General features: G+C 32.7%; 1 protein-coding gene across 2 annotated transcripts; it reads right to left on the bottom strand.

Moving 5' to 3' along the window:
* Positions 1-38,559: 38,559 nt before the first annotated feature.
* LOC134710094 (phenylethanolamine N-methyltransferase-like) lies at positions 38,560-50,559 on the bottom strand. 2 transcript variants are annotated; one of them, XM_063570285.1, is made up of 3 exons: positions 50,496-50,559; positions 42,919-43,126; positions 38,560-39,269 (listed from the first exon to the last, which is right to left on the bottom strand). In XM_063570285.1, exons 1-3 carry the CDS (start codon positions 50,506-50,508, stop codon positions 38,840-38,842), a joined length of 651 nt encoding a protein of 216 aa, XP_063426355.1. In that variant the 5' UTR covers positions 50,509-50,559; the 3' UTR covers positions 38,560-38,839. The 2 variants fall into 2 exon arrangements, with proteins under 2 accessions (XP_063426355.1, XP_063426354.1); XM_063570284.1 differs by lacking the exon at positions 50,496-50,559 and adding an exon at positions 50,274-50,489.
* Between the last annotated feature and the right edge of the window lie 21,530 nt (positions 50,560-72,089).

Here is a 72,089-nt window from a genome sequence, read left to right as displayed (position 1 = left end):
ACGAAAATGTTAGTTTTCCTCAATCCACGAAAATTGATACCCACGAAAATAAATAAATCCACAGTATAATCTATTACGAGTTAAGGACATCGAAAGAGTTAATTGAAGTTTGGACTAGAGTTATCAAACGATCACTTATGTTTTTCCGGAAGATTCTATGTTTAAATTGTCAAGAAAATATTGAAAAGCTAACCATTTTCCTTTTACTTATCTTTTCTTTATATAGGTGGTGCCCGCGCACTTACTATTACAAAATAAGGTGTCCTAACTGATCATGACTATTCGACTTGATATCGCAAGTAAATTTTTATCATCCTTGACTAACATTCCCTTTCTTTATAAACAATCCAGTTTATTCTAAATTTACAAATTTACAAATTTCATAGTTCTTCTTAAAGGTAGCAGTACAGTCCAACAGTGATTTTTTTAAGATATTTTTTTATCACATAATTTTAAAGTAAGTGTTAATCTGCACAGTTTGTAAACATCCAAAAAAATCATTATCATATCACAACAGGGAGTAAATTGATAATGAACTTATGTAAATAAAGGCACATGGTAATTAATCTAAATATATAGGCATTTAGGAGGGGCTAATATGTCAATCATCTGTTGATGCCAGTGTCCAGCTGTTAATCACTGACCACAAGATAAATAGTGTGATCTTATCTCATTGTATCATGTGTATTGCAACAAAAGTAATTTATATAACTTTGAAGTAAACAGAGAGAAGGGAAAGTTATTAAAAAGGAGAAAATATAAAGGGAAAAAATCTTACCAAAATGAACAAAACTATATATATAAGGATAAGAGTGTGAAAGTATTTTTGAAAGCCGCTGACAAACTTTAAAGGTTCTTACTAAAAACAAGAAGTATATGTCTCTGAATCTGTCTTTTGTTAGGAGTTTCAGGCACTTTAACCAATTTTAAGATTATGTGAAATTTTCAAATTCCATAAAACTCAAGAATGGTCTTGATCTTTTTTGGAACATATCTTTTATTGCAGAATTTTAATGTTCTAGCTAATTTCATAGTATATTTCTTTTTAAAATAAAAATGAAATCATTCTTTATAGTGAATATAATGATGTTAAAAATTATTTATATGCAGCTGGTCATTCCTGTTATTCTCTTTTCTTAGACTTCTGGATAGAGGCGGAGCTTTGTCTATATTAAATTATTACATCACAGATGTTGGTCAAATCTGTGAAGTCAAACTCCAACCAAATACTAAGTTAGTGTTGGTCAGTGCACATATAATTCAAAATTTACAGTATTAGAGCATCAAAGACACAAAGTGTGTGGTTATATTGATAAAATAATGATGTCAGAACACTTCTGGGGTGTAGTTTTGTAAATGAATTTATAGTTGTCCAAAGCTGAAAGGTGAAATGAGGTTTGGTACCCAGCAGTTAAATCAATATATCTTCTTACTGGAGGCATATATAAAAAATCTGAGACACAGTTTTGTTTATAGTGTATGGTTGATTAAAGCGATGAAAACAAATTTTTACTACCATTTGACCTGAATGTGTCATTTTCATCCATGTTGGAAGACCACATTTTTGGCAATTAAGGAGCTATAATTTGAGATTAACCATACAAAAAATTAATTTATCTACAGATGAAGAAGAATTAATATTTCACCTTTATAATGAGCTAAAGATTTAAAAATCCATCGAGTAGTTTTGGAGAAATTAATCTTTAAAGACTGTCGGTTGGAGTCAGAAAATTCTGACTGTAGTGCTACCTTAATTCATTCTTTGTCATTCGAACATTATGAACGACCAACGTCCTTTTATATACCTTTATGATTTAATATTAGATAATGTAACGCGTCTTCTGATTGGCTAACAATGTTTTGCATACCAGCTCATAGACCAGCTCATAGACCGTAACGTCATCAACCGTTTTTTCTCGATTTTTTGCGGCTTGAAATGGAATTTACAAATAAATTATAAGGAATAACTGTATTATTTTTTCTGTCTTTGACGAAATAACATGAAAAAATGTGGTGCCCACTTAAAAATAACCCGCTACGCGAATTATTCTGTGTACATCTTATTTTTAATGTTATTTCTTAATAGACAGGAAAAATATTACAGTCATTCCTTAAATATTATAAGTTCACATGGTACTGTCCATTTCAAAATTCTAATTTACAATTGTTGATTTTTCTTTGCTTAAATGTTGTCTTCTGTTGACACCTTGTTATGAGTGCATATCTTTTTATTGTTGTAAAATGTCTCAGATTTTAGTAAGCGTTATAATTTCATCATCAAAAAGCTTTTACAACAGGGATATACATATTATTAATAGTAAAATAAAAAAAATACTGAACTCCAAGATAATTTCCAAACCGAACGTCATTTCTTAAAAGTCAAAATCAACAGCTCAAAATCACCAAACGAATGGAAAACAACTGTCATATTCCTTACTAGGTACATGCATTTTTATATGAATTGTTTTTTTTTTGTTGGTTATTTGATGTTTAGATTCCGCTTTACAACAAGGGGCCTACATGAAGGGTTTGGATAACCAGCCTCTTTTTATAGATTCTAGTTGCAAAAACAGTTATATGGTATTAGAGCTAACAAGTACAGGAATTGTTCTTCAAATGTGTTCCCTTTTGATTAATACACTTATACTTATACTGATTTTGTTTAATTGTTTCATATCGGGTTTTTTTTTGGGGGGGGGGGGTATCTATACGCCTCTTGATAGCTTGAAGCGAAAGGTTTTTCTTTTTAGGTGGTTTTAGGCATAGTCAATAAACTCATCATAGATACCAGGACTAAATTTTGTATATACGCCAGACGCGTGTTTCGTCTACAAAAGACTCATCAGTGACGCTCGAATCCAAAAATTTAAAAGGGCCAAATAAAGTACGAAGTTGAAGATCATGTTTTTCTGTTCTATTTGCAATGTTCTCGTGTAAAGATACCAATAGAGATTTACGGAAAGTTTCGGATCCGACTGTTGACACCAACACTGACAGGTAAAATGAAGGGGGTCATCTCAAAATAGAAAAAAAGTACTAAATAATTATTTTTTCGAGAACAATTTAACAAGACTTGACACAAAGATTTAATTATTCAAATAAGTTTTGTCTTCTGTTAACAAATCCGGCACAAGTCTCCACGATCAGTCTGACTTTTTGTCTTGGGTGCCTCCACAAAGTACCCATCACTTTATAATTTTTAAGGTCACCACTGGCATGTTCAACAAGAATTCTTTATTCTGCAATAACTCTGTTAAATTTTCTTCTCTGGCGTTTCTGTTGATCTGGTTTTCTAGTAATGTGTTGTCGCGGAAATGGCGTAATGACGGGATGTCAATTATGATAGATTTTATCTCCCAACAACACACATTCTTCTTGAAAATTTAGCGGTGCATTGGCTTAAATTTGGTGGCCTAAAAATCTGTTTTCAAAATAGCAAAAGCTTTCACTACAAACACTGCTGACATCATCCGGGAAACCGTGGATGCATGACCTGCCAGATTCAGCGGAAGAGTTAGAAGAAGCGCCAAATGCGGTAGCCACATTTGACAAAGAACCATCTCTTGAAAATGTAGCTGGATCTTCACAAACACCAAAGAAACACAAGCGAAATGACAAAAAGCGACCGTTGATGCACATCATCTGCGAAAACCAGATGGCATATAACCGATTTATTAAAAAAAAAAATGAAAGTTATCGGAGTTTATTTTAGTTCTTCTGAAAACGATTCCGATTCATTGTAGATTAAGAAAAAAATAAAAGTATTTCCTTCATTTTCTAAATTTATATATTATATAGTTTGAACATTCACATATCTTATTTATTGTTTCTTAGCTCAAAGGTATTTGTGAGTTATATTCTGATCACTTGGCATCTGTAGTTTTTTCCGTCATCTTTTGCAACTGGACAACATAACGATTTTTAGCTTTACATTTCAAAAGGTAACTGTCCGCTGCGCAGTAAAACATATCAACCATCCGTAACGCAATATTGTGACTCAGTGCGGACCATGCTACGTGATCTTAAAAAAAGGGGGAGATAAAATTTTGCCAAACAATTCCGTTATTTTAATAATATTGATCCACATCTGTTGTCTAGAACAAAACTTGGTAACCCCCCCTCCCCCCCCCAAAAAAAAGCAACACACACACACACACACACACCGATTTCTATCCTAAAGATTACTCCCTAACCTTGATGTTTCATTTATTTTTGTATCTGTTAAACCGGAAAATGTTTACTCCAGATTGCAGGATATGTTTATTTTTTTTTCAATCTTTTTTGAGACGACCCCTGTAATTTTTGCTGTCAGAGTCGGAGTCAACAGTCGGATCCGAGACTTTCCGTAAATCTCTAATAGGACATTCAAACTCATAAATCGAAAATTATCTGACACAAATTTCCCCATTCATAACAATATCAATCTACAACGTAATATGAATAATTTCTTTTAATACTAGTCTTTTTTATTCTTAAAATAGAAAACTCTTAAAAATTGTGTATTCTGAATTATTGTGAGACCTTTAAAAAAATTTATTTATTATCTCAAGAGTTACAATTGATTTAAAAAAAATTACGAGATATAAAGCTTTACATAACTAGTTGAGTGACCGAATGTAATTTAGATTATCGTTATTAAAAAGAATTAGCAATTAATTTAATATGAAATAATATGGGGACGCCAAAATTTTCATTGTACTAATGAACTCAAAATCGTTCAATTTTTTTGATGCCATGTTTTGAATTCCCGCATCTGCGCAGAAATCTACAATGTACTTCCTTTTTCCGGTCTCGTATGTATGAAATTTTGAGTAAAATATATATTTATCAGTTTAGTATAAAATAGGAAGAAACACAATACCAATTTCATTTTTAATAATTCCTTGGTATGAAAAAACGTTAACTGATAGCGTTTCTTTGTTTACATTGCATATGACGTCATAACTTAAATAACGTCACAACTAAAATCCCTAACAACAGAACCAAAATCGGAAACGTTACGGTATTTCCGTTTCTTTTTTTTAACAAATATTTAAGTTACAAAAAAATAATTCATACAGACTTCGTCCCCATTTACAGGTAATGCCTATTATGCTTCATATTAACTGTTTAATTTGTTCACACATCGTTACCAATATGATGGGATTGTATGCGACTGTCATACAAGTGAGAGGTTTAGCTAGCTATAATACCAGGTTAAATTCACCATTTTCTACAGAGCAAAACGCTTGTATCACGTCACGAATATGACAGTTGTTTTCCATTCGTTGGTGATTTGTTTGAGTTTTTGATTTGTCATTTGCATAGGGACTGTCCGTTTATGATTTTCCTCGGAGTTCGGTATTTGTGTTATTTTACTTTTCATTGTTAATATGAACTCCCAAAAAGGAGTTCAACGTTTGTAGAAATAACAAATATCTTGTGCTATAAATGAATTTACTAACTTGTGTTTTGTATTAACAGATGAAATCAATTACACATGCAAAGATCGAAACTTACATGAATGATAGGCGATCGGAGTGTGCTAATGTTAATAACTCGAAAATCCAATTCGAAAATTCAAACTATAAAGGATTAAAAATCTGCTGAAATAGAGGTTTATCAAACCAAATCGAATTGAGGAGTATTGTCAAAATAAACGTGACCTGCTACAAAAGAATCTTTTGCCATGCCATAGACATCAACCGGTCAGCAAGGAGCATAGAGCAAAGATATTAAGACGTACCAGTCAGAAAACCTTATAAAAAACTGACAAGGTAAATTCAGGTTTATTTTCCTAAATGTCACCTGGTGGAAAAAAGAAGTGGATAAGCCAAGGAGATATTCAACACTAGTCGAAAAAGGAAGTTCATGAAATCTAATTATCTAAATGGAATGTGACAATTGTTATCTAAAATAGAAAAGTTTATGGACTTTAATAGGCAATCTGAAATCGTTAATGAAAAAATCAAAATAAATCAGACCACGACCTTCTTTAAGATCGTATTAATATGTAGTGATATGACAGTTAGTTTATCGTTTCATCTTTGTTCGAGTTTTACATGTAATGTCTTTCGCATTTTTATCACAGATATGAAGGTAACGATGGTATCTTACATTTAAAGATTTTTTTTTTATTTAAGATCTCTTTTCAAAAGAATCTATTCTTGTTGTTTCAAGAAAAATATTAAATGGAAGGCAGATAGAAAGCGAATAACCCGTACTTCCTGTCGCAATTATGTATATTGTTTGAACCTTATTATTACTTCTCATTAACGTTTTTGCGACATTCTCATTTTCATTGATGACGATATGTTTATTTCTTTCAGCATCAAAGCAATTTCCAGATTAATTGTAATCAATGTTGTTAAAGCAGCTCTGGAACTCAACGTCATTACTTTTAAATGGTTTATCATCAAAGTGTTAATTATATTGATTTTTGGAATCTGATGCATTTGACAGTTACATCTGTATGATATGGAATCTGATGCATTTGACAGTTACTTGTGTATGATATGGAATTTGCCAATTTCGTTTCTATATATGCAATCGTTATTAAATAATTCACCTTTGTCCAGCTAGATTGTCTTGTAATTGCATACTCGGAAAGAGGGAAGTTGTGAGTTTGATGAACGACAGGGTCAAGCAACAGAAATTGTAATTGATCTTTGTTATCTATTCCCCAAGCACAAGATGTATTTTCCACTGGAATATGTAATCCTCATATTTCGCGCCTTCTAAAGATCACGTTATGAACTATATAATGGAACCTTTATGTTTACAATAATTTACGCGGATCCCCGTTGTGCGCGAACCTGCTTCAAGTGTTTTAGGGGGTGATTTCTACCTTTGTTGATATATATTCATATAAGAAAAGTTCTTTGTACTTATTTGGCTATCTAACTATTTTGATCTGAATGTCACTTATGAGTCTTATGTAGACGAAACGCGCCTCGGGCGTAATAAATTACAAGCCTTGTACCTTTGCTAACCATCTACATGTGAGACATATTCGTAACGATTTTTACTGACATTAGTTTTGAAATTATATTGTTGCAAACATTCGTCAAGAGTATACCTAATGGGGGGTCGAAGGAATGCAATACAATAAGGAAATATGTCAATTACCTTAAAACGTTATTTTCGGTATATGTCATAATTTCCACATTCAAATAATTTATTTTTTGATGTAACGCGTCTCCCAATTGACTGACAGTGTTTTGTCTATCAGTTTATAGATATAATTTTGTCATTTTTAATAATTCACTCCGGCTTAAAATGAATTCAGAATTAAGTCATAAGGAATGGCTGTAATATATTATCTGTTTATTCGAAATAACGTAAAAATGTGGTTAAAATAAACCGGGTTAGTCAGAGTGCAGCACATTTTTTTTTATGTTATTCCTTTATTGACAGAAAAAAAACATACAGTCATTCATTTAATAAAGGAAAAGAAAATCAAACTATGGAGTTTTGTGCCGATAATGTGGTTATTCACCGCTGTTAATAATAACTGAATTATTCTATGTCACGTGATAACGTATTACCCAATAGAAATAAACTCATCATAGATACCAGGATACAAATTTAATATTAACGCCATACGCGCGAATTTTTAGTACTATATGTAAGGTATAATAATAAAAGTAATTCCTTAAATTGGCAAAAAGAGTCTTAAATTTTTATATTTTATCTTTATCTTTTTTTTTGCCGGCAGCATATCGTTTTTTTTTGGCCAGCAATAAATTTTCCTAATGAAAACTATTTATACTAAATACACTAGTACGACAAAAAGTAAGATGACCTCGTAACTTGATTTTTGAATACACTGATTCAATAACATTAACAGTGGATCGCGTGAACTTGCCATGAGCCTGATATACAGCACAACCGATGTCACTAGTGCTGCTTACAATTGCGGACAACCTTTATTCATCCTGGTGTTTGTTTGGTTGCGTGTTGGACAACCTTTATTCATCCTGGTATTTGTTTGGTTGCGTGTTGGACAATCTTTATTTGCTATACTATGTTAGTTTTTACTGTTGTATGTCGTTTCCTTTGTTTTTGCTAAACGGAAATGATATTGTTTGCTGTTTGTCATATTATTGATTTTGACTATCAATTGACAATAGATAGGGTCAACTCGAAAATGTACCTATTACACTCAGAAAATATTTCATTCAAGGAGCGTTTAATATATAGATAGTGTATTCTCATAAAACCTTGCAAGTACTAAGGTTACAAAAATGTAAAAACAGTTATGAAATTTCAAAGCTGTCTGAGTGTCTCTATTAAATTATAAAACGTTATGTCTGCTTATTAGTTATAAGTTAAACAAAGAGAAATGTTCCAAAACGATGTGTCCAGCCCGTTACAAAAATACAAAAGAAACACAAACACGTAATCAACATTAAATGTCAGGAAATTAAAATCCCTATGGTAAACAATATGCAATCTGCTTTAATTCTGTTAGAACTTTGTCCCCGTCATCCCTTTGTGTATGCCATCATGTGTTATTTATTGACTTATATTCTATCAGCCATTTTAATCGTCACGATTAAAGGCATGCTCTTTTGTTTAAATCTGTGATTATCGGTGTTTGATGAATTTAACCAATTATAGTTGAATAATTTAACCTGGGAATAGTAAACAATATAATTAGAGGTAGAAAAGTTCAAGGTGATAACCATACATTGTCGTACAAAGTATTGACACTTTGACAAAAGAAAAAGGAATATATCTATCGTTACATACCCCCTTTTCTATCACAGACATATATTTTGAACATTTTTGAACTGTGGTTTTCAATGCTTTTCAATTTCGTAATTGAATGGTTTTTCTTTCTGATTTTATTCGAGCGCCTTGGGTGAGTTTTATACTAGAATGTCACCAAGGAAAAAATAATCGTTACGATTAATGTTGCACATTTAAGGTTTTTGTTTTGTTTTTATACTCTTAATTATTTCATAATTTGAATTTTCAACATGGAACCGGTACTTCTTGTAGTGATATGAAACATACACGTTGTACACACGTTAATCATATATTAAAGACATTTATTTTTCTTCGCAAATTATATTTGACTCGTGTACTTTTACGAGTTTGTAATACTATTTTTTCGACTTATAGTGTTCCAAAAGTAGGTAAAGTAGCAGTGTGGTGTTTGATTATCTCAAAATCAAATAAAATATAGAATAGCAGAACTTAACACCATGATTTACAACTGGGGAAAACCATTAGCACCAAAGAGGGTACAAGAAGATTTCATTACTGACGCGAGAAACATGGCAGAGGATATTGATAAAAGTAATTTGTTTTTACTTATGGACAAATCTATTAAGTTTACTTTCTTTTTAATTGCAAACATGTCGTTTGTTTAAATTTGATATGATGTTATATGTATTATTTTATTTGGCCTTTTTAACATTTTTTTTATTCGAGCGTCACTGATGAGTCTTTTGTAGACGAAACGCGCGTCTGGAGCAAATATAAAATTTCAATCCTTGTATATATGGTGAGTTTAGTTTGTACCAAGTCAATATCTTGACTGTTGTTTTCCAATAGTTTAATTCGTTTGAGCTTTGAATTTGCTAGTTGATAAAGGATCACCTGTTTTAAACTTGGAGTTAAGTAATTTTGTTAATATAACAAAGAAGATGTGGTAAATTGTCAATGAAACATCTGTCCACAGAAGACCAAAATGACACAGACATTAACAACTATAGGCCACCGTACGGCCTTCAACAATGAGCAAATCCCATACCGCTCATTTTTCATTGGTGAGTTTTTGGAGCGCTAAAATTTACATATTGAATGTTAATTACCGTTAATAGTGTAAGGTTAATTTTGGCAGTTTTTTTGTTTTATAATAAAGTCAGATTGTCATTGTTGAAGACAATATTTAGATATAAAGACCCGGATGTGTGGCACACTGATGTGTATTGAACATCTGAAGGACATTATTTAATAAATGACTAATACTTTTTTTCGAAATCAGGGAATCAACAAAGGTCTGTATCAATTAGTAGTCATTAGTCATTAATGTCGTAACCTCAATTTCGCCTTTTTCACGAATGTATTGAATGAGACTTGTAACTAGGTTTGTTCTAGAATAAACTAACATGAATAACACGACGGGTTCCAGGATCTGCTTACACAGCTAGAACAACACATGAGATCACTCTAGTTTTTGTGGGATTTAAAGTTTTCTATTATATTTGACTTATGTCCCCCTTATATCTTCGCCACTCTATTATGATACGTCTGTTTCGTCTAATATACATACAGTAGTCCATTTTGGTATGAAACATATCAATGCAAATCCTGTTGACGCCAAATGACAATAAAGTACAGACTCATTAATGTTGACCTCTAAATGCACCCTGTGGCTTTGATTGTATATAGAAACCCGGTTTGATCATTAATGTGTTTTAAACAGGAGATAAATGGTTGAACAATACAAGAATTAATCAAACTAGACTTAGGTAGCATAAAGTCTCTCGGTTGTTGCTACATTCAAAACAGCTTCATTTGTTAGATATATTCGTTGATTAAAATCTATTTGTATATCTTTTTCAAATTCTATACATGGTTAATACATTTTTCTACATTTATTAATCGATCGATTTTAAGATTTTTTTCTATTGTGTTCGATTGACTTTTTTTTTTGCTTGTAAAATCTAGTTGGAGTTTAGCATTTCTACTTCAGGTTATGATTGAAACAAAATCTATTGTTTGTCTTCTTGGCTTTTTGTTTTTTGTTTGCCACGGCGTTCTCAGTTTATTTCCGACTTATCAAAATTGAGAATGGAAATGGTGAATGTGTCAAAGAGACAACAACCCGACCATAGAAGAACAGACAACAACAGAAGGTCACCAACTGGTCTTCAATGCAGCGAAAAATTCCCGCAACGGGAGACGTCCTTCAGCTGACCCCTAAACAATATATATACTAGTTCAGTGATAATGAACGCCATACTTAACTCCAAATTGTACACAAGAAACGAAAATTAAAAATAATACAAGACTTACAAAGGCCAGAGGCTCCTGACTTGGGGCAGGCGCAAAAATGTTTTAGTATGAATGTCTCTTATTTTCCCGTCGCCCCTTTTTAGTCGGTTATGTGATGAGATAAGAGATGTTATCGACAATACAGTATAATGTATTGTGACATTATCTTATGTGTCTGTTTGTCTTGGAACAAGTCAGGTATAGGACAGTTGTTTTCCATATGTATTGCAGGTTAATAATGGCTGACATCTGATTTTGTCAGTCCTCAATAATTTACCTGTTTAAATTTAATTAAAGTTCTGAACTTTTGTTAATGTGTTTTTCTACAAATGTGCCATAATAGACAACACGATCGAAAGACCTTGATGACAGCACAAAGATCCTCCTTACTTTTTGGTGGGGTTCGTGTTGCTTATTCTTTAGTTTTCTATGTTGTGTCATGTGTACTATTGTTTGTCTGTTTTTCTTTTTCATTTTTAGCCATGGCGTTGTCAGTTTATTTTCGATTTATGATTTTGCCTGTCCCTCTGGTATCTTTCGTCCCTCTTTTATAGCCGTAACTTCAGTAAACTTTGGTCGTATTTGACAAAATCAAACGTTAGACCTTTATCGAACGTGTTTTGTAAATTATTGTTATGGAAATCAGCGTCCTTGTGAAATAAGCATGAAAACACTCCTACTTTTCTGTACTTGCTCTTTTTTTCATTGATGTACTTTTGGTTGACATCAAACCTCTTAAAGTGCACAACGAGATAGAGATGTAAACGACATGCATATCTAACAGAATAAGGAATATCATCAATACTTCCTGAAGACGTATTGCATACAACATGTTATCTATGGCCTCGGACTGAGGATTCCTTCTACTAATTGTCAAAGATTGATGTTCCTTTAATGACAAAACTGAAATCTAAATTAGTTCTAGTGATTTCTGGATAGTAACAAAATGACTGAATCCATAGTTTTAATGCTTTGCAAATAATCATTCCAAATGAAAAAAAATGCAATAAATACTCTTAATTAAAAGTCATAGGAATGTCATTTGGACGAATCACATATAATAAACATCCGACCAACGGAAATGCTCGCGCTATATAAAAACAAATATCGGACGTTTTTGAAACATTACATATGCATTATGCAGAAACATCACTAGTTTGACCTTTGTCGCGTTATACATAGTTCAAGGTCGTACTAATGAGTTACAACTTTATTTCAAGTAACCTTTCATTGTATTGTACCTGGTATATAAAGGAGACACGAAAGATAACATTAAGAAATGTTAGATATGAACATCGTTAAGCATGTGTTACCCTATTTAAATTACAATATTATTATTAAGTTGATGTTGTTCAGAAAGCCCGAAAATATTGAAACGACCAATATACAATTATTTATCCTTTAAGTGATTTTTTTCTGAAAGGTGAACAAGTTTGCACTGATGTAAGTTTACATCCGCGTCATTTGGTCCCTGATGAACAGTCTCATTGACAATCATTCATGATCTCCTTATATCACTTTCATGAATGTGATCTACCGAATTAGACTATTTACCGGATTAGTTATAACATGAGCAACAGGACAGGTGCCACATGTGGAGCAGGATCTGCTTACCCTTCAGGAACACCTGAGATCACCCTTATTTTTTGGTGGGGTTCGTGTTGCTTATTCTTTTGTTTTCTTTGTTGTGTTATGTGTACTTTTGTTTGTCTGTTTTTCTTTTTTATTTTTAGCCATGGCGGTTTCAGTTTATTTTCGATTTATGAGTTTGACTGTCTCTCTAGTATCTTTCGTCACTCTTTTAATGGTTTTCTTTAATTTGCTCAAATACAAATTATGCGCTAAATCATTCTAATGCTCTGGTTTATTCATGTTTGTAATGTTGGTGGACATTTTGGATGCTTCGACATTTCCCAACTGATACAGTATTCTAGAACTTTCGACTGCTACTCAGACTCAAATGTCATCGCAGCCTTTGCCAAACAATAATAAACTAGGTTCTGTCAAAGAACATCTCGTTTTTTTTCCCTTCATCAGAAAAGTGCCAAGACTCAATAATAAGTAAATAAATATTCAGTTTCTACTGCAAAAATAATACAAGACTTGCTGGACTTATAGCCTCTAGTCCTTTTAATTGTTTATCTTTTTATTTACTCTACAGTTTTCTCTGTATTTGTCCTCGTGCAATTGTCTTGGTTGTATATCTTGTGATGTGACTCGGTATTTATGTATCACGATATCGTGTTCTTCTTTACGTTTTTCTGGTGCTGCAAGGCACTGAAGTTCGATTGATTCGGACTTTACAGACTTCATTAACAGGGATGTGCCGCTTACAGAAAAACTGCTATTAACTAACAGATTTTATATTATTATGAACAAAAACAACTGAAAACGACACAACATTAGTTTTACGGTCACCATTACGAATTAGTTGACCAATACGAGTTGTCGTTATCAAAACTCACTAGCGAATGATTAACGCTGTCTTATATCACGAGATCAACTCACAAGCAACTAGTAAACACGATCATATATCACGTGATAACAATTATGCCGTCTGTTTGAATTTTGAAACCTGTTATGTGATTCGGTTTGGACGGATGAGGTATTTATAGTTTGTTTTTATTTTGTATACCCTTGTATTTATATTTCACTTAATTTGTACTTTATCGAGAAAGATAAATATTTTTCAGAATCATATTGGATTTGTTCTATAAAAGATTGAAGTAGAAATAAATAAATAAAGATAATTTTTAAGATTTCATTTTCCATCTCCCTTGCGCGTGAAAATGACATATTTTTGCAATTTTATAGTAGTAACCATGAGTTACCATTATGTTAAAGACTCATGGGATAAATAACTTGGTATTGGTGCATAGAAAATTTATCACGTGTTCTATCTATTTAAAGGTCTTTTATGAAATTATATGAAACGTGGTAGCAATTATACATTCACTTATATCACTTATCATTTTCTTTCAACCACATTTAATTGTTGTCTTATGGAAAGCGTGCTCGCCTTTACACAAGGCTGCGTCATACCAAAGATCTGGAAATGAAAATGTGATGTTCTCCTCAATTTACGCAATGAAATAAAGTCAGATAAAACGTCTGGTCAACTCAATGTCAGTATATAATTAATAGGTAGGAGGATATATCCAACTATGGATTGTTGACTTTGATGAAGCTCTCTAGAAATCTGACTCGTATTATTCCAATGTGTTATGTACAGTATTATTTAATAAATGTATAAACTCAGTCTTTCACTTTCGATAAAGGAATTTCCGTTTTGAATTTTCCTTGGATTTTTTTTTGGTTATTTCACTTATACATGATTTACTTATATCTTAAATCTTTAGAATTGTAATTTTTGAATTCATACCAATTCATGATAATTTTCAGCAAATAAATGATAATCGGTGCTTATGTCTTTTGTTGTATAAATAAGATAACCTATTCTATTCATTTTATTTTTTGAAACACTTTTTTATCAGAACTGTTAATGTTGTATTTTACTCCAAATTTAGTTACAATACGAGTGTATCATAAGCTCAGTAGTCAAAATGTTGGTACTAACATGATGTATAACAAACCTTTAAAAAATGTTCGTTAACAAATTGTGAAAGTGAAAAGAAGGTTTCAACTATCTCAGGCAAAGGTGATTGATATGGTCATATTGATAGATAAACTGTTCATAAAATTTCGAATTTATGAAATACTAAGGCTTTTCTACCTCAGGAATAGATTACATTAGCTGTATTTGGCAAAACTTTAGGGAATATTGGTTATCAACTCTTCAACTTCGATCTTTATTTGGTCTTTTTATTTTTTTGGATTTGAGCGTCACTGAAGAGTCTTATGTGGACGAAACGCGCGTCTGGCGTAAATACAAAATTTAATCCTGGTATCTATGATGAGCTAAAATGACTTGTTAAATTAGGTCCTTTTTTCGTCATATAGGAGACATAAATAACACGAATAAGCTCATCAACTGTTTCGGTTATTTTACTTCATGATTGTACAAAGTCATGCTTTGCTTTCAAATATTCGACTTTGAGCGTTTCAGGTAAATGTACATTGGAACAGCGCTTCCAACACATGAAATGTAAAGCGTGTTGTTTTTAATTTTGATATAACTACCTTTTATATTCTGTATATTAAAACGAACAAATTTCTTTTTTCTCAAGTGACTACGGTATTTATCGAATAATAACGTGATTGCTTTGTCGGATCATTTTGCGATAAAACTGAAAGAAAAACCAATAGTAAACGTACCTCAAAAAATGTGTAATTCCCAATTCAGAAGTAAACTAGTAAAACTGCATATATTTTTATTTAACTGCAGAAGAGTGTGAATAGATTGCTGATTTGGAGCAATAGCTCAGGGAATCATATATTTTATGTATACAATTTGGCGTTTTTAAGATCACTACTAAATGCATTCATTGACAAAAGTAAATATAATTGTTGTTATTGGTTTTTGTAGGCGGCTTACTTATGTAGTAATTGCACCTTGAATATAATCATCCAAACAATAACACAGTAGCTCAGTTTTTATTCATACATATTGTATTAAACATTCCGCAAAGTAACAACCAGTACAATTGTTAGAAATTTCGGACAAAGAGACGAACGTTCCGTCGCCCTCATGAGATTTGTCGGATATCTAAGTCCGTTACAATTGGTCAATATTTAGCACAGAATAAAACCCACTAAGATTTTTATTGATATAAAATGTATAATCACACAAATACTGAGCTCCGAAGAAAATTCAAAACGAAAAGCGCTGTAAAACCAGTATCAATCCACCATTTTCTACATTTGACAATGCCTGTCCAAGTCAGGATTATGACAGTTGTTGTCCATTCGTTTGATCTGTTTTGTCATTTGATTTTGCCATGTGATAAGAGACTTTCCGATTGAATTTTCCTCGGAGGTCAGTATTTTTATGATTTTACTTTTTTCCCTAATCAAATGATAAATCACAACAAACGAATGGACAACAACTGTCATATTCAAGACTTGGTACATATCGGTTATTGAGTTGTAAACGTCAATTGAATGAATGTTAAAAGAGGGACGAAAGATACCACAGGAACAGTTAAACTCATAAATCGAAAATAAACTGACAACGCCTGGCTAAAAATGAAAGAAGACAAACAGAAAAACAATAGAACACATGACACAACATAGAAAACTAAAGAATAAGCAACACGAACCGCACCAAAAACTAGGGGTGATCTCATGTGCTCCGGAAGGGTAAGCAGATCCTGCTCCACAGGTGGCACCCGTCGTGTTGCTTATGTTATAACAAAACCGGTAAAAAGTCTAATTCAGTAGGTCACATTCATCAAAGGGAAGGGGATTGTAGTTACGACGTAAGGAACATATCCTATGTCATTATAAATATATATCTCTTGTGTAAATAGTTATCAAATGTACCAGGCTTATAATTTGATACGCCAGATGCGTTCTTATTTTGAGATTAATGACAAAAAATCTAGACGCGATTTACACTGATATTGAAGTAATAAAACCTATTAAGTAATTCTTGCAATTATTTGATTCCATTATTTATTTAATATAGTTATAAAAGGTACCAGGATTATAATTTGATACGCCAGACGCATGTATTTAAACATTTTTGCCAAATTTCCACTCAAATCAGTATAAACGTAAGCATTTTAAATACAAGTAAATATTCGCTCCCGTTATGAACTCTTGACTGCAAAATTTAGATGAAGAACATTATGAAATGAAATTGAGAATGGAAATGGGGAAGTCTGCTTGTTTGGCTTTGGGACTTGTCGAGTACGTTTAAGAATTTTTTGTCGTTAATTAATAACACAATATCCGTTCTGTCACATTAATGTTTTGATTTTATTGATGGAATTTTGATTAGGTTTTACAAATCTTTGTTCTGAATAGAATAAATAAAAAATAACTTGGAAATTATATTGTGAAGTATTATTTCTAATTCACATGTAAATGATTGAAAAAGATAGAGATACATGTAGGTCATTGTGACGATTGTAATTTACACCTCCCTCGTGAGTCAATATTATGTATTTGTGTGAACATGTAAGACATTATTGCAATTGTGTCACCATAATTTCCCACGATGCTAGTCCTCTTGGGATACTTACTTTAATATTGTTGCACTGATAACCGAGCAAGGGATTAATCTTAATTAATATATGACACGTTATTTGATTTATTCAACCAATTACAGTACTTCTAATGATTCTTTTAATTTTATCTGGTGGTAGCGTGCTCACCTTGATTATGAGATAATATGCACTCGATACTGGATAGTATCATACCATAGACTTACAAATCAGATTTTCAAGAGGCTTCGCGAAGTGCATGGTATATATGATTTAAAGCAGATATAGCTGTTCAACTCAGACTCAGTATGAACCTTTTAAACGTATTTAACTAGCTCTCTGAAAACCTGACTTATATAATGTGGAGAGGGCTCACATAGGCTATACGTTTTGCCTAATCAAATCAAATTTATTTGAATAAATACTGTTTAAATAAACTATTTTACTAAAATCCTAATGTGTTACAAAGCACTAAAGTTTTCTTTAGGGCAAACGGACATGTATGCTCCTTTGATAACTATTTACACCACTGGGTCGATGCCACTGCTGATGGACGTTTCGTCCCCGAGGGTATCACCAGCCCAGTAGTCATCACTCCGGTGTTGACATGTATATCAATTATATATGGTCAGATTTATAAATTTCCTGGTAAAAAACTTTGAATTTTTCACAAAACTAAGGATTTTCTTATATCCAGGAATAGATTACCTTAGCCGTATTTGGCACAACTTTTGCGGAATTTGGGTCCTCAATGCTCTTCAACTCTTTACTAGTTTGGCTTTGCAACTTTTTTGATCTGAGCGTCACTGATGAGTCTTATGTAGACGAAACGCGCGTTTGGCGTATTAAATTATAATCCTGGTACCTTTGATAACTATTAACACCACTGGGTCGATGCCACTGCTGGTGGTCGTTTCGTCCCCGAGGGTATCACCAGCCCAGTAGTCAGCACTTCAGATTTGACATGAATATCAATTATATATGGTCAGTTTTATAAATTTCCTGTTTCAAATCTTTGAATTTTTCCAAAAACTAAGGATTTTCTTATCTCCATGAATAGATAACCTTAACCGTATTTGGCACAACTTTTTTGGAATTTTGGGTCCTCAATGCTCTTCAACTCTTTACTTGTTTGGCTTTGCAACTTTTTTTTATCTGAGCGTCACTGATGAGTATTATGTAGACGAAACGCGCGTCTGGCGTATTAAATTATAATCCTGGTACCTTTGATAACTATTTTCTACTCTTATTAAGATATGGTGAGACATCATAGTTGGTAGCATCCAGTCATTGTTTCTTATGTTTAAAGACTGTTTATGACATCTGTACTCTGTATCCGTTGGATGTTTACTGAGTGATACTTCTAGTCTATAAAAACATGTTGTAATAGTTGTACTTGACTTTGAACCAGCTTTCAGTAAATGCTCTAAAAACTTTTGTCCAAACAAAATGTTTTTGTTTACAGTTTTTGAGGTACTTCTTTATAGTAACGATCATTGCAGCTGATTTTTACCTTTTGTTCTTATGCTTGTAAACAACTGTCGAAGGAAAGAGTAAGAGATGGGCGCACTCAAACATGTTCAGCCCCCCCCCCCCTTTTACCGATTTAACCGGAGTCTTTAAGGAATATTTAATTTTAAAATCGAGATCAAAATGACTTTATCTCGGTTAGTTAGTTTGCATAGTTCAAGGGTGGGAAACTAATCTATTTCTCTTATGTAACAATTTTATTTTATATACGAGATTAAATGATATTTGAAATATCAGCTGTTATTTTATCAGGTAAACACCACATTATGCTTTTCCCAAAAGGCCATTGCCATGTAAATCAGTATTTAAATCTTATAATGCAGCACCACAACATGCAATGCTAGAAAAATTTCAACAAAAGACTAATGCTCAACATTGAAAAATACAAAGGACAATGTACGCTAAGGCCTGTTTTCAAATTATGTTTTGAAAAGCTACTTTTTATGTTAAAACATTCCCTGAGGGTTGAAGTTTGTTTGGAAGAACTTCAAAACCACTATTTTTTGCAACTGGGTGAGGTGAGGGGGGGTAACTTTCTGCTGTTATTCAAATATTGTAATTATTATTCATTTTGCAGGTAATTTTACCACAATTTTTTTTTTTTAGTTCCTGTGCCAAAGTGACCGATGATTTTTTCCCAATGTTTTAAGAACTGTTTTTGCTGTCTGAATCGCCATATTTTTTGGGGTCACGTAGGCGCATGCTATTTAATTTTAAGAAACAATGCTCAAAAATCGTTATTTTTCCTTCTTTTGACGTTTTTGATTCCCTTTTAATCCCCTAACCTCACCCAATTTCTGAAATTAAAGGTTTCGAAGTTCATTCAATCAAACTTCAAACCTAAGGGAATATTTTAACGTTTAATTTAAGTAGCTTTCCAAAACAAAATTTTTAAAATGAGAAAATAGAAGGGGGGGGGGGGGTGGGGGTGGGGGGCAAAATCAGGCCTTATCGTACCTTGTACTTTGTCTGATGTTTTATTCTATCCAAAAAAAAAACTAACCAAAGATACCAGGATAATGAGAAAGTTACAAGTCAGAATATGACATTTGTTATTCATTTGTTTGATGTGTTTGGTCATTTGATTTTGCCATTTGATTACGAAGTTTCCGTTTTGAATTTTCATCAGGGTTCGTTTTTTTTTGTTATTTTACTTTTTAGTACGTCAGCTGAGCCATTCTTTTCATACGACTCATCAGTGGCGTTTGAACTAGACATTTATAATTTCAGTCGATATCCAAAATTCAATTCGACGTTGAAGAACATTGGAAAGCAAACATTCTTCTAAGAAAAGTAGAGTCAAATACGGCCAGTGTTGACTTTGTCTTAGGGTAGAAAAACGTAAATTACTCGAATCATCATGATCATGCAATATTTTATAATTCAATGATATTCAGTTTCAACACAAAGTTTTACTTAAGAAATAATTCTTTCATGGCATATGCTCATGGGTAGGCTTTATATTTGCCAATATTTTGAAAACGAGAAATAAAATATATACAAATATAATGCCTACCCTTGTTTAAATTAACACAAAGCATGATATAAGGAATTGTGTTGATTCTGATAGAATTATTTCTAACAATTTAACGGACCTATAACATACATTCAAAAGGAAGTCGTTTTGATTTAATGAACCAAAATTGTTATACAAAATCAACAGATGAACAATAAAACTAATATATATCTACTTAAATTTTATTTAAATTCCAGCAAGCAAAACCTGAAAAACTGACCATTCCAACTTCTAGGTTTTTTTCAAAATAGAACTAACGTTGCAATTTCAATTTTGACTTCAATCGGGAGATTTATCTGGGTAAATATATTAAAAATGCATGTTCCTAGTCAGTAATATGACAGTAGTATCTTTTCGTTTGATGTGTTTAAGCTTTTGTTTTTCCCATTTGATAAGGGACATTCCGTTTTGATTTTTACTCGGAGTTCAGTAATTTTGTGATGTTATTTTTATTCGAATCACGTGCAGCTGTAGTTTATTGGAATTAGAACTTTGCGAAAATATGATGTCAAATTAAAATTCAATTCTTATCGATTGCATTTTGAAGAGGGATTCTTTTTTTTTTCTTTTTTTTTCTAAGGTTGAAGTACATATATCAAACAAAAAGTTATCATTCATCACAATAGCATTATACCACTTGTTGTATTGGCCATCACGTATTCGAGTAACGGGGCCAATACAGCTAACCGGTTATCTTAAACTGATGAAATGTCAGATTTTTTATAGGCATATAAAGAGAAAATTGTAATCTCCCCACCCCAAGGTTAATGTGCCTTGCATTTAAGGCAGATTTTTTTTTATGGTAGGCTAAAATATCTGTTACATGTAATTGATGAATAGTATTATGTACTTTCAATATATCAGTAAATTATGGATATCGAGGTCTTGTTACTGAACTAAAAAAAAATACAAAACATCACAACAAAATAGGAACATGGGAATGATAGGCAAAACAGAAAGATCTGTAATGTCGAATGATAATACCAGTAGAAATGCTTCAAAACGTTTTCAGAATAAACTGAATTTTATTTAAGCACAACAGTGTCAAAGTATTCAGCAATTAGATACAAAATGTAATCAAAACACAAATAATATTTATTAATCAAAGTCCCAAATATAAAAAAAAAAAAACACAGTAAGTAAAAAATATGTACTAAAATAACATTATTGGATCTCAGCCTTTGGGCAGCAAATATGAGTAAAAGGTTACTGTGCAGTTTATGTTTTTCTATATAACTCAGTAGCAATGTTCTTTTGAAACTCTTCTGATGGTCCGTATGTACAAATTTAAGTTTTTTCATTGTTTAAAATTGATATCACTACACGTTACAATATAAATTTTGATAGCATCTTATACTGTACAGTATATTTTTTTTTATCAAAGCTAACTAAATAAGAACTATTGTTTCAGTACGACTGCTGGTTGCTGATTAAGGATACGTAATGAAAAAGCCCGATGATATCTGTTTCGAAACGTCCCATGCGCTGCTCTTTTTCTTCGTCATTTAATATTTAACTGTTTTCTTCATCTATTGCACCAAAAATTAACATATTATATAATTTGCTACATTTGTACAAAAGAATTGTAATTGGTAAGTTGTAAACAAGATTCTGTTTGACAAAACAAAAAGAATGGGTGTGAGGTGAGGGGAATGTTCTTCACATTGTCATTTTGGGGCATTTTATAGCTGACTATGCGGTATGGGCTTTGCCCATTGTTAAAGGCCGTACTATGACCTATAGTTGTTAATGTCTGTGTCATTTTGGTCTCTTGTGGAGAGTTGTCTCATTGGCAATCTTACCAAATCTCTTTTTTTTTTTATTTATCTTCCTGTTTCCCACCGGTTGTTGGTGTGGTTTATGTTGCTCTTTAATTCATATGCTGTGCAATGTTGACATAATCCACATATGGCGCCTGGTTTTCAGAAAAAAAATCATAAGTTAGTTACCAGCAAAATGAAATTATTGTTATAATTATATTTCTATGTTTTCAATATCCATCACCTTTGTTTATCTTCGATAATCATTCATATCTTGATATTCACATGTACGATCTTTAAGACTAAAAACATATCATTCAGTTATATTTCAATCGAATTTAAGAATGGAAACAACCTGATCAAAGAGTAGAAAACAGCCAAAGGTCATCAATTGGTATTCAACACATCGAGAAAATCCCTCCCAATAAGTTGGTCTTCGACATGCCCCAAAACAATAATGTATAGTGATATAAATGTGTAAGGAAACACCATTTTTTCGTGACAAAAAAAAACCAGACTGATAAAATCGTTTTCAATCACTCTAACGGGTTTAATTGATTTGTGCATAATATGATTTTCATGAATGAAGACAGTTTATAGTGTCTTTAGAATGAGATATTCAAGAAATTGTTTGATTTACAGATTAGATATGTGGTTATTTCAAGTAGATACTAATACTACTCTAGTTTTATTTGACACGTTCAGAATTCCATTCTCAATTTTATTCTGTTCAGATTGATGACAAGTCATTATCAGTTCACGAGCCATCGACTCTCTGGTTGATATCTATAACTGAGGATAATAGGTAGTTCTTTACGTCATTACAAGTGCTAAACAATGCTGCTTTGGTAAAGCTTTTATTCAAGTTAACAGTTTATTTTCTGTCTATTAATGTAATAAGAGGAAGTACTTCAAAGTAACGTAATTCTTGAACGATGAAATTTAATTCCAGTTAATAAATTATTTTGTACAGACAAATGCGCCTTCTTTCATTTTTTAAACAAAACTCACAATGTTGGATAGTAGCGTTTAAAATTATCTCAGAAACTATATAACGTCTTATTTGTAAACATTAATATTTCAAGATACATTATTAATTATAAGTTTTGCAAAAGTTTCTGTATGGGATTAACTCTCAAACTAGATCAAGAAACATTTGATACAAGCTTTTTTTAAGGCGTAAATTTTCTGCCTTGTACATAACCACTCATACACTGCTTCGCAAAGATAATTTTTGACACATTGAATTTTCTATTTCTTTAGGTTTTTTTTTTCATAAGGCTATCTTGTACAAACATTGGAATTGATCTTTTGTTATTAAACAGTTGGTGTTTTTCAGACATTAAGTGTTATTTCTAATTGTTATGAAGTCTTTATTAACTTAATGGAAACAACATTTCAATTAACAAGAACCTCATGGTCTTTTACAAAGCTTTGGAAGTTTGCCACTATCGACGAGTTTTTGAATTGATAAGTATTTCTGTCTTCATCAAATGATAATCAAAAGAGTAAACACAATCTTATTTACACACGAGGTTATGATAATTATAAAAACCTCATGTAAAACGTTCCCATAATTTTTTTCATTAAAGAGTTTTTGACAGCCTTTCCGAAAGAATATACATATATAATATATAAATATAATATAGTCAATGGGAGATTGAAAGGTCTGCATGGCGATGACATGTAGAGCAAAACTATAAAAATGCTATTTCCATTCTCAACTTTATTTGAATTGTTTTAGTGAACTATATACTTCTCAAATCATTAAGAGAATTCTGTAAACTCCATGCATGATGTCGTAAAAACGACAATATATTTTATTTGCACGTTTTGTTTTTGGTAAAGGATTGTACTGCCAACGTATCTCATGGAAATGATGTCGTTAAAAGACAATATATTACAATTCTACATCTTTTTCTTGCAAATATTGTACTGTTAACATATCAATGTCAAGATCAATTGAATAATTAATAATTAATGTAACCCATATTTGATGCTCTAACCTTGGTTCTGGTTAAAGCTAATTTAATAAAAGTGTACAAGACACCGGGATAAAACACAGCCTAATTGCCTTTTATGATTTACTTAATGTTGGGTAAAAATTCAAGTTTTATGAAGGAATTCAAACTCAGTTTGATGTCATTTATAATCTTTAAAACATTTGACATGATTTACTGAAATTGAAATGTCATTCAGAATGATGAATATAAAAAAGAAGATGTGGTATGATTGCCAATGAGACAACTCTCCACAAGAGACCAAAATGACACAGAAATTAACAACTATAGGTCACCGTACGGCCTTCAACAATGAGCAAAGCCCATACCGCATTAAAGGCCCTGAAATGACAATGTAAATCAATTAAAACGAGAAAAATAACGGCCTTATTTATTTAAAAAAATGAACGAAAAACAAATATGTAAAACATAAAAAAACGACAACCACTGAATTACAGGCTCCTGACTTGGGACAGGCACATACATAAATACTGTGGCGGGGTTAAACATGTTAGCGGGATTCCAGCCCTCCCCTAACCTGAGACAGTGGTATAACAGTACAACATAAGAACGAACTATAAAAATCAGTTGAAAAAGGCTTAACTCATCAGATGGACAAAAATACAAGCGGACGTGGCTGGGTACTTGTACATCCCAAAAACAAAAAGACAATAGGAACACATCTGAGAGTACTCGCAGTTAACTGACAGCTAGTTCAAAGCCACAAACAACTATTACAAAAATCATGCATCTAAGACTAAATTATCAAGCCGTACACATCCAACTCCAATGAAGTTAGTGCAAAGACGTCATAAACAGCCAGAGAAAAACATGACATTGTGCAATGCCAAGATACAGATATTGACAGATTGTAGATCAATGAATGTGTATATGTATATAACATACTAGTAATATTTTGTTTGCTTTTAATTTACTGATAACAAAATCAATATTTATACTAATAAAATAATAAAAAAACGTCACAACAGAAACGGGAATACCGAACGAGCTGTGAAATATAAACACCGTAAGATGGTGCCAAAGGAACTTGGGACAGGCGCAAAAATGCGGCGGGGTTAAACATGTTTATGAGATCTCAACCCTCTCCCTATACCTCTAGCCAATGTAGAAAAGTAAACGCATAACAATACATATATTTAAAATTCAATTCAAGAGAAGTCCGAGTCTGATGTCAGAAGATGTAACCAAAGAAAATGAACAAAATGACAATTATACATAAATAACAACAGACTACTGGCAGTTAACTGACATGCCAGCTCCAGACTTCAATTAAACTGATTGAAAGATTATGATTTCATCATATGAATATCAGGCACAATCCTTCCCGTTAGGGGTTTAGTATCAAACCATCATAACATATATGAGAAGAACATAACCCGTGTCATGCCAACAACTGCTCTTTAATAGTAGTTAATAAACTTGTTTAAAGCACTGAAATATAAAAAAAGAAGATGTGGTATGATTGCCAATGAGACAACTGTCCACAAGAGATATGTTGTAGAACACTTACTAGAGGCCGATATGAAACGATATTTAAATGGTTTTTTTATGTAGTTTAGGTAGCCAATACATAGTAGGGACCTTCCAATTCTCAGAAGAAGCCTTAAGCTTTGATTTGGTTGTGATATGTTGTTTACTATATGACTCTTTGTCACAATTGTTGGCTGCTTTGTCGGCCGGTACAAACACAAACCGCTTTGAAAGTTCTTGAACTTTACTTCTTATTCTGGAAATATGTGTTTTATGTACTCTATAAGTTACTTCTAAATCATTTTCAAAATGTGATATTCCCTTATCTACCACATTCATACAGTTATTTAAATAAGAATCAAGAGATTTTTTAACATATTTTCCCCGTTTATACCACTCTTTACAAAACGAGGAAAGATCATTTTTGGTGACTTGACGACACTCCTTCCAATCTATTTTAGATGGAGGACGATATTTTGGTTCTTTTTTTTTCAAAAAGTGTTTAATCTCTCTGTCCTGGACGATTTTGAGGTCCCCTGTAATAACACCGTCATAGGGAATATATCTAAACTTCGACGATTCACAATTTCATGTTAAGTCCGTTTTAATAATGCAAATTTTGTATGCGTTTGTAAAATATTGTGTCTAATGACATCTATAACAAAAATGAGTCAACTCATATTTGACCTTGAAAACTAAGTTTAACCATCGACAACATGTACATAATGTAAGCATTGGTATAGAATCATGCAATATCCTTCTTACCAAATTAATTTATATACTTTAAAAAATATAATTGTCAATCCTTATTTTGTATACTTTCAGTTATTAACCAATTATGAGAAGATTTTGTTCAAAGAATGAAAAACCCGGAAAACTGCATTACTGTCAGAAATCGAACATCGCACTACAAAATCCACCCATATCTGTACATATTTTATTACCTCGATCGTATCTACTTTCTAAATTTTGTATAAATATCATAACTATATATAGTTTTTGATGTTTGAATCCTCCTGTTCTCAACATTGATATAATTTCTTGGAATTTTCAATTTAATATATTATGTACATATTTGGAAATTAGAGTGGAGTAGCATCACACAATGATAAAAAATATCAGTATTCAATGACGTTTATTTTGATTGATGTCGAGACCATGTATTTAATTATAGGAATAAAAAGTAAAAAACAGTGTTATTATCTATAGAATCATTTCAAAGCTCCGAAGTACAATTTTACAATGATAATTTCGTTTTCCAAAGATCTAAACTTACGGGTGCGCACCAACATAATAAACATACAACATTTTTGTGAACACAGACAATAATGTATGCAATGTGGTGCATAAGTGTTTCGTGTTACTCTTTTTTTTTATTATAGATTATACCGTTGCTTTTCCGGTTTCATTGGTTTTACAATAGTCATGTTGGGGTCTTTTTATAGCTTGCTGTTTGGTGTGAGCTAGGGCTTCGAATTGAAGGCCGTACTTTCACATATAATGGTTTACTTTTTACAATTTGTGAATTGGATGGAGAGTTGTCTTATTGGCACACATACCATATCTTCTTTTATCTATTATTAAATATTCAGATTTGTCTTGATAGTCATATTATATCTACATGTTTCAAATTACCATCATACAATCACAAAGCAACACGACGGGTGCCACATGTGGAGCAGGATCTGCTTACCCTTCCGGAGCACCTGAGATCACCCCTAGTTTTTGGTAGGGTTCGTGTTGTTTATTCTTTAGTATTCTATGTTGTGTCATGTGTACTATTGTTTGTCTGTTTGTCTTTTTCATTTTTAGCCATGGCGTTGTCAGTTTATTTTAGATTTATGAGTTTGACTGTCCCTTTGGTATCTTTCGTCCCTCTTTTAATTGCATGATGTTTTTGTTACATTTACTTTTAATTGTAAAATGTTATATAAAGAACGTCAATTCACTATGAAGCTGAGTTCCAACGTTGGGTTATATTGTTTAGTGCCATTTTATTGATTTTATCTGATATAAAATGAATACAAAATCAAAAATAACTTGTCTTGGAAAAAATTTATATAAAGAGACAATTTTCAGTTTCTCCTTATTTTTGCACATTCGTTGATAAAATTTTGTTTAAAGGATAAAAATTGACGTCAGTTACCGATACATTTAAAGAGTAAATCGAGCATGTGTGTTTCGTTTTCAAGTGATGTAGGAGTTTAATAAATAAATGACAGAACTATTTTCTCATATTTCTGTGTCAATTTTTAAATGATATTCAATACAATGTGCCGCTAGCTATAAATATGTTTATGTAACTACTAAATTAATTTTTAGTTTTTGTTAAATTAATTCAACAGATCTATTTTCAATCGTAGGAAAACAATTGTTTATATTCGAAGTCAAATGAAGCTTGGAACGTTATGGACTCTTTTATTATGTCTACTTCCGGTTCCACAACATAAAATAAACTTATTACTTTCTATTTTTAGCGATACTTAAAATGTTCTGTAAAAATCATCAGTGCTGCTTTTATCAAGCTTACTCTCATTGCTTGCCATGGATTTAACGCATGACATTTGCATTCACTGATAATTTTTCATGCTCCTGTCACTTTCAACTCAGCAGAGCCAACAGTTAATATATTTGTAACTTATTAACAACCTGAAGGACATAATAGACCGTTTGAAAGATTAATCAACGTGTTTTGCTCGGTGTAATCAACGTTTATCGTGATGAATTAGTATAGATTTTTAATAAACTTCAAGCCCATCCCGGACTTGTGACATGAACAAATGTTTTGATGTTACATCAAAACGACGTTAATTTTGAACAATGTCTTAATTCGCAATTAAAGATGATTGTTAAATAAAGTTTGTATCAAGCAGTCCATCTGACTGTGGAATGGAATTTTACAGCTATCAAGGAGGCAATAATTCTATTTCGATAATATCTTCATGTACTTCTATCTTGTCCAGTACAATTGTATTGATTGTCACATTGATGTCAATATAATGGAATTTTTCGACTGTCATAAAAGTACATGGGAGGTTTAGCTAGCTATAAAACAAGGTACAATCCGCCATTGTCAACCTACAAAAATGGCTGTTCCAAGTCAGGAAAATGACAGTTGTTATCCATTCACGATCGTTTGATATGTTCAAGCTTTTGATTTTGCCATTTGATTACTGACTTTCCGTTTTGAACTTTCCTCGGAGTTCAGTATTCATTTATTAACCTTTTTCTTCTTTTTTCAAAAATACCCCGTTTATACAATTTTAACGTGTTCCGTTTATTATGATTCGTTAGAATAAATATGATAAAAGCAGTGAAAAAAAAGAACCCCCCCCCCCAAAAAAAAAAAAACCCCAAAAAAACCCACTACGCACCTTTGAAGCACATACATATTCGTGTTGAAACATGTAAATAGTTCGTATAATAGAAAAAAAACAAAAGATATGGGGTATCCATCCATGACACAAAATCAGTACATGCACAAAAAAAAAAAAGCAAAGCAAAGGTACAGCGCTTTTGTCTTGTAATAGAGCCTACTAAGATATTTCTGGCTGATTTAATATTAATACATGTATACCTAAACATTATGACATCACTAATTACTGTGTATCTAACTATACAACTTTTTTTTACAGCATTAACTTCGATTTGTAAATTTTTGACGTAATAGAAATCAATGCTGACATCAAGATGTTTACTTTTATTGTGAGCCATTTTATTTATGAATCTTAATTCACTTTAATTTTTTTATGAAATTGTCTTCTTCGATTGAAACACGTTATTTACCTGGTAAATATATAAGTAAATTTACTACAAAGAGTTGTGAACATTAATCCGTTAGATAGACAGCAAAACAGCATCAAAACCCAATTATGAATAATGAAATATAAGAGCAAGACAGATATTTCCGTTTATACATTTCAAGTATGGGAAGATAACAAAAAACTATGTCCTGGTTTATTTAGATGCAAGCTTTCGGAAATCTATAGTATTTACGTCGAAAAAAGATATCTCAGAATTTTTAAGATGAGATGTATGGAAAGATATGACTATAAGACTGTCACGGTATTAATTTTTTTTTTTTAGATAAATGGTTTCTGGGAAATGCAAAAGCAGCAATTCCCAAGAAAATGCCAGAGGGTTAATACAAATTATGGAATCTAAAGTGTAGTACACATACATCGTAAAGTTTTAAAAAAAACCAACAACAATAAGTTGCACACTTCATTTCTTGCTATTCAATTTTCTGGCATGCTAAGTAATAATTGCGACTTTGCTGTATATGGTAATTAACCATTTATTCAAACAAAATAATGTTTGTTAAAAATAAATAAAAAATAGTTCATCTCAAAAGACCCATTTACTTTGTTACCCATTAACTCAATGCTCAATAAATCGAATGCTGTAGGTGAATATGCAACAGTTTATTCCGATGGCGGGCTTCAGTTGGACCCTTAAAATTAGATATACTCATTCAGCAAAATGGACGCTACATTAAATAAAGGCAACAGCAGAATACCGCTGTTCGAAAGTCATAAATCGATTGAAAGAAAACAAAACCGGGTTACAAACTAAAACCGAGGGAAACACATCAACTTTAACAGGGACACAACGAAACAACAGAAATACTGAAGTGCAACCAAAAGAAAACGACAATGCAATACACTCAGAAATTAGACCACTTTCGAGTTCATCCGTCACCGGAAAAAACTCGTCAATTATACGCGCCTTTATCATCGTCATTTGTGCGTTTAGGGGCGTCGTCACTTCCCTTCCAATGTTGAGCGAGTGGTTGGAAAACTATAATTCTATCTTGTACGAATTATTCGGCAAATTGAATTCTCAAAATTGACAATCAACACTGCTGTCATTAGGGAATTGTCAGTAAGTACCTACAGAGCAACCATTATTTCTAGTTTATCCTGCACAAAGACGATCACTAAGACGCTTGATGAATGTTAATAGTGCAGGGATACAGGCGAGCCCCTCTATCTGGTAAATGACGTCATAAAGGCGTGTATAATTGACGAGTTTTGCCGGTGACGGATGAACTCGAAAGTGGTCTATTATAAGATGACACCTGCCATTGTATTGTCTTGGTACAGGACATGTTAAGATAAAATGGTGGGTATGGGTAACTATGAAACATACAAATGAACCAAAATAAAAAAAAACCCCACAAATGTCAAAGTCAACAGCTCAAACAATGGATATCAATTGTCAAAGTCAACAGCTCAAACAATGGATATCAATTGTCAAAGTCAACAGCTTTAACAATGGATATCAATTGTCATATTTATGACTTGGTACGTGTATTAATATATAAACAATATTAGGTCAATGTCAGAAAAATATAAACTTTTTTGTATGAGGCTGAGAAACTGGGGAATGACGAGGTTCTACCTAGCCCTTCCCCATTTTTGCGCCGAGTACAAAAACGTTTATATTTTATACGCAATGATCCTTTACTTTGTCATTTTTTTTTATTAATTGTTATTGTTTGATAAGGTTATTTAACATATGTATCATTCACATTCAGATGTCTTATCTTTATTGAGAAGTGGTTTATGTGTAGTTTTCTTACAACCTCGATTTATTTCAGCTGTTATGTCCAGAATTCTGGAAGATATTCATCTCCATGTTTATTAACCTTTTTTTCCTGTTATAAAATCTCATTATTTTTTTTATAAATTTGACGTTGCAGACAGCCTATCGGCAAACAGAGTATTAAGCTGTGAAATTCATTATGGTAAAGCCTAAAATGTTAGTTTATCTCTTTGGTAGAAGCTGGCATCTCATCACTTCGTTACTGCCGGTGGACAATGCCAACGTAATCTCCTTATCAGATCCTAAAGCTTTTAAGATCATTGTTCCTGAAACATTTTTATCACTAGAATACAAAATTCCGAATCAATACCAGCGTCCGCCAAACAACCGCTGTAATATTATTATGTGATTATAGTTAGTTTTCCACCTTATAACCACCAAGCTTTATTTAGTGGTAAACACATTAATGTCATGTAGACTGTTTTCACGGTATGATATGGAGGGCGTGTAACCTTGCATTATGACCTTGGCGTGTAATGTTCTCTTTACCTGATGTTTTGTTATACTGTTGTTATATGCTTCCTTTGAACTGATATCCATTGTAAATTGCTTTACATGCAGTGTAAATTATCAAATTAAACAAGTTTGACCTTCAATCATCTTCATATGCAATTTCCAAGCCAGGTTGTCGTGCACTGTACTTTGGATTTATATATATGTTATCTTTTAAAATATTTTTTTTTATTGCCGATCTTTGATCGTATCGTTTAAATTAAATCCCATCTTTCCAAGACTTTAGGCGCAAAGTACTTTCCAGACATGTACAAAAATGTATATAGGTATGAGGACTGTTTGTTGGTCCGTTTATGTCTTATGGTTTTCTGTATCGTGTCTTTACTGTCTTATTGATATATATCCCACATCTTAATGTCCTTAATGTATTGACATCATATTGTTCGAATACACAATGTGTAAAAACTGCACCATTTTGAAGTTAGATGAACGAGAAATAATTAGTAAAATCTCGAAAAAATACAATAACAGCATTCGCTATCTGTTAAATTATCCATCTAATCAATCCATTTTTTTTTCATATATAATATTTCATATATTTTTATGTGTTTAGTATTAGATAAACAACTAAAGGTCGTGACCTATTATGAAATTTCGTGTTCATTTATTTCCGGATAGGTTGTTTTAAAGATATATGTGAGGGACGAAGTAATAACACTACAATAGTGTCGCCTGTGCATTAAAAATACTCTTTTCTTTTCTAATAATCCTTCTTTATTTTAAACAAAACTCGTATGCACGAATTGAAAGAGCGATTGAGAACAATATAACGATTTTTCAATTCGCCATCACATGTAAGAAGAAGTTATCAGTGACGTCACAATGTGTGAAGAGATGTTATCAAGCTTGCTTATGTCAAACATAAAACTGTTTAAAGGAAGGAAGAAAGACCAGTAATAGAACAATAAACAGCTTATCGAATATCGTAAAACATCAGGCGCTCGACACAATATGAAGCTTTTTCGTTCGTTTTGCTGCGCTCACTCGCCAAAAAAGGTTCACATTGTGACTCGCAGCTGATAGTTAACGATATATATGTATAAAAAAAACAACCGATAATCTATACTTATCAGTCCATTAGTAGTTAAACTTCCTCGTTAAATAATGTATTTATAGGAAACAGCCTAGTTATACATGTTATAAAATTGAGAATGGAAATGGGTAATATGTCAAAGGAACAAAAACCTGACCAAAGAGCAGATAACAGCCGAAGGCCACCAATTTGAATTTTGGCCGAAAACTTAAGACAGCAGGTAAGATAACAGTTATTACACCTGAACAACCTACAAGGTGTTTCCCTATATGTGGACAACCTACAAGGTGTTTCCCTATATGCGGACAACCTACAAGGTGTTTCCCTATATGTGGACAACCTACAAGGTGTTTCCCTATATGCGGACAACCTACAAGGTGTTTCCCTATATGCGGACAACCTACAAGGTGTTTCCCTATATGCGGACAACCTACAAGGTGTTTCCCTATATGCGGACAACCTACAAGGTGTTTCCCTATATGCGGACAACCTACAAGGTGTTTCCCTATATGCGGACAACCTACAAGGTGTTTCCCTATATGCGGACAACCTACAAGGTGTTTCCCTATATGCGGACAACCTACAAGGTGTTTCCCTATATGCGGACAACCTACAAGGTGTTTCCCTATATGCGGACAACCTACAAGGTGTTTCCCTATATGTGGACAACCTACAAGGTATTTCCCTATATGCGGACAAATCATGAACAATATCTTTTTGTATCTTTATTTCTATTTTGAATATTGTTTGTTTACGATTTTTCGTTAATTTATATACCAATTATTAGACGGTTACGCTTCAGATTTTCAAACTAAAAAGGCCGAAAGTTTTCAAAGTAGACAATGTTCATTTGTACTCTGACAGAAGCCAAAAAACATGTACAATTCAACTATATGCGGATAAACTGTTCATTCGACATAGGAATTGGCATATTTACATTTATATTTAAGGGGTATGTATTATTCTATTGTAAAGGCTGTCGTCATGATAAGGCAATATGGCCGCTATGCAAATTAGCAAAGTACCCCAAATTTTGCCATATGAATGGTCCTCTGGTAGTAATAGCTTCACTTCCTCGTCTAAACTTTATATTGACAATAAATCGTCTTCCGTTTTTTTCATTTTATGATTAATCTTTCGGATAAACTTCAAGATGAAGTATTTATATAGGATATCTTTTTCTTGATATTTGTATGACCACAGTTTGTGAACAAGTTATTATTTTCTCAAAAACATCTAGTTGTTGTATGACATATGTATGTAGTGACCTTAGAAATGACCACCTCATTAGAAATTCTGTAATCGCACTGAGCAAGTGCAAAAGGAAAATCATGTTTGAAGAAAATTGAACGTATAAGTGGAAGGAGTGTAAAGGTAGTGATAAACGATTTAAAAGAAAATATTCAATACACAATTGTAACGACAAAGTTGAATCCACAAATAGGAACGCTTGGAAAATATTTAGAAAAAAAACCCAAATAAACATATACCTTTTTCTCAAAACAAAGCTTAGTTGGGGCTACCTCTCTGTATTTATTATTTATAAAGGTCATGATCGTTATACTTCGGCCTCAAAAAACAAAAAATAATTAGCAGCTAACGCTATGGATTCGTAATAAATGATAAAAACACGAAAAGACCTAGTTACGAATATATGCATGCATTTGGTTTTAAAATTTCTCGTACATTATGATCACCAGAAACTCGTTTCAAAAGACTTTAATTTCCTTTGCGATGGCTAGTAACACATTTGTAATATGTACAAAGAAGGATAACTCTGATCTTCTAGTAATTCCAACCTCCATTAAAATTAGGTGTGAATAGTAAGTAAAAAAGATTGATTATCAAGAGATAAAAAAAATACCACGTGGACACAAGAATCAGAAATATTCATACTCTTAAAGGTTTCAACAGCATATGATATTTTCTTAAGATATGTGTTGCCATTCTTTTAAATGGCTGCTATCTTGTTATACTGTGAATTCATTTATTTTCGTGGGTACCAATTTTCGTGGATAAGGGAAAAATTGTATGTTCGTGGATATTTAATTTCGGGGTTTTGCCAATGTCTGCATACAAGCCTATAGAAAATTTGTCATTCGTTGAACATTTAATTTCGTGGTTTAACTGTACCCACGAAATCCACGAAAATTGGTATCCAACGAATAATAATGAATCCACAGTACCTGATGTATAATAATAATTCTTTATTTAAAGAGGGTTACACAGTTAGCTATAAGGCTAATCTTCCTTGAGGCCTCTATTATTATGTATTATTGATTGATGATTGTTAACTCTAGGACTCTTGGCTTTATAATGGCGGCTAGTTTTTATTTAAAGCTATAGAAGAAGCAAGACTACTCGGCGAGAAACACATACCTTACACAGAAAAAATGTTGAGTTGAGTACTCAGTCGAGCGCAACTGGCACAAGCTATGTTCGAACTAACAACATCGGTGTTAACAATCTAGTGATCACTGTATACTAGTATGAACTATTTAGACTACTCGACAACCGAGGCCAACAAATGGAAATAAGTTAGTTTACGTCGTGTGCCAACAGTTAACTGGAAATCAAAATTCGCTGTTAACAGATTGCTGTTCTATTAACATTTTTGTTTATATGGATTAGACCGTTGGTTTTCCCGTTTGAATGGTTTTACACTAGTAATTTTGGGGCCCTTTATAGCTTGTTGTTCGGTTTGAGCCAAGGTTCCGTGTTGAAGGCCGTACTTTAACCTATAATGGTTTACTTTTTAAATAGTTACTTGGATGGAGAGTTGTCTCATTGGCACTTACACCACATCTTCCTATATCTACATATTTGAAGTTTGGACAAGTGTTTGGTGAGTGGAGTCTCTTTTAATTCTGCCCTGACAGTTTTGTGATTAAGAGCAGATTTATAATGTTTATCATAATTTGGGTTACAAATAGATTATTCAAGGATATTTTCTATTATATAATCCGTAAGTAATGAGAGGCTTTTTGAATACAAGTTACTACGCATCTTGTCCAAAGATTCTTGGGTATATGAAAATTACACTAAATAAACTTTGTGCGTCCAAACCTTTTTTCTGGATTAATCTTCACCAGGAACGCTCAAATGCACATATCTTATAATCAGCCGGGTCTTAGTAGCCTTCTTAAATAATAATCAGGGAATATCCGGTTCTTATAGTACTAGCCTTAAACAACAAATGAATAATAGTATGCAAGGAAGATAACCTTATAGTGTGGAAATGAGGTTGTTTGGAAAAGGGAGACAAGTTCGTCTGAATTGGCACCTGTAGATCTTATCATTCTGAACATTTTGGCTACAGTAACTGACCGATTTTCTCCATCCATAGCTGTTTTCAAGATAATAGACAAACTTGCATTTTACCCCTATGTTTTATTTTTAGCCATGTCGGCCATGTTGACTGGCAAACGGGGGTCATCGAACATATTTTTAAAACTAGATATCCTAATGACGATTGTTTTAATTTAGCTCAGTCTGTAGTTTCAGAGGAGAAGATTTTTGTAAAAGTTAGCGATGACAGACGACGGACGCCAAGTGATGAGAAAAGCTCACCTTGCCTTTTTTTAACATTCTTAAGCTTTTGATGTTACATTAATTTAGAATTGGAGCCGCGTCACAGGAGATCAATCATGGTATAAACCGTCTAAAAGTATTGAAGGTGATCGTCATGTGCATTTAAGCGCTACTGTTATATCATAATTTCATTGTTTTTTCACATCTTCTTTATTACCATTTTTGTCTTTTTCGTTAAAAATTCACATGTCAAACATTGATATTCTCATGTTAAATATACATTTTGTACATAAAATGATTCCAGGTACTGACAATTGTTTCCCCCCAGAACAGTAACCGTGGAAATTATTTTGCGGCGAATGGAGAATTTATGAGAACCCATTTATTTTGCAGTTCAGGGAGACAACAATGGACTTAGAACAACCCCTTAGAATAGAGGGACATTGATTTTGAGGAGATTTGTTTAAACAGAACGGGTTCTCTGTCCAGCCTATTTTTGCACGTAGGAGGGATATTTTGACACTAAAGTTATCATAAGGTCTCCCATTGATTGATTATTGATGATAAATTTATTTCCAGCATTCTTAAACATGTTATTTTTGCCTATTTAATAGGTGGAGGAAACCGGAGTTCCCCGAGAGAACCACCAACCTTCGACAGGAACACTAGTAATACCAGCCACTTTGACAGTAGTCAAACGCATCTTGCGACGAGCGGGATTCGAACGCAATACTGCTAATATTTTCAATCTATTTGCTCTCGGATTGTCCTGGCACAAACCATTTTATCTGCGCCCACTTGATATCCACACAAATGTAATTGAGGGTCTGGATGGGGGGTGGGGGAGTAGTGGGGCATTCATTTGTGTATGCTTCAACTTTTATACCATTTTTCTCTATTCTTTATACTTTTTGCCCATTTTTTTCTATTCTTTATATTTTGACACCTCATTATTCTACATTCTTGATTTTTTGATCTATTTTTCTCAATTCCTTATATATTTTGCTCATTATTCCATAGACTGTAAACTCCCATTTACACCATCATGATTATGCATATTTATATCTGTTGCATTATCAGTATGAAATATTCGGTTATGCATTTTACTTTGTATTGTTAATAGTCAACGCCAGTGGTCCATTATTTAAATAAATGGGGAATGTGTCCATGGGACACAGATGATGCCCCCGCTTGCATATAGCGTTATAAAGGGGCATAACTCAATAACTGTAAAAGTGACGCTACTCAAAGTTCTTGATCTGAGTTTTGTGGTAATAAGCATTGTTTATCAGTTTCATAACATTTAGTTAGAGAAAAGAAATAAAAACTCAGCATTTTTTTCCATTTGTAAAGGGGCATTTCTCTAGAACAGTAATTGTGACGCCACCAAAATTCAAACTTGATCTGTGTTTTGTGGTAATACGCATTGTGTACAAGTTTCATAACATTTGGTTGAGGCAAATCAAAGTAAGAGAACGGAAACAAAAAAATCTGCAATTTTTCCATTTGTAAAGGGACATAACAATAGAACGGTAAAAGTGACGCCACCAAAATTCAAACTTAACCTGTGTTTTGTAATAAGCGTTGTCTAAAGTTTCATAACATTTGTTTGAGACAAACTAAATTTAAAGCCAGAGAATGGAAACCATCGGGGCGTACGGACGGACGGACAAGGGTAAAACTTAATGTTCCTTCCGCTCCGGCGGGGGCATCAAAGATATGTTGGGTATACGTCACTGTTCTTTATATCAATTTAGACTTGTTTATGATATCATTTGAAAATATAAAGGCGTTTTGTCTTATAATTTGAGATTTACTGATAATCAACGCACTTTTTAGAGATACAGATTCACTAAATATGTTTAGATAAACAGCAGCGTTTAAGTTATGGAAGGACGTGGTCACGTACATGTATTTTCCGACTAAAGCTCGATAGTCAGTCAAGATATGTAAAACAAATTATTTATATTTCGCCCGCTTTTTATCAAATTCGAGAACAGTTTCATCTTCATTCCAAACTCTTATTCGATATTCTTAAAGCAGTTTTTGGCACTTTTGGCGTCCAGTTTTTTTTATTGACGGAGGAAATGGGGGTGCCTGGCAGGAAAACTGACAATCCTATCGATCTCCTGTAACCTGAATATGAATGATTGTTTTCGCAGGTGAAATCGTTTTTCTGTTTATGGCTATTTAGTTTCACTTCTTCAGCTGAAACTGTTTTCAATAACTAAACATGCTTAGCACATGTGCAATCAACTTCAACTGAGATCACATCATAGGAGCATGAAAGACAATAATGTATCAATGAAGTTTTGATGTTTATTTATTTTAACCAATTTTAACCTAACCTAATAATAATCAATTTATAACAATTAACAGTGTTATTCAATACTCTGTCCTTGTTATTGATTGAAACAAAAACAAACGACTAATGCCACTTTAATTTCGCAAACGATCATTTACCCCCCCCCCCCCCCCCCCCTAAAAAAAAGCTGTCGTTCAAACATATTTTTCCACATTAAATGGCAAAGAAATAACAATTAGAATTTGGAAAGACTTGTTACAAATCAGAATTTATACCATTTATATATATATATACTAATTATATTTATCTAATCTAAAGTCTAGTTTGTATGGGAAATATAATACAAATTTTGTTGTTAAGTGCTAATTGTTTTGACATTCGCTGAGAACTAATTTGTGTCAGTTTTTTCGGACTCGCTTCGAACTGTGATACTTCAGTTCTACAATCGATCGAATGATTAGACTTTCACAGCATGCATTACAAAAGCTTTCTGGAAATCCGAAAATTCAGCCTCCTCTGCAGTTCGTGGCGGAGGAATATATTCCTTCCAAGTCTTTATTTCAAATCCATTTGTTGTATATGCTGTTTTTACTTCAGACTCTGTTATTTTCAAACAATGAAAACTGAATTTACCAACTCTGTAAAATGTTTCTTCTAATACTCCGACTACAACAAGATGACAGCCATGGGCCATTAAACTTCCAACATACTGAACGACTTTGTTGTACTCGTGAACATCTTTGCATGCTACTTCAAAACAAAGGCTAGAAACAATTATATCAGGGTAATCATTCCCAAGATGTATTGAAGAACATTTTGTCAGGTCAACTGGAAGTATTGCGCTGACTTTATTACGAATCTCTGCAAATCGTTCATGAACTGTCTGGCTAAAATACAATTGAAAACACATTATAAAGCAATTTCACAGATTTGAAAATAGAAAATGAAAAATGTCTCTTAAAAATTAGATATTTTATTTTCATTAAAAAAATACCGATTAGAAGTTTTACGCAACATTTCACTACACTCTCAATATGTTCCGAATTTTACATGTACATGGTAATTAATGTATTAGCCTCACAGAACATTTTGAATGACTTATTTCCTCCTTGTCTGATATATTCATGATAATCCATTCGTGTAAAAAAAAAATATTCACATTTTATGCTAAAAATTATATGATTCCAATCGATTTCAAACACTTTGAATAATATTCCAAAATGAAAATATATCTGTAAGACTGCTATTTCGCGATGTAGCTGTAAATTGAATTTGAAGTTTACCGTCATGTTTTAATTTCAATAAAAAAAATGTCTATATGATAAGAAAAGTTGCAGGGGCGGATCCAGCATTCTTTAAAGGAGGTTCCCAACCCAAAGGGAGGGGGGGGGTCCCAACCCACGATAAAGAGGGGGTTCCAACTGCATGTCCCAATTCAAATGCATTGATCGTCAACAAAAAATGGGGGTTCCAACCCCCGTAACGCCCCGATGGATACGCCACTGAAATACCGGTAGTTGTTGTTACATGTATGCAGTAGAAGCAGATTTCCAAACGTTTCTATCAACATGAGTTCAATCTTATCCTGATATTTTTATTACTCTTAGGTTACAATATATGAATCAGGTTAATCTTTTTTGTGACAATCACATGTGACAATCACATGGTGTTGATAGATAAAAAAAAAAGAGTTGAACTTCGTGTTGTTCGATCAGTCTTTATATATATTTGATAACACAGCGTTCATGTTGTTCAGTCTTAGATAACACAGGGTTCGTTTTGTTCAGTCTTTATTGGATAATATAGGGTCCATGTTTTTCATTCTTTCTTAGATAACACAAGGTTCGTGTTGTTCGGCCTTTATTAACTACAAAGCGTTTGTGTTGTTCAATCTTCATTAGATAACACAAATTTCGTGTTGTTCAGTTTTTATTAGATAACACAAATTTCGTATTGTTCAGTCTTTATTAGATAACACAGAGTTCGTGTTGTTCAGTCTTTATTAGATAACACAAATTTCGTATTGTTCAGTCTTTATTAGATAACACAAATTTCGTATTGTTAAGGCTTTATTAGATAACAAAAGGTTCGTGTTGTTTATAGTCGTTATTAGATAACACAGGGTTCGTATTGTTCAGTCTTTATTAGATAACACAGAGTTCGTGTTGTTCAGTCTTTATTAGATAACACAAATTTCGTATTGTTCAGTCTTTATTAGATAACACAGAGTTCGTGTTGTTCAGTATTCATTAGATAACACAAATTTCGTATTGTTCAGTCTTTATTAGATAACACAAATTTCGTATTGTTCAGTCTTTATTAGATAACACAAATTTCGTATTGTTCAGTCTTTATTAGATAACACAAATTTCGTATTGTTCAGTCTTTATTAGATAACAAAAGGTTCGTGTTGTTTATAGTCGTTATTAGATAACACAGGGTTCGTGTTGTTCAGTCTTTATTAGATAACACAGAGTTCGTGTTGTTCAGTCTTCATTAGATAACACAAATTTCGTATTGTTCAGTCTTTATTAGATAACACAGAGTTCGTATTGTTCAGTCTTTATTAGATAACACAGAGTTCGTGTTGTTCAGTCTTTATTAGATAACACAAATTTCGTATTGTTCAGTCTTTATTAGATAACACAAATTTCGTATTGTTCAGTCTTTATTAGATAACACAAATTTCGTATTGTTCAGTCTTTATTAGATAACAAAAGGTTCGTGTTGTTTATAGTCGTTATTAGATAACACAGGGTTCGTGTTGTTCAGTCTTTATTAGATAACACAGGGTTCGTGTTGTTCAGTCTTCATTAGATAACACAAATTTCGTATTGTTCAGTCTTTATTAGATAACAAAAGGTTCGTGTTGTTTATAGTCGTTATTAGATAACACAGGGTTCGTGTTAATCAGTCTTTATTAGATAACACAGGGTTCGTGTTGTTCAGTCTTCATTAGATAACACAAATTTCGTATTGTTCAGTCTTTATTAGATAACACAAATTTCGTATTGTTCAGTCTTTATTAGATAACACAAATTTCGTATTGTTCAGTCTTTATTAGATAACAAAAGGTTCGTGTTGTTTATAGTCGTTATTAGATAACACAGGGTTCGTGTTGTTCAGTCTTTATTAGATAACACAGAGTTCGTGTTGTTCAGTCTTCATTAGATAACACAAATTTCGTATTGTTCAGTCTTTATTAGATAACACAAATTTCGTATTGTTCAGTCTTTATTAGATAACACAGAGTTCGTATTGTTCAGTCTTTATTAGATAACACAAATTTCGTGTTGTTCAGTCTTTATTAGATAACAAAAGGTTCGTGTTGTTCAGTCTTTATTAGATAACACAGAGTTCGTATTGTTCAGTCTTTATTAGATAACACAAATTTCGTATTGTTCAGTCTTTATTAGATAACACAAACGTATTGTTCAGGCTTTATTAGATAACAAAAGGTTCGTGTTGTTTATAGTCGTTATAAGATAACACAGGGTTCGTGTTGTTCAGTCTTCATTAGATAACACAAATTTCGTATTGTTCAGTATTTATTAGATAACACAAATTTCGTATTGTTCAGTCTTTATAAGTTAACAAAAGGTTCGTGTTGTTTAGTCTTCTTTAGATAGCGTATGGTTTCGTGTTGTGCAGTCTTTATTAGATAACAAAAGGTTCATGTTGTTCAGTCTTTATCAGATAACAAAAGGTTCGTGTTGTTCAGTCTTTATAAGTTAGCACAGGGTTCGTGTTGATCAGTATTTTTTTTTAAATAACACAGGGTTTGCGTTGTTCAGTCTTTTTTTGTAACAGAGGGTTTGTGTTTAAACAGTTTAATTTTGAAAATAATTTAGTGTGAGTGATGCCTAAATTTTGGTTTGGTAATGAACAAATCAAACTTGGGCGAATAGTTATGTCCAAAAAAGGAAAAAAAAACAAAAAAAACCAAAAGATTTGTCCGCTCTGTTGAAACTCGTCAGCCTGTGAAAACTTATGAAAACATAAGATCCCAAGGGAATAATTTAAAAAATGGCCATGGCTATTCATGCATGGATGAATAAAACCTTCGTGTTTTGAAACATATTGGCATTAAATGAGTTATAAATTTACGGAAAATGACCAAATCAATGATGATAACAGCAAAACAATGTTGGCTACTGTGCTTTTGAAATCCCTGGGTACGAAACGTGATTAAAATTCAATGATTTCTTTAAAACATATATCTCCCCTTAACATCAAACAATTTTCATATACCAACGATTTATACAATTTGTACTATCTTAAGAAAGTTCCAGTATAGCTTTGGGCCACTACGTTTTATATCGGTGTTAAGCAGGTTTCGTTGAGCTACATATTTAGTTTTCTGATCAAGGTTATACTGAATTGTGTTTGTATTTTATTATCGTTTTGTTGTGTCAAATTTGCTTCTTCTTTGCCAATGGAAATATTTTCATTTTCGGTTTTTATTGTCCCTTATTTATATCTTTCCTTTTTATTTAGATATACAACTCATTTAAGTTTGAACTAACTATTGCTTACTGAAATTTGCCACCTTCCAGGTCAAGTATAAATTTGCATAATGCACTTCCGGTCTGTACTTTGTTATCTTTCCATTGCTGTAAGGCGTCTATATTCACTTGAGAATAATCTGACAGTATTATCTTTTGTACATATGGACATGCACTAATGACAGAGTGAATTGTTGGCCCTGTGCCTATGTCTAATAGAGTGTTTCCACGGACATTACCTTGAACGAGAATGTGCATATTGATATTGAATACCAACTAATACAATTTATATGATATATATACCAGAGCACGATTATTATGATACATACATGTAAGATATATTTGGAAATTTAGTAAATATAATCTCGATCTTAATATTTGTGGACCACTATCATTTTTTTGTACTAAAACTTTAATAAATAAACAAAAAAGGGATACTTGGTTTGTTGAGTTACGGAAAGCGTTTGATTAAGTGTGGCGAAGAGCTTTGTTTCTGAAACTTCTATCGTCAGGAGTAGTGTAATATGTGCTGTATGACCCCAAAACTCGAACGCGAGACGTTATAGTTAGACCTGCGCGCATGCGCCGACGCTATATTTGGGCCTTAGCGTTGACACCATAGTTGACTCTGAAATCTGAGGATATGACTCACAAGAACGCCGTATTTGAACGCGAACGCTGACGCTATAGTTGGGCTTAAACCTTGTACGTTACCCTTCAAGGTGGACGTTACGTCACACCCTTAAAAGTGGACGGTATACCCTCCAAAACGGACGCTAATTTTAATTAGCTAAACACTAACCCCTTCAATCCAACCCCTTAATAATAAGTCTGTGATAATTCTGAAGATGAAAAATTCTACTTCTTAAAATAGTTACTACTTAGACATGCTTATAAAAACTGTAAGAATTCCCCAAGATATACTAGTATTTATATAAATCCATCTAGTAGGCGGTACTATAAAAAGATGCACGTGTAAAGATAATTTGATTCAAATGTTTGAAATCAATTCATAAAATATTTATCTTTTTATTTTTTTTTGGATTGCTTATCTTATTAAGGATTATGTACCCTTGTGTTGCTTCAATGCTAAACATATGGAAATTTTATAGAAAATCCACAGCCTTTATCCTTGTTCTATCATATTTGGCAATTTGATGACCGATAGCTATAGAATAATTGCATGCAGTGCTAGCATTGATTTCCTTAAAACAAGTTTATTAGTGTAGTTATTAGTTAGAAAAAATAAAAATATGGACCAAAATCAAGTACACCTTTTAGGGTGCGCTCGACTTTAGTGACTCAGAACGAGGTAATTTGGAATTTACAGGTTGCTAAGAACTTTTTGCAAAAAATAAATACTAGCACATTATAGAAAAGCAAGTGAGTAATCTATGTTTCAATTTTTTTTAACAAAAATCTCTGTATTAAAGGCTGTGGATTTTCTATTAAATCTTGATTTATTTGCCACAAAGTACTCTTTTTCTGTTAAATGCAATGCATCAGTAAATAATAATGCTTTGCATCAAGTTTCCCCCTAGTATATGTTCAAAATGGCCTGTCTCTATTATTCATTATATTTGTTGTTTTGATACAATTGATGTTTGAAAAATTCGTACAAAAATGGCTACATACACATATACAGTGATCTTTTACCCCAAAATGCTTCCTCTCTTCAGGCTCATGATTACTTTCTTCCAAACACTACAAACACAACACACAAAACACTTTGAAAAAATACAACTGGTTCAATAATTTAAGTATTTACAGGAACAAAATCAACACATGAAATCCCACCGCTGCCACCAAATTTGTAACGTGTAACCGGGTGATCAATGGATCCGTATCTGAATAAATCAGGATTTTAAGTGTTCAACTAAATTTTGTACCACAACCAGTTGTCCTATTCAAAACAATCAACACATTCATAAATGGATTCACTACGAAAAATATATACACAGCGCAATGCCCATAAATCAAAATGCAAGGTGAAGTACCTCATTCACAACAAATAAACCTAAAGTTGTTAATATTTGTGTCATTTTGGTCTTTTGTGGATAGTTGTCTCATTTGCAATCATACCATATCTTCTTTTTATATACACTGTATCATAACACAATATATATACACATTGTCACTATGCAATCACTATGCAACATGCATCAGACTGATTTATTCACAATGTCACTAACAGATAACTATGCAACATGCATACGGCCCTTTATTCCACAATGTCACCAAAAGATTACTTTGCAACACGCATGAAGTAAGTATCACACAAAACGTATGAACACAAAATCACATATATACAACTTCTTTTTACAACGTCCACCAATAGGTAGTATCACCTTTAATTTGCACTTTCACTTATACACTTCCGCAATATTGCAACTTGCAACACCAGCAAGACAACAAATGGAAGTTTTTAACGACCTTGACTGGCTATACAGCCCTTGCACGGTCGGTACACCATCTTGCTGGTTTATATACTACTATATGAAACGGTCCATTATACTTGGAGGGGTGAAAATCAAGACTATACCAATTTTAGGGGTGTTTTCAGTAAAAGATGGTGCTCCAACTATTGAGAATTTTTATACATATAGAAACACAATTAACAGGGAAAGACAACTGGTGTTTCACATAAAAAATAAATAAGCTATGACCGATTTTCGTTACAGTTATTATCTTGAATACTATTATAGATAGAGTTAAACTGTAAACAACAATAATGTTCAGCAAAGTAAGATCTTATTATAAGTGGATGTCATGTTTATAAGATAAGAAATCGAAAAACTTCAAAAACGATAAATATTTCATGTCACAGACGATATTTCGATCTATAGTTGTTGCTTATGTTCGTAATTAGGAGCAGATAAAATAGTGTACACCTGTAAACATGTTGTTGAAAGAAAGTGTATAAAGATACTTATTTTAATCACCAGATGCTTTATCTCTTCTTCTAATTATTTAAGGTGTTATTTTAATCAGCACCATATGATATTAATTAAGTGGTTGAAAGAAATCGAAAAGCAATACTACTGAATGTTTCACGATTGATAAGTTAATAAGATAAGCAATCCAAAAAATAAAAATAAAAAGATAAATATTTTATGAATTATTATCAAACATTTGAATCCAAATATCTTTACACGTGCATCTATTTATAGTTCCGTCTACTAGATTGATTGACAGTTTATCTGATTTATATAAATACTAGTATATCTTGGGGAATTATAAGCATGTCTTAGTAGTAACTATTTTAAGAAGTAGATTTTTTTCCTTCTTCAGAATTGTCACAGACTTATTATTAAGGGGTTGGATTGAAAGGGTTAGTGTTTAGCTAATTAAAATTCGCGTCCGTTTTGGAGGGTTTACCGTCCACTTTTAAGGGTGTGACGTAACGTCCATTCACCTTGGAGGGTAGCGTACAAGGTTTAAGCCCAACTATAGCGTCAGCGTCCGCGTTTAAATACGGCGTTCTTGTGAGTCATATCCTTAGATTTCAGAGTCAACTATGGCGTCCACGCTAATTATATAAGGCCCAAATATAGCGTCGGCGCATGCGTGCAGGTCTAACTAAAACGTCTTGCGTCCTACTTTTGGGGGTCAAACAGCACATATAACACTATATAACAGATATCATTCATCGGTATATATGATTGTGATGTTGAATGAATCAATTATCAGTTTACTTAGATTAAGCTGTTACAATCTTGAAATTTATACAATAAAAAAGTCAAACCGAACTTCAGGTAAGACGCTTGCACAATTCTAAAAATTTGTTAAACACGACATAGATTATATGACTAATTACATCAGAGAGTTCAAATATATGCTTTTTTATTCACAAGCTTAAGGAAGCTATTAAACCAAAAGGTTGAAATGGTGAAGTTGAAATCATCCCTTCGTAAATTTTACGGACTCCATCACGAGTTGGTTGACCGTTATGGAATAACCGTTTCACAAATGATATTGGATACCTAGTTTTTTGGTGGGGTTCGTGTTTTTTATTCTATGGTTTTCTATGTTGTGTCATGTGTAGTATTGTTTGTCTGTTTGTTTTTTTCATTTTTAGCCATTGCGTTGTCAGTTTGTTATAGATTTATGAGTTTGACTGTCCCTTTGGTATCTTTTGTCCCTCTTTTAATCGTTGACAATGTTTTCCCACTGGGTTGGGAAACAACCGGTAAACATATAGCTATTCAAATTATTCAAAAGTAAATACTTGGATAAAATGTTAATTACATCTGGGATGAATCCATGTTGTTTTTTACCGGTAGCTCCGAAATACTGATAAAGTCTATAAATGAAAATTTGTTTGGTAAGTGATCGGGCCTTCATTTCGCAAAGTTTATACAGAACTATGTAACAGTACTATTAAAATAATCTTGTCAAAACATGTGAATGAATGAATGAACTCTATTCTTTCCTCATAAAACTACATTTCATAGTGTTAGAGTATATATAGCCATTTATCCCAAATTTCATTATTGCACAAATGGCAAGCGCATAAGTAAGAGTACAAATAGTTCATCATGCCAGAGGTCACTTCCTAGCAGTTGCAGTCTACATATATATTGTGTTAAGACCAGAAAACTGTTAAAGTACAACAACATAGACAACAGAATGACCCAACTTAGGGATAGACTTCAGCAAAGGACAGATCAATGTATATCACTACACTGATACAGTATCCCACCTACTTAAACTAGGGTGAAGATCTACTGAACACTCCTTTTATGTGTGCTATGGATATTTCAGAAATTCTGTGCTACCTTTTTTGACCACTGTTCTTGCATTAGTTTAAAAGAACTGTATTTTGTGTGAATCTACTGAACATTCATTGTGCTTGAATTGCTTTTGCTTTTGGTTATATATGTATATGTGTTGTGTGAAATTTTTCTGTTATGTTCCTGTGTAGTAAAACGTATTTAACTTATATTTTGTCCCATTTGTCAGTTGCACATATTAACATGCTATATGCTAAATAATACTACAGAAAATTTAATCCGGGTATAATTTTCAGTCTTATTTTTCACCTGTCATTCAATCCAAACTCTAATTGAAAAACCCTTTGTTCTTAATTACCTTTGATCTCATCTATACAACTTTTTTTTACCTATTCTGTCTATAATTTTAAAAAGTTGGATAAATGAGAATGAACCAAATCAACAACTTTAGGTGACTGCACAGCAATAAACAATGAGCCAATCCCAAACAACATAGTTAGCTATAAAAGGCCTCAAAATGAGAAATGTAAAACTATTCAAAGGATACAACTAATTAGGCCGTGTTCACACCAAACGCCGTGTAGAGTAAACATGTTTACAATTAGTTTAGTGTAGTGTACACTGGTTTCACATTACATTTGTTCACATCTATACACCTTGTTTAGCTACCTGTACATAAGATTTGTTCCCACTTGTAAACTATATGTCATTTAAATGTTCATTACGTAGAACTGAATTCAAAATTTTTGGAAAATTTTTCTAGCGGTAAGGGAACAAGCATTTGACTTCAAATGGAAATATTCCGATCCCCAAATTGATAATAAAAAAAAATGGTCATACAGATGATAAAAAAAATATTCGGAATCAAGAGTTTCCCCATACATTATATGCGCATCTGGTGCAAGAAAATTGGTACCGTTAATTTTATTATAGTGTTAAATATTGAAGAAAAAGTATTTGATCACCAGCATCGGAAAAAAAAAGGAATAAAAACGTACACGCGAAAAAAAATCTGACTCAGATAAAAAAAAATAACCCTCCCCCTTTTTTTAAGTTAAGTGGTTGTTACTTTATGAAAGCCATTTTTATATAATTTGCAGTAGTTTGAATACACTAGGGATGTCTGGATAACGCATTAGAAAACGTTAGCTGCAACAGCGTGCTTACAGCCGGAAAAAAAGGATTGAGATGTTAGGGATCACTACATTTTTATTTTTTCTGTTTGTCTCAAATGGTATTTCTTCTCCGAGGAGTATTTGGTAAAGGAATAGGGTAACGTTTTTTTAATTTATTTTACGTGTCTTTTAACGGAACTGAGATACTAGACAAACATATCATTTACCTCACACTTTTTTAAGTCATGCATTTATGCGTGAATCGTTTTTTGAGTAAAGACCAGTGGCGAATATTTCTGTGTACGTCAAGTCGATTCGGGAAGACCTTTTCAAATGAATTAGGCAGCAACTATTTACTTCATTTTTTGTGGAGGGGGAGGGGGCGTGAGCTATTGATTTTTTTCAGGACAAATTTTGGTGACAAGTCGAAATCAATTTTAGCATTATATATAGTGGCAGCTTAGGGTGAAACAAACAAAAAAAAATTTCAGGGCCAAAAACTGGAAACATATTTTGTTTCCAAAACAAAATCCATAGCTCACCACCCCACCCCCTTGCCTTTATGTTTTATACTCGACTATAATAGCCCCCCCCCCCCCACCCCCACACACACACCGAAAATCAATTGGTTGCTGCCTTATGGGTTCGCAATTATGCTGCTTTGAGTCTTGATTAGGGGTTAATAAAGTACGTTAATTTTTTCTAACAAAAAAAATCTGTAAAATTTGGACAACTAATAATTATCAAAAATATCAATTTTACTCAAAAATAGTTTCAACTAATAATTATCAAAAATATCAATTTTACTCAAAAATAGTTTCCTTCTTAAATATATACACGATAAAACTAATGTCCTTAATGCCTAGTTTTGTGTACACTTAACCTACACAAGGCCTACATTGACTATCGACTGTGTGTAGGTAAAACATGATTTACACTACATGTAAACATTGAGTTTTATCAATGGGAACGCAATTGTGTTTAGTTTACGTGTGAGTTACACTAACACAACACCGGATTTAGGTCAATGTGAACACGGCCTTATGGTCTGGTTTATACTCCAATTTAAAATAGGTACCAGACTTATCTCTCTTTATACTGTTGTTTGATTATGTGTTAGCTCCTTGTTAACAATACAAAAAATACTAAATATATTCAAGAGCATGTGCATGCATTATCTATGGGAATACACTGTACAGGTTTAACAGCTATTTGCACCATTAGTAAATGCCTACGTCAAGTCAGGAATATATAGGACAGTTGTTTTCAATTTGTTGGATGCGTTTGAGCTTTTGAATATTCTTGAAGTTTGGGACTTTTGTAATTTTACTTTTGTTGTCTCCCTTATCCTATATGTTTTTAGCTTATTGTAATTTTTTAATAAAAAATCATAACAAATATTTATACACTTTAATATAAACTGTAAGTATTCTGCTGATCAGGGCGTCTTGATTTTTATTTTGACAAATAAAAATTGCCTGTAGGTGTTGTTGATGTGCACATTATATTTATATTCTTACTAACATATTTGTTCTTACCAGATTTGAAAATATCGTGCAATGCCGTTAATATAAAGGGCAAAAACTGTCCTACTTCCTGGCACCCATCAACTTCAGAATAATATGCGCCAACAAACCAATTTGCGTCAAAGTCATTTGAGTAATCGGAACTTGGTATTAAATTCGCCATAAGTGAAAACTGCTAATTTCTATATTTATATCGTTTTGCTCCTTGACCACCTATATAACTAATGTGATTACCTGGACAACACATGGTAGTGTTTAACGACCTTGACTGGCTATACAGCCTAGAGACGTGTGAGATATTATTATATAAGGATTCACCTGTGTGTATCAAAGTTAAATACGCCCCCTTTATCTAATCTCTCGGATTATTGCTATATAAATACACTCATTAATAACAGTACATCAGCGGTTTATTTCTAAATACTTACACGCCTAGATACAGTCAATTCGAGAAATCCGTGTCTAATGTGGAGTAGTGATATTTTTCTTTTGTAAATGAGATGCATTGTGGGGAATTATCTTGCGAATGTTAAAATTTGTTTGAATAAAACAAAATTCATCAGTAAAAATATTTGCTTATTCTTTTTAAAACATAAACGTATCAAAGAAGATCAAAGAAAAATTTCATTAAATATCAATAAGATAATAATGCTATTTTTTCTTAAGTAAATTCGATTTGTTGTAATATAAAACGATATGCTTTTATTATGAACAACTTTTCAACTGCGATATTTTCAAATAGATATGCGTAACTTTTTTTCATATGAAAAATAAATTAATAAAACAGCTCAATACAATTAAAGTTTAAAACAAAGTATAAACATCGATAATTAGTCATGACAGGTTTGGTGGTACATACAAAATATCACTGAAATTTCGTAAAGATAATTAACGTACATTAAAACCAATTATACGCTTATGAAGAAGTAAACAAAATGTTTAAAATCCCGCGGCGATCAACTTTGTGTTTACTTATAGGTTAGACAATACTTGGTCATGTTTTATGAAGATTTAAGCCCAAGGCGAAGCCGAGGGCTTAAATCTTCATAAAACATGACGAAGTATTGTCTGACCAATTTAGAACATATTCACACTTTCGAGTGACCTTATAAAATTATCCTTTCCCATTGTTATATTGAAACCTAAATAAGAGCTCACTTTTTATAATGAACTAAAAATAAAAGTTAACATAGGTAATGATCATTTCAATGGATGAAATGAAATAGCACTGACATAGTTTGTGAAGGATAAATTGTTTTTCTTCTGCTTCAGGTAAAATTTAATACTATATATCTTTAGATATTTTAATTTTAAAAAGCAACACTATGTTATAAAAATCCCCTTTTTGATAAATATAAAACTCTCTGTATGAATACTTAAATTCAGACCATTCAACATTAAATTCTTACTTTTTATTGATTAATTCAAATGTATTGTGTTTCTCCGAAAACTATCCTTTGCTTTATATCTCAAAGGTCTGGCATTGTGTTTTTTTGAAAGAAAAAGAAATTAGTTCCCTCAAATGTAAGGTATATAAATTAAATAAATATTTTATTCATCCTAACCATTTTTTTTTAGTGTATTCGATATATGTGTATCATTAGAAAATGCATCAAATTTTGCAAAATTCAAAATGTTTTTATTTAAATCTTTGCTATTTCATCTTTAATCAGTAGGCTATTTTCCCAAGGAAACTGCCTTAGGGGATTTTGCACTTCGTTGGTGCAGTTATTAAGAGTTCACTTTCATAATTAACTGACAATGAAAAGTCATTGATGTATAGCATTTCATAGTGCATGGAAAGCCATGTACTATGAAAAATAGAGGGGGGGGGGAATCTGACTTTTCATTGGACGAGAAGGGGTGAGTATGTTCTAAAAATCAATATTGCACAGTATTTTGCTACCTACCTTTCAACAAACAAACAAATATCTATCTAGGGGCAGTATATAATAATAAAGTATTGACACAGATATATGTATCGTATGTCATATCTATATGGCATTTTAATAGTCAAATACAGTCGTTGAAATTAAAAGGAAAATACCTTATCATGCATTGATTTTTCAGAATATTAAAAGTCAATGAAATATGACTGAAGTTGTGGGCAGAATCAATTTGCGCCAATTGCGGTTTTGAAAAGATATTAATTGCGCCACTCTCTTTTATTTTGATGGTATCAATTGCGCCGATAAATGAAATGAAATTGCGCCACATTTACCTGTTAATATTTTTACCTATATCATACATGTACATGCTTTCCCTATATCAATACAAGACAAGACAAATACTTTATGAAAAGTCTCACCACTTGTTACATATAAAATATACAGCCTTTTAAAACACAAGATAACAACAAGAGTCACTCTATAAAGAGTTTTAAGAGACTATAAAACATTTTTTCTTAAAATTGTAATACAAATACAAGTCAACTATCACGAGTATAAAATACGTTTTTTTTTCACAGCAGATTTTGGCAGTATGCACAGTCTCCAGAAAAAGAAGTATTGGCGCAATTAAGTTGTGGCGCAAATGAGTTACTTTTTGGCGCAAAAAGATATCGCCCGTTGTTGCAGGGCCAAATAATCTCCCTGGAAATGATAATGAATATGACAATGCTATTACAACGGCCTACTAGGGCCTACTAGGGACGCATTGCATTTGTGCCAACTTTTTACAAAATCCAATCTTTCATTTGCGCCACAAGGTTATATTTCATTTGCGCCATTTTACAGGTAACATATACAATTGCATATCCAAGTCAGGAGCCTGTAGTTCAGTGGTTTTCGTTTGTTTATGTGTTACATATTTGTTTTTCGTTCATTTTTTTACATAAATAAGGCCGTTAGTTTTCTCGTTTGAATTGTTTTGCATTGTCTTATCGGGGCCTTTTAAAGCTGACTATATGGTATGGGCTTTGCTCATTGTTGAAGGCCGTACGGTGACCTATAGTTGTTAATGTTTGTGTCATTTTGGTCTTTTGTGGATAGTTGTCTCATTGGCAATCATACCATTTATTCTTTTTTTTTTAATAAAAAACGGAAAAGTTTCTTTATTGCTTTATTGCAAAGTTTCTTTATTGCTTTATTGCAAATAACATATAACGGAAAAGTTTCTTCATTACTTTATTGCAAATACGATTTTTTTTCTCCCTGTGTAATCAATTGAGTTCATACTCATTTTTAATACAACACTGAGAGTCACTTTATTTAAAATCGTATAGTGTTCACATGTTTGAGGTGTCAAGATGGACATTAACAATTCGGGGACAAATAGAGAAAATTAGTCTTTAATTTACGTTGACCACACATATAGGTTATCTTATGATCAGAAAAAGTCGTTTAGAAGAACCAAAAAACCCCCCCCCAAAAAACCCCAGATATTGACAACAACAAAATTTATAAAATCTTTGCACGAACACATCAATGGTTTACATAGACCGTATCAGTGTAAAGTGCTTTTATTATTGTTCTATGCTATGGTGACTAATTTTTGAAGAATATGTTTTATTATGCAAATAAAAACTGTGTTTTAAAGTTATTATTAAAAGTTTCTTTTGAATAAATCTATATATTTTTTTTATCTTTTTTAACCTGTATCTACCTGTAATATTGGCGCAAATAAAAGGTTTTATTTTTGACGCAAATGAACGATATTTTTGGCGCAAATGAAATTTCCATTGGCGCAAAGGCAAAGCACCGCATACAAGATTTCGTTGACGTATGGTCAATGGTTCTCCCTAAACAGACATAGTCAAACACCATAATTGTAAAAGTTAAAAAAAACAAAAAAAAATGAACTCCAAGGAAAATTCAAATCAGAAATTCCTTTATCAAATTCAGAGTGCAAGGTCTAAATATCTCCAAAAACATATGCCAATACTAATACAATTACATACCAAATATTCTTTGACCTATCGTTAATGGTCCCAAATTACAAAAAAAATGTACCTTATCACAAATTAGAAATATTGACGCCGCGTCACCACCAGACACAGCACCTCTCTATCACTTCGAAGAGACAAGACAAAAATGTAAACTAGGAATCGTTTTTTTTTCATTCATTCATTAATTCATTCATTCATTCATTGACGGACAACCAGAACGGAATTTAGTCTATACTATTTTGTGCGAATTGATCATGCTTGAAACCCCGCTATTTTTTTTAAGTGCTATATATATTTTCTGTGTTACTCGTACTAATGCGAGTTTAAACACTCGAACATGCACATAACACAGTTGTTGGAACCTTATTGTTTACAACACATGAATATAATAATTATTTATTTTCAATGTGAATCGTAGTCGGTTTGTTACATGTAACGTCACTATATGTCGTCGTCTTATAGAATAACCTAAGTGGCCATTTACCGCGTGAAAAATTCCAAATGAGCAAACTTTCCATCAGAGATCGAATGACGTAAAAATTAGCATCCAACAATGAGTAACTATAACCGGAAGAAAAGTGACATTGGGAACTTTTACTATTATTTGCAAAGTGCTTTTTATGAATTCTCGTTTTGAATTTGAATATGTATATGAACTCTCGTTTTGAATAGTTATATGAACTCTCGTTTTGAATATTTATATGAACTTTCGTTTTAAATTGATTATTTCTCGTTTTAGTTTTAAGTTGACTATTTCTTGTTTTAAATGTTTCTTTATTCTTAAATATAATGTTTCTTATTTCAAATATCCAAAGAGATTATAGATTTACTATTTTACAACTTAATCCGATGGCTGTCAAGAGTGTGAGAGTTAATACATGTGTCTAACACTTGAACTACAAAAGCAATTATCGCTATTTTATAAAGTTAAGCCGGAGGACAATGATCAGCTTCTTATTACATAAGATTGGACAATTATATTTATATTTTATGAGAACCTTTCATAATGTTTTAATACCCTTATCTTTGATTTAATTTATGTTTTGTAAACTGTTGCATGGGCAGTCTTTTCCTAGCTTTCAAGCTGTAAACTTGTTAATAAATTTGTATATACTTTTACGGTCTTGCGTTTAAAGCAGCCATAGTGTCGATTATAGACCTAAAAACTTTAATGTAACCCGTGCCGAAGTTCACGGACTCATGCCTAATTCACGGGGTTATATAACCATGAAAAAGACCCCGAAATTAAAAATGTAAAAAAAATACAAAAAAAAAAATACAAAAAAAGAAAACTAAGGACCTGCTTTACATGTAAATGACAAAAACAAAATAAAGAATAACATTTATGATCTAAAGAAGCAGAAGACAAGCAGTAAATTCAAGGCTCATTGATTTGAGACTGGCACAAACAGACTGGCTGGGTTATATATGTTGCTACGCTCGGCGGTATTTAATCTGTTTATAAAGAAAAACTCCACTCTTTGTAATTGAAAATTATAAACTTGACCAACGTCACTTAATCTATACTATATCTTTTTTCCCATAACCATTGCAGATACATAGGTACAGAGAGAGTGCAAAATATGTACATAAATGTGCATCTATTTACAAAACATAATTATATACAATACAGTGGTTTCAAATGATATACATTTTAGCCAGGAGGACCCACATGTTTATTTATACACTTTATAAGCTTTCATAATCTTTTTAACTCTGACTTTTTGTTTAGTTTGCTCATCAGTTTTCCACATTTTAGTGTATTTACACGAGCCAAGAAGTACTTATCAATGTATAATTTTCTGCTGTCGTTAAAAATGGACATTCTAGCAGATAATGTAATTCGTCTCCAATACTACCAACATTACAAAGATGACATTTTCTATCATTTCTATTAACAATATTTCACCTCCCTGTCTCTTTTGGGAGTCTGTGGTTTGTGGTTCTATATCTACATAAAATAATATTTTCGTGCATATCCAAGATATCGAAATATTTTTCAAAATTTAATTCTAACTTAAAAATTCTATAATTTACTGCTTTTGTAGACTCTTGGAATTGTGTATACCCCAACTGTTTATAATGGTCTTGTAGAATATTTGTCAATGTGGGATAATTATTACACAATGGAGAGATAAAAGAACCGTTTATTATATCATTTATAAAAAGATAATCACTATTGCATTGCCTGGATGGCCTGATACTGTTACACTAATTACTATATAATATAATAGTTGCATGGAGGGGGTAAAAGATTCTTAACGCACTATTATCTTGATCAATTACGCCGCATGGAAGTTCATTTTTTACGGATTCTGCATGCATATAATATTGTCTTATTATTTTGCTTTATAATTAAGATTTAGTGTTTAAACGAGCATTCGCCCCTCCACTCTTTAAGATAGAGTAGAATATTTATTACGATAACCATCCTGCTGTCCAAGAAATTAACATATCAAATGTAAGTCCTTCAATTTACAAGGCCTAACACTATCGAAGTTTGAACAATCAAAATTTACATAAGTAATTTTGTTACAAAACCTTCATTTCTTTGTATTTCACCGTTAAAGTAATCGTTATACAAAACAATATTCAAATTATTGTTGTTCCATTAAAGGAGTAATTCAAGTGTTTACTGATTCAAACAAGTCACAAGTTATTCTCTGAAATTTTTTAATTTATGTCTTGCGAGGATGCAATATTTTCTATAACAAAACTGGGTACTGGGTACTGTTTTGTAAAATTTTAGGACGAAACTGGGTCGTATACATTGACAGGGTGCTTTCATTTTAACATGACCTATTACTTTCATTCCATGCACAGACATACACATTGATGTGCTAAAATTGACTAGTCCTGCAATCTCCGTGTTCAAGTAATATTTTTCATTCTTACCTTTCTTTCTGTACAAAGTTCACAATTTAAATTAAACAAAGCCGAAACAAGGTTCAATCAATTCAACATTTTGACTTTTAACTTATTTCTCCATTTATCTAGAGTGTTTTTGGAAAATATAACATCTCCCAATCGAAAATAGTATTATGTAAATCAAATTGAGAATGGAAATGGGGAATATATCAAAGAGACAACATCCCGACCAAAGAGTAGATAACAACCGAAGGCCACCAAAGTGTATTTTTATTCTTTGATAAAAAAAAATAAAAAAATAATTACACTGAAATCCTACATTTTCTCTGTCTGTTACAGTTGATGGTCCGTCACCGCACCGGATATTAGATATCATTTTCCCCGGGTTGTTTAGGTGGCACGGTAGTATTTGCATTCCAGAATTTAGGTTGCTCTTTTGTGTACCCTTCTTAGGTAAATGTATCTTAACACTGTGATTGGACAAAAAATACAGTATCAACTGAACATACTTTCTCTAACTGAGGGATGATTCAGGTGTAGAAAAATATGAAAATGAATTTTTGAGAATTTTTTTAAATTTTGTATTCACTGCACCATAAAAGACTTAAAAGTACTAGTGGCCTTAGGTTTTGAAAAATAGCAAAAAAGTAAACGGCCATGATACATATTCAAATTCATTTCTGAATAGTAAAATGAAAGTACTTCAGTTAACTGTGAATGTAGATTTTTTTGAAGTGTTAGAAAGTGGTGAAAATTCTAAAAAGGCTATCATTATCCCTTATGGGCCAGAATATACTACCTTGCCACCTTTAGGCACAGTGATGAAATAAAGATATCGGAAAAAACTATTTTTTGGCGTGTTCATATCAAAATTTAATAGGTGTTATGTCAATAAAACCAATTTAAACGAAACTTCGGATAGGTCTATTAAACATGACCTGATTTTATTGTTCACATTTAAAAAGGTACAAATATATATATATAAACGAGTCTTAATTGAAAACTACGTTTAAGCCTATGATTGCGTTGGATAAAAAACGCAATTTTTATACGTGTGCATGTTAAACAAATTTCGTTGTAAAAGGGTCTAAATATATATATATATACAACTCGTCTAAACATCAACCCAACAATGTTAGATCTGTAAATTTGCTTTCGCAAATTTTTTGTTCTTCCCTCGCCTGGATTCGAACCCATGCTACTGTGATATCGTGACACCAAATCGCCTGCACTACAGCCGTCCCGCTAGACCACACGACCACCTGGGCTCTACAAAAATAAAGGTTTCAGTGGCCGTGTGTTACCTTTCCTCGTCAGTTTTAATCTAGCGGCGTACATAATATATAAGGCATGGAGATGTTATTGTTACAGATCAGCTCAATTATCTTTAACAAAGGATCCTACAAATTAATGTAAGATATACAGTCACAGAAAATAATTATATATTATATATATAAGTACATCTGAGCCAGTGACATCTCTACAACAGATTTATCCATCGGATCACCTGCAGGGATGGTGATACATGGCTGTGTACATTATGTATATACAACTCGCTTAAACATCAACCAAACAATGTTAGATCTGTAAATTTGCTTTCGCAAATTTTTTGTTCTTCTCTCGCTGGGATTCGAACCCATGCTACTGAGATATCGTTACACCAAATCGTCTGCACAGTAGCCGTCTCGCCAGACCACACGACCACCTGGGCTTCATTAAAAGTGAAGCTTTCAGTGGCCGGGTGTTCCCTTTCCACGTCGTTTTTAATCTAGCGTCGTACTACAGTACATGATATACAAGGCATGGAGATGTTATTTTTACAGATCAGCAAAGTTATCTATAGTAAAAAAAGAGGGACCAAAGATACCAAAGGGACAGTCAAACTCGTAAATCTAAAACAAACTGACAACGCCATGGCTAAAAATGAAAAAGACAAACAGAAAAACAATAGTACACATGACACAACATAGAAAACTAAAGAATAAACAACACGAACCCCACCAAAAACTATGGGTGATCTCAGGTGCTCCGGAAGGGTAAGCAGATCCTGCTCCACATGCGGCACCCGTCGTGTTGCTTATGTCATTACAAATCCGGTAAAAAGTCTAGTTCGGTAGATCAAATTCATGAAAGGGAAGGGGATTGTAGTTACGACGTAAGGAACATATCCGATATCATTTGTGAAACGGTTATTCCATAACGGTCAACCAACTCGTGATGGCGTCCGTAAAATTTACGAAGGGATGATTTCAACTTCACCAATTCGAACTCTTGGTTTAATAGCTTCCTTGTGAGCAGTAACCCTCTATCAAGAAAATCATGATAGGAAATGCAAGCACGGGAATATCGTATCAATTCGGAGATATATACCCCGTATGCAGGTGCTGCTGGAATTTTGCTACTTAAAAATGGAAAGTTCACAATTGGAAAGCTGAAATCATCTCTTTTGTCGTAAAGTTTTGTCTTCAACCGACCCTCATTGTCAATTTCTAGATGTAAGTCAAGATATGAAGCCGACTTAACTATATCTGTAGTATCCTTTACCTCCAATTCGATGGGATAGATGCGATCCACAAAGTCACAAAATTTTGAATTATTTAGTGAAAGAACGTCATCTATATAGCGGAAAGTAGAGTTAAAGGATATTGCTAGCTTCTTATCTTTCTTCCTAAGAAGTTCCTGCATGAAGTCAGCCTCATAATAATAAAAAAAACAAGTCAGCAAGTAGAGGGGCACAGTTTGTTCCCATTGGGATGCCGAACGTAACAAATATGTTGTCAATCAAGAAATCAAGCATCTTGAAAATATCGGTTTCAGAGAATTTTTTATTTGAATCAGAATGATTCTTTACAAAGTAGGATTTATCCCTCCCTAAGGCAATATACTTGTATCTACGTTGGCCATTCGTTTTTATGAAACAAAGTAATACCAACTCTTTTAATTTGTCTTTTAGTTTGGAATGTGGAATACTTGTGTAAAGAGTAGAAAAGTCAAATGTTTTAATACTGTTACAAGATGAAAGAGAGTTAGATTGTATGTAATCTAAAAGATCTTTAGAATTTTTAAGTATCCACATCTGATTCACGCCACCTCTAGAATAGGCAGTTTCACAATAACTTTGAAGCCCGTCTTTGATTGCTGATAAAATGGATGTTAATAATTTAGAAAGGGGTTTCGTGGAGCACTTGGAAGAGCCATCAATATACCGTTGTTTGTAAGGACACTTATGTAGTTTAGGTATCCAATACAGTGATGGAAGATCCAGTTCTTCATCTTTGGTTGAAATACCAAAGGAACAAAGAACAGACCTATGATTATCCAGGATTTCCTCTTTGGTAAGTGTCGTGAAGGTATATGTTGGGTTTCCAAGTGAATTGTCTATACCTAATTCGTTTATCAAGCAATTAATGTAATGACTTTTACAGACAAAAACGATTTTATTTGGGGCTTTGTCTGCGGGGACAACAACTTATTTATCATGGAGGTCAGATAGGTGTTTAGCAACATTTGGATCTTTAAAGATTGACGTAGCATGGGCAATGATTGACCCATTCAGTTTCTTAATTCTGATTTGTATTAACGACCTCACTGCCTTAATCCATTCGGATAGAGTGTCTACGTCTTCCTTCTCGCGCTTAGCCCATTGCCTGGCATAATCCTCGACTGAATCCATCAGAATTTTAAAGTTGTATTTCCAATTGATGGATTTAGGCTCACGATATTTCGAACCTTTTGATAACACGTTTCGTAGAGAAGTGTTATTAACAATGTTAAGGGTTCCGGTAATAACGTGGCCAGCAGGATTATATGTGAATTGGGAACTAGCACAAGTGCAATCAGGAGGTTTAGATTTGAAGTCGTCAATATCGAGATCCTGCAAAACGCGTTAGTAATTGAAAATTTTAGTTACAATAGGTTTGGTATAGGTATAAGAAATTATTGGTACAGACTGGTCTTTGAAATAAGGAGTATTTTCGATTGAACTAATTTATGATGAAGGATATTGCCTAGGTTGACCCCATAGTAAAGGATCCTACAAATTAATGTAAGATACAGTCACAGAAAATAATTATATTTATATAAGTACATCTGAGCCAGTGACAACTCTACAACAGATATAATAATTCCAAGGCAAATTTTAAAGGGGAAATCCATAAAAACTGACAAAATTAAATGTTATCAAGTGAATAACTTCTGCTATTCTACTTTAATTTGGAAAACATTTAGAATTTCGAAATTTTTATTTTGACTGATCAGTGAGGCTAAGATGCAACTTCATTTTAAATGAAACGTGAAGTAACAATCAAAGCATACCATAACTTCATTCAGAAAAACGCATCTACAATAAAATAAATATAGCATTCAATTATTCATTTACAAAAGATTAAACTCTGAGATAAAACGTAGCAGTACAATTTTTTCAAGGACATGGACGTTTGCTTTTACTTTGATTTTACGATCCTATTTAAGGTTTAATTTTAGTTTAAATTTATATGATAGGTTATCAGTTTATATGTCCACTAGGACATTTTACCTTTGTGCCTGTTTACCTGGTCAATTGGACTGTTCCCCTTTGCAATGACCTTGAAAGGCTGATACTAATCGATTTCACAGTTATTGATTAATGGTATAACATAAAACTCTTCTGTTTGTAGTTTTGTTTTGAACGTATTTTTATACTTTAATTATATTAAATTATAATTATAATAAAACCTAAAATTTGTTTTTAATCTTAAAAATCTTCTATTTCTTTATGTCTGCATTTTTATAATTTCATATTAGAAAAATATCATGACTACGTATTAGAAACGGCTTTCTCGATTCACACTTTCAAAATACTGATAATTGGTTTATCTTTATGCATCTAAATCAATTCATTGTTTATTTCTCTATGAAACGCAGCAGAAAAAGTTCCACGCGCGATACATTCGTTATGTTTATGTTATGACAGAAGTTGCAATGTACGAGAAACAGAAACGTACTTGACAGAATGGATGTCGAACGTACATCCAACGGACGAGTACCGCATAAAACGGACACCTTACGGAAGCGACCGGATAAAAAAGATGAACAAGCTTTACGGAAAAATTAAAGGCGACAATAATAATACATGTAAATCGCATAAATACCGTATTCAAAAAGTTTCTGTGTATCTGGTTTTAGTTTGTTCTTCAAAATGCCGCCAAGTATCTGGCCTGAATAAGAGCTGCTTGTTAGTGAATACACCCCTTACTCTAAGATCGATTATGAATGATACGAATTCATGACACTCAAGAAATCTGAACACCAAAAATTGGTATTTCTGACGCTAAATTTTCAATTGGCATGTATCCGTTTCAGATCCGTTCATCATCTGTTTTATCCGTTATGCGTCCGGTAGAAGTCCGTTTCACATTCGTTCAACATCCGTTTTTCCGTTATACGTCCGATAGGAGTCCGTTGGTGAATTTGCCTTCCAGACCTCCAACGGATGTATAACGGATACGGTAACGGATACAAAACGGAAACCAAATGGACGAGTACCGTACAAAACGGACGCATACCTGACGTTCAACGGACACTTCATCCGTTGGACGTCCGTTCAAAGTTTTGAACATTCTCAGCATTTTCCATCAGACAGAACGGACGTCAATGGTTAAAACGTACACTAAACGGACATGGACAAGATATGGACGAACGTTTAACGGACATGAAGGGATTGAAATTTTTTTTTATCTTTCGGCATCCGTTCGAGCTATCCGTTGAGGTGTGACCGAGTCTTGAAGTATGTATTCTTTGGTTAAAAACTGTTATATTGAAAACTGTTTTTGCGAGAACAAAAATATTTATAATTATAACAAAACATAATTATCGTGGGAAAATATTTGGACTGAGCACCTAGTCATTACTTAAAATGAAGATATTGCAAGAAAAAAAAGATACAATTTTTATGATAGTGACAAAATGTAGTAATACACTTGCCCGATAGCGTAAAGATGAATATGACATGTAGTTCCTTTGATAAGGGTTAAAGCGCTGTTGTCAGTCGTTCATCATTTCAATATTTAATTTTTTTTATGCATAACACCATACTTATTTTTCTATCGATTTATTATTTTATTTGAAAAAGTAACAAATCACTCTGTACATCTGACAGCGGTGTCGTCAAAGTTATTTTCGAGAAGACCCCTCAGAGATATCGTTTTCAATATGAACACGAGTAGTAAGGTCGTCATATAGAGGAGCGTTAAGTACAGTGATTTTGACATAATTTGGTTAAATTGGTCATGAATAAGTTATATTACTTCCCAAAACAATTGCCTCAGTTCTTTTCAAATGAGCAAATAAAAAGCAAATTAAATGTTTGAATCTGTATTGTTAGTCAAACCATCTAAATTGAAATTGTTGTTTTTAAGAAATTAACACAGGATAACCAATATATTGAAATTGGTATGGTTTGGTTGAGCGATTGACATGGTTCAGTTAAGAGTATAGAATTTTTTTTAAAAAGAGTTATGCCCCTTGGAAACATTAGTTATACTAAGAATTGCATTGTTAGTACTCTCAAATGTACCATTCTTGCTAGAATTTAATGAAACTTGCATTATAGGTTTATATCAGCACTGTCTTGGACGAGTTAAAAAACTAGTGCCGATCAATAAACTTTTAAAGAGTTGTGTCCCTTAGAAATGTATTTATAGGAGAACTGCATGGTACGCTCTTTCAAATGTACAATTCATACACAAATTTTCTGAAAGTCAAATTATAGGTTGATATCAGCAATGTTTTGGACTGATTGATTTTAAAATTAGTACCGACAGATTATAACTGTTACGTTTTGCAACTCTAACTAGACTCCAATAATCATTTTTCACGATAATCATTCCACCTACTTAGAAATAATACCGTCCATGTAACAATAACTCATATATACAGTTAATCAAACGATATCGAGTGGACGCCAAACAATCTTCAAACATTCAAGGAACAAAATGTCAACACGAGTTGGTTGACCGTCATGCAATAACCGTTTCACGAATGATATCAGATATGTTCCTTACGTTGTAGAAACAATCCCGAATTTGACTATTTACCGGATTAACTACACAAGCAACACGACGGGTGACACATGTGAAGCAGGATCTGCTTACTCTGAAGCACCTGACCTGAGATCACCCCTACTTTTTGATGGGGTTCGTGTTGCTTATTCTTTAGTTTTCTATGTTGTGTCATGTGTATTATTGTTTGTCTGTTTGTCTTTTTCATTTTTAGCCATGGCGTTGTCAGTTTGTTTTTGATTTATGAATTTGACTGTCCGTCTGCAGGTATCACAGTTCACACTTTTTTATTTAATAAAGTGTAAATGAAAACAATATGAAAATTAATTTCAAAGTGTGGAATTTAGATGTTTGAAAGAATACAAGTTCGAATTAGAAATGGGTCCATAATGTCTATTTTTATGAACGAAAATAAATCAGTATGTTTATGTTCATATTGTTTAAGTGTATTATGCAGTACCACTTAACTCGTTAAACCATTTTTTACTTGTAAGATATAAAAGTTCCGATAATATCAGAAAAAACTCTGTCGGTTTTGTATTTAGTATGAAACAATGTACCGTATTAAATGTGAATGAAAACATATTGAAAAATTCCATGTTGTTGTGCTTAGTACAAGTACATTCATACTGTGTACGGCCTCACTTTTACCCGAAAATGCGAGAAATCACAGACAATAAGATGGATATTGGTAGAATTATTCCATTCTGAAATAAAGAAAAGAAACTTTTTGTCTTAGATTTTTGTATTCGTTGTTATTGGCTTAGAATATACTCACAGAACAGTTCTATTGTTGGTGTTTTTTACTTTGCTCTGTATCGATTTGATCAGTAAAGTCCTTTTAACTACTTTTTTTATAGTATGTTCAATTGTAACCTGTATGCCTAGATTTAGACATGGGGTTGGTTGGGAGCTCGGAAACATTTAAACCACGTCATATTATGTACTAGTATGTCATTGTATAAAGTCTACAGTATGTGATGCACTGGCTGTCATTTTTCTTGTATATCATATTTATTTTTTGCTTATTGTTTTGAACATAAGTCAGGCTATAAGTTTTCTTATTTGAATGACCTTTAATTACTTGTTAAGAGGTAGGAGTTTAATTAATCGTTGAAGGTCGTACGGTGACCTAACATTTACGTCATTTGATCTAGGGTGGATAGTTATCTCATTGGAAATCATACTATATTTACTAAAAAGTAATAACATAAAAATATTGAACTCAGAGGAAAATTCAAAAATGAAAATCAAAAATCAAAAGGCAAAATCAAAAGTCCAAACACATCAAACGAATGGATAACAACTGTCATATTCCTGACTTGGTACAGGCATTTTCTAATGTAGAAAATGGTGGATTGAACCTGGTTTTATAGCTAGCTAAACCTCGCACTTGTATGACAGTCACGTCAAATTCCATTACATTGTTAACGATGTATGAACAAAAAAAACATACTCAAAGAAAAAAATGTCAAAAATAGGGGTACATAAGTGTATATTACTGTGTGTTTTCTTAGGTCTTAATTTTTTCCGAAAACACCAACTTTTAAAGAAATTTGCTATAATTGAAATTCAGTAATATATTACTCTACTGATCTCCTTATATGTGCTTGTTCTATAACTATGATAATTATAATGACAATATCTTAATTCAACTGTAGACGAATTATTTTCTCGAGCGGTGTTTTTTTTGCGAGTAGGATATCATCGTTACTATGTTATACTCAGATTCTCACCTGGGAACCGAAAACAACACGGTATGACAATAGCGATCCTATATCATGTATATTGACTCAAAATAGGATAGAATGGGTTTAACACGAAAAAAAAAATTTGTTTTACAGTATCTCATTAGTTGTGCAGAATGTCTTTTGATTTTGATCGTAACACATTTTTCATTTAGGACAGGAATTACATAACTGAACCTTGTCGAACATGAATTTAACCATGACATTTAATAATGAACCAAATCATGACACCGAATTTTCTGTAATAGTTTTAATTGTGTGCGAATGTAGTTTTTTAGGAATGAAGGACGGCAGATTTATACCATAATGAAACATGTGATGTAACAGACCGTATAGAAATAACTGTACTTTATGCATTGGAGACGAATAACAACTTATAGATTTTGACATACACAAGCACTATCCTGTGTCAAATAACTGTATGATGAAAACTTTAATGTACTAATATATTAGCAATAAAAAAAGATACTGACCAGCTTGAATTTATTTTCAAAGGTACCTTTAGCGAAAAATCCCAATGTTATATTGTGTCATTAATTGTCAATAAAAAATCTTAACACAACCATGTATAACTTAACCAAACTATGACAAAATCACTGTACTAAACGCTCTTCGATATGACGACCTTACTACCCGTGTTATAGTTTGTCTTTATTTTGTTTACCCTTGTATTTATATTTCACGTAATTTGTACTTTATCGAGAAAGATAAATAATTTTTCGAATCGTATTTGATTTGTTCTATAAAAAATAGTAAAAACACAAAAATACTGAACTCCGAGGAAATTCAAAAAGGAAAATCAAAAATCAAAAGGCAAAATCAAAAGTCCAAACACATCAAACAAATGGATAACAACTGTCATATTCCTGACTTGGTACAGGCATTTTCTAATGTAGAAAATGGTGGATTGAACCTGGTTTTATAGCTAGCTAAACCTCTCACTTGTATGACAGTCGCATCAAATTCCATTCCATTGTCAACGATGTATGAACAAAACAAACATACTCAAAGAGTAAAAATGTCAAAAATAAAGGTAAAACAGTCAATATTGTGTTATCATCTTAATATCACTAGATTGGTGCACAGAAAATGTATCAAGTGTTCTATCTATTTAAAGGTCCTTTATGAAATTATATGAAACGTGGTATCAATTATACATTTACTTATATCACTTATCATTTTCTTTCAACCAAATTTAATGGCTTTCTTATGGAAAGCGTGCTCGCCTTTACACTAGGCTGCGTCATATCAAAGATCTTGAAATGAAAATGTGATGTTCTCCTCAATTTACGCAATGAAATAAAGTCAGATAAAACGTCTGGTCAACTCAATGTCAGTATACAATTAATAGGGAGGAGGATATATTGAACTATAGATTGTTGCCGTTGATGAAGCTCTCTAGAAATCTGACTTGTATTATCCAATGTGTTATGTTCAGTATTATTTTACAAATGAATAAACTCATTCTTTCACTTTCGATTAAGGAATTTCCGTTTTGAATTTTCCTTGGAGTTTTTTTTTAGTTATTTCACTTATACAGGATTTACTTATATCTTAAATCCTTAGAACTGTAATTTCTGAATTTATACCAATTCATGTTACTTTTCAGCAAATAAATGATAATCGGTGCTTATGCCTTTTGTTATATAAATAAGATAACCTATTCTATTCATTTTATCTTTTGACACACTTTTTTTTATCAGACCTGTTAATGTTGTATTTTACTCCGAATTAAATTACAATAAGAGTATATCATAAGCTCATTAGTCAACATTTTGGTACTGACATGATGTATAACAAACCTTTTAAAAATTGTTCGTTAAAAAATTGTTAAAGTATAAAGAAGGTTTCAACTATCTCAGGCAAAGGTGATTGATATGGTCTTATTGATAGATAAACTGTTCACAAAATTTAGAATTTTTGAAATACTAAGGCTTTTCTACCTCAGGAATATATTACCTTAGCTGTATTTGGCAAAACTTTCAGGAATATTGGTCATCAACTCTTCAACTTCGAACCTTTTTTGGTCTTTTATTTTTTGGACTTTGAGGGTCACTGAAGAGTCTGATGTCGACGAAACGCGCGTCTGGCGTAAATACAAAATTTAATCCTGGTATCTATGATGAGCTTATTATGGCTTATTAAATTAGGTCCTTTTTCCGTCATATAGGAGACATAAATAACACGAATAAGCTCATCAACTGTTTCGGTTATTTTACTTCATGACTGTACATGCTTGGCTTTCAAATATTCTGCTTTGAGCGTTCCAGATAAATGAACATTAGAACAGCGCTTCCAACGCGTGTTGTTTTTAATATTGTTTTAACTACCTTTTATATTCAGTATATTGAAACGAAAAAAAGTAGTTTTTCTCAAATGACTATGGTAATTTTCGAATGATAACGTGATTGCTTTGTCGGATCATGCTGCGATAAAAATGAAAGAAAAACCAATAGTAAACGTATCTCGGAAAATGTTCAATTTCCAATTCAGAAGTAAACTAGTAAAATTGCATATATTTTTATTTAACTGCAGAAGAGTGTGAATAGATTGCAGATTTGGAGCTATAGCTCAGGGAATCATATATGTTATGTATACCATTGGCGGTTTTAAGATCAGTTCTAAATGCATTCATTGACAAAAATAAATATAATTGTTGTTATTGGTTTTTGTAGGCGGCTCACTTATGTTGTAATTGCACCTTAAATATAATCATACAAACAATAACACAGTAGCTCAGTTTTTATTCATAAATATTGTATAAAACATTCCGCAAAGAAACAAACCAGTACAATTGTTTCAAATTTCGGACATAATGACGAAAGTTCCATCGCACTCATGTGGTATTTCGGATATCTTAGTCCGTTACAATGGGGTAATATTTAGCACAGAATAAAACCCACACTTTTACAGATTTTTATTGTTATAAAAATTTAAATCACAAAAACAATGAACTCGGAGGGAAATTCAAAACGAAAAGCGTTATAAAACCAGTTTCAATCCACCATTTTCTACATTTCAAAATGCCTGTACCAAGTCAAAAATATGACAGTTGTTGTCCATTCGTTTGATGTGTTTTGTCATTTTATTTTACCATGCGATAAACGACTTTCAGATTAAATTTTCATAGAATTTCAGTATTTTTGTGATTTTACTTTATTTTACTTACTGATTTTTCCCTAATCAAAGGTCAAATTCAAATAAAAAAACCCCACATCGAACGAATGGACAACAACTGTCAAATTCAACACTTTGTATACATCGGTTATTGAGAGGTATAAGTCAACTGAATGAATGTTAAATATATATCTCAAATATTAAATGACTGACTAAATAGTAAAAGATTAATCTTACGGGGCGATGGATCATATAAACATGATGCAGTACACTACGAAATATAATATACAACAAGTCAAAAGGGTACAACATCACAAAAAAACCCAAACGAACAATATGTTAGATATTTCGGATAACAGATATCCTTCCTCGGTAATTGCACGATGACAAATGAATCATGTCAATTCAAATTCCAAACACGGCACAAAGACTACAAAGATATGCCAAAATAAAAATAGTTATTTACGATGTGAACTTGCACAACTTTAAATTCCCAAAGGTTGAGATGTTAAACAACTGCGTGGAACAGTCCCAACAAACAGTCTCGACCGATCTAAGCTGGTATAATATTTAAAATATGACAACGGTAGCTGAGAAAAAATGAGAAATGAGTTTTTACTAAGAATAAGTAATAGAACGTGGCTGCTCAATTACATATCTTTGCCAACTGTAATTACCACAAGTATAGCTAACAAATTTCTGAAAAGTGTAATAGCCCAGTACGGAAGCCGGAGTTACTGGACACAAGTGATTGCAGGAAATTAGTGTTGGTAGGGAAAATGAGTGACTCTTCTATGCTTTTTCATTAATGTCCTCAGGGGAAACTGTCTTGAGCTTTCTTATCCCAAAACTTGTGTAATCGTATCATAATTCTGATCTCTTGTGTAAATATACGCAAATAAAAAAGTTAAGCACCCACTAATATATTGCAATATATTGTGTTCATTAAAATGTTAATTTGAATGTAAATATAGATTTTAACAAGATTAATTCTCAATTTTAATGTTCCTTAAAAAAGATGTGAACATACATGTTTGACCGGTTATTAAAATATCGACGTGTCATGCACGTGAACCATGCCTCACATACAAATTACAAAATTCAGTTTCCCCGCACTTCAAATATGAGTATGGATTTGAAAAATTGATTCACACTCTGTGAACATGGTAGAAGACGAATATCGGAGGCTCAAAGATGGCAGATTATCGGCATGCAGTCATCAGGGTTATCTTATAAAGCTATTGGACGTCAGATGGGCTACCATTATACTGTAGTCAGCAGGCTTGTTCGGAAACTCATCAAAAACCAATTACGTTAACGACTTACCAAGAGCCGGTAGACCACTGATAACATCGCAGCGTGAAGAGAGGCCACTGCAACGCCTGATTAGACGAATGCCATTCGCAACAAGTCCTGGTCTTAGAAAAGAAAATGGTTACCTCATAGACAGCTATCAATCAGAACCTTGAGGAACCGGTTTAAATCATCAGGACTGAAGTCAAGGAGGGTAATAAGACGTCCCATGTTTACTAACCGACATCAACAACTGCGTTTGGAATGATGCTAAGCTCGTCGCAGTTGGAACTTAAGGAACTGGCGCAAGATCCATTGGTCAGACGAGAGACATAAAAATACAGCGAATACCATAAGGAACATCAAAGCAACTGTCCCTAACGGTGGAGGCTCTGTAATGGTATGAGGATGCGTCTTTCATGACTGAAAATTGGACTTGGTCACTTTACGATAAAACCTTAATGGTGATCAATACATCAGAGACGTTCTTCGGCCAGTAGTGGTATCATTTTGATAACAATCCGTTAGCTACAAGACCAGTGTTTATCGATGACAATGCTAGGCCGCATCGTTCAAGGGCGGTTGCCGCATTGCTGCAAGGCGAAGCAGTAACTCCTTTTTCATGGCCTGCCATGAGCCCGCATTTAAATCCGATAGAGCATATTTGGGACACGTTAGGCCGTCGGTTACAGACAACTAAACCACCTGTACAAAATTTACGTCATTTGGAAGCAGCGTTGCACCGGGAATGGCAGCAAATACCCCAGCAGGAAATCCGACGACTAACTGGAGGGATGAGACGCAGGGTTGAGGCCTGTATCCAATCACGTGGTGGTTTCACCCGATATTAAACACTGAACTATGGGCAACGTTAACAGACTTGTAATGGACGTTTTATAAGTGTGTGAGCAGAAAGTTGATCAACTTTTATTAGGATAAAGAACGTCTTGTCTTATCAACCATAGGTGTTTAGTCCACTTTTGATAATATTCTTTTTGGCGTTGTTTGATATAAATATACATCACACCATCAAGTAATTGTGTTATGGTTCTTCTTTTGAATTCTTGTCCTGAAAGTTTGCTTATGTTCAGTATGCCATTTTATTTTTGTTGTTGTTGACATACAAGTATTTGTTTGTTTTTATAGTGATTAAGATTATAGCACAATGTTGACTGCTATTTTTTGACACTTTTTATAAACTTAGTATGTCTTTTTGTTCAGTTCAAACATTTCTATCATTGTAACGGAATGTTTTTGCGACTGTCGTATAAGCCAGATGTGTAGCTACATATTAAACTGTGGTTTTAGCAATCAACTATACATAATAAAGTGTCTGTACAAAGGCAAGAGTATGACTATTTTATATTCGTCAAATATGTTTGAGCTTTTCATTTTGCCATTTGACTTTCCGTTTTGAATTGTTGTTGGAGTCCGAAAGTGTTGTTACTTTACTTGATACAAAACCAACAAGTGAAGACTGAACAAGACGAACAAGACGAACGCCACCAAAATCAGGGATTTACCGTAGGCAAGAGAGACACGCACAAAAATCTACCTACATTTTACCGCAAACCAGTCGACACGTAACTGAAAGTTCTCAGTATGTGCTGCTGACCGTGTTTCAAGGTTGCATTTCGTAAGCCAGAAAATACGACAGCTGAACATCTGTGACGTAACATGCCAATCAATGACGTCATTCGATATATGACGTCTCGAAATAATAAGCGTAACATTTGGGACCCATTGGAGATAAACATAACACTGTTTAATCTTCGGTCTTTTAACTACTAGAGATACAGCAATGGTTAGAAGCTTGCATAATACATGTTACCATGGACATATGTGTCCCTCCGGCAGCAGGAGGTTTACGAACAGAAAA

This window comes from Mytilus trossulus, chromosome 3 (assembly GCF_036588685.1).
Source record: "Mytilus trossulus isolate FHL-02 chromosome 3, PNRI_Mtr1.1.1.hap1, whole genome shotgun sequence".
Lineage (NCBI taxonomy): Eukaryota > Metazoa > Mollusca > Bivalvia > Mytilida > Mytilidae > Mytilus > Mytilus trossulus.
Note: the sequence above shows the minus strand (reverse complement) of the source record. Positions and strands in the feature narration are given on the sequence as shown.

Coding starts and splice junctions, on each gene's coding strand:
- LOC134710094 (XM_063570284.1), bottom strand. CDS start 50,424: ATGGCGAATTTAATACCAAGTTCCGATTACTCAAATGACTTTGACGCA. Junction 43,127..50,273: donor GCACGATATTTTCAAATCTG/GTAAGAACAAAT, acceptor TTCTCGTTCAAG/GTAATGTCCGTGGAAACACT. Junction 39,270..42,918: donor CTGGAAGGTGGCAAATTTCA/GTAAGCAATAGT, acceptor ATTGTATTTTAG/CCAGACAGTTCATGAACGAT.